Source organism: Zophobas morio, unplaced genomic scaffold (assembly GCF_036711695.1).
Source record: "Zophobas morio isolate AGI-343-1 ecotype UQ-CSIRO unplaced genomic scaffold, CSIRO_AGI_Zmor_V1 ptg000217l, whole genome shotgun sequence".
NCBI lineage: Eukaryota > Metazoa > Arthropoda > Insecta > Coleoptera > Tenebrionidae > Zophobas > Zophobas morio.
Genome location: NW_026972321.1, coordinates 1 through 60,356, shown reverse-complemented (window position 1 = coordinate 60,356; position 60,356 = coordinate 1). Strand labels below are relative to the sequence as shown.

At 32.4% G+C, this 60,356-nt stretch overlaps 5 protein-coding genes across 7 annotated transcripts; 3 read left to right on the top strand and 2 right to left on the bottom strand.

Moving 5' to 3' along the window:
• Positions 1-3,883: 3,883 nt before the first annotated feature.
• LOC135146249 (methionine-R-sulfoxide reductase B1-like) lies at positions 3,884-5,354 on the bottom strand. The gene is made up of 3 exons (XM_064078408.1): positions 4,967-5,354; positions 4,811-4,915; positions 3,884-4,764 (listed from the first exon to the last, which is right to left on the bottom strand). Exons 1-3 carry the CDS (start codon positions 5,067-5,069, stop codon positions 4,595-4,597), a joined length of 378 nt encoding a protein of 125 aa, XP_063934478.1. The 5' UTR covers positions 5,070-5,354; the 3' UTR covers positions 3,884-4,594.
• An 8,493-nt stretch (positions 5,355-13,847) lies between these two features.
• On the top strand, positions 13,848-14,702 carry LOC135146253 (uncharacterized). 2 transcript variants are annotated; one of them, XM_064078414.1, is made up of 3 exons: positions 13,853-13,941; positions 14,152-14,367; positions 14,416-14,702. In XM_064078414.1, exons 1-3 carry the CDS (start codon positions 13,929-13,931, stop codon positions 14,547-14,549), a joined length of 363 nt encoding a protein of 120 aa, XP_063934484.1. In that variant the 5' UTR covers positions 13,853-13,928; the 3' UTR covers positions 14,550-14,702. The 2 variants fall into 2 exon arrangements, with proteins under 2 accessions (XP_063934483.1, XP_063934484.1); XM_064078413.1 differs by having other exon boundaries at positions 13,848-14,367.
• Positions 14,703-14,800: 98 nt separating this feature from the next.
• Positions 14,801-42,292, top strand: LOC135146252 (heparan-sulfate 6-O-sulfotransferase 2-like). Its single transcript, XM_064078412.1, has 3 exons — positions 14,801-15,058; positions 15,112-15,286; positions 41,240-42,292. Exons 1-3 carry the CDS (start codon positions 14,873-14,875, stop codon positions 42,151-42,153), a joined length of 1,275 nt encoding a protein of 424 aa, XP_063934482.1. The 5' UTR covers positions 14,801-14,872; the 3' UTR covers positions 42,154-42,292.
• A 6,146-nt stretch (positions 42,293-48,438) lies between these two features.
• Positions 48,439-56,536, bottom strand: LOC135146251 (SPRY domain-containing protein 7-like). Its single transcript, XM_064078411.1, has 5 exons — positions 56,299-56,536; positions 56,190-56,249; positions 49,178-49,288; positions 48,892-49,128; positions 48,439-48,841 (listed from the first exon to the last, which is right to left on the bottom strand). Exons 1-5 carry the CDS (start codon positions 56,426-56,428, stop codon positions 48,744-48,746), a joined length of 636 nt encoding a protein of 211 aa, XP_063934481.1. The 5' UTR covers positions 56,429-56,536; the 3' UTR covers positions 48,439-48,743.
• Positions 56,537-56,551: 15 nt separating this feature from the next.
• LOC135146250 (beta carbonic anhydrase 1-like) lies at positions 56,552-57,813 on the top strand. Of its 2 annotated transcripts, XM_064078409.1 has the most exons (4): positions 56,552-56,835; positions 56,932-57,016; positions 57,066-57,253; positions 57,304-57,813. In XM_064078409.1, exons 1-4 carry the CDS (start codon positions 56,743-56,745, stop codon positions 57,703-57,705), a joined length of 768 nt encoding a protein of 255 aa, XP_063934479.1. In that variant the 5' UTR covers positions 56,552-56,742; the 3' UTR covers positions 57,706-57,813. The 2 variants fall into 2 exon arrangements, with proteins under 2 accessions (XP_063934479.1, XP_063934480.1); XM_064078410.1 differs by lacking the exon at positions 57,304-57,813 and having other exon boundaries at positions 56,559-56,835; positions 56,932-57,012; positions 57,066-57,246.
• The last annotated feature ends 2,543 nt before the right edge of the window (positions 57,814-60,356 follow it).

Sequence of the window (60,356 nt, the reverse complement as noted above, 5' to 3'; positions counted from 1 at the left end):
TTAAATCTAACATTGAAAAAACGAAAAAATGCAAAAATAAAGACGAAAAAAAAACGAAACAAAAAACTGCATCGCAAAACATTGAAGAAATGAAAAATCGAAAAACTGAAAAATTTAAAAATGAAAACTTGAACATTTGCACATCGTAAAATTGAAGAAACAAAAAGGAACAATTGAAAAATTGAAAATTATAATAATAAAGAGAATGAAAAACTGAAATGAAAATTTTCAAATCGCAAATTTGAAGAAATGAAAAATTACAGAATCGAAAAATTAAAAACTGAAAACTCGGGAAATTCTAAATGGAAAAACTGCAAAATCTAAAAATTGAAGAAACCAAAACTAAAAAATTGAAGAAAGGAAGATCTGAAAAAATCTAAATTGAAAAAACAAAAAATCATAAAATCGAACAAATGAAAGAATAAAAAAACCGAAACGAAAAATTGAAAATCAAAAATTTGAAGAATCGAAAAATTGAATAAATGAAAAAGTTTTAAAATCCAATAATCGAAAAATGGAAAAATTCTAGAATCGTAAAATTAACAAAGTTAGATAATTTAGAAATTTATAATTTTTATTCCATATTTAAAATGAAAAATATCAAAAATTGAAGAAACGAAAAACTGAATAATCATGAAAGTGATGATCTAAAATTGAATAAACGAAAAATTAAAAACCCAAGGGTCAGTTTATACAATGCTTTAATTGAGATTAAATTAATCAATCACGCATTTAATGAGACGTTTAGCGACCTCTGATTGGTGCAGAGTCGGTCACGTGGTACTTTCCCGCATTAAAAAATTAATTGAGTTTTTGTAAACCGGCTCTTAAAGTTGAAAAATCCAAAAATTGAAAACCGAAAAATATTTAAATCTAACATTGAAAAAACGAAAAAATGAAAAAATAAAGACGAAAAAAAAACGAAACAAAAAACTGCATCGCAAAACATTGAAGAAATGAAAAATCGAAAAACTGAAAAATTTAAAAATGAAAACTTGAACATTTGCACATCGTAAAATTGAAGAAACAAAAAGGAACAATTGAAAAATTGAAAATTATAATAATAAAGAGAATGAAAAACTGAAACGAAAATTTTCAAATCGCAAATTTGAAGAAATGAAAAATTACAGAATCGAAAAATTAAAAACTGAAAACTCGGGAAATTCTAAATGGAAAAACTGCAAAATCTAAAAATTGAAGAAACCAAAACTAAAAAATTGAAGAAAGGAAGATCTGAAAAAATCTAAATTGAAAAAACAAAAAATCATAAAATCGAACAAATGAAAGAATAAAAAAACCGAAACGAAAAATTGAAAATCAAAAATTTGAAGAATCGAAAAATTGAATAAATGAAAAAGTTTTAAAATCCAATAATCGAAAAATGGAAAAATTCTAGAATCGTAAAATTAACAAAGTTAGATAATTTAGAAATTTATAATTTTTATTCCATATTTAAAATGAAAAATATCAAAAATTGAAGAAACGAAAAACTGAATAATCATGAAAGTGATGATCTAAAATTGAATAAACGAAAAATTAAAAACCCAAGGGTCAGTTTATACAATGCTTTAATTGAGATTAAATTAATCAATCACGCATTGAATGAGACGTTTAGCGACCTCTGATTGGTGCAGAGTCGGTCACGTGGTACTTTCCCGCATTAAAAAATTAATTGAGTTTTTGTAAACCGGCTCTTAAAGTTGAAAAATCCAAAAATTGAAAACCGAAAAATATTTAAATCTAACATTGAAAAAACGAAAAAATGCAAAAATAAAGACGAAAAAAAAACGAAACAAAAAACTGCATCGCAAAACATTGAAGAAATGAAAAATCGAAAAACTGAAAAATTTAAAAATGAAAACTTGAACATTTGCACATCGTAAAATTGAAGAAACAAAAAGGAACAATTGAAAAATTGAAAATTATAATAATAAAGAGAATGAAAAACTGAAATGAAAATTTTCAAATCGCAAATTTGAAGAAATGAAAAATTACAGAATCGAAAAATTAAAAACTGAAAACTCGGGAAATTCTAAATGGAAAAACTGCAAAATCTAAAAATTGAAGAAACCAAAACTAAAAAATTGAAGAAAGGAAGATCTGAAAAAATCTAAATTGAAAAAACAAAAAATCATAAAATCGAACAAATGAAAGAATAAAAAAACCGAAACGAAAAATTGAAAATCAAAAATTTGAAGAATCGAAAAATTGAATAAATGAAAAAGTTTTAAAATCCAATAATCGAAAAATGGAAAAATTCTAGAATCGTAAAATTAACAAAGTTAGATAATTTAGAAATTTATAATTTTTATTCCATATTTAAAATGAAAAATATCAAAAATTGAAGAAACGAAAAACTGAATAATCATGAAAGTGATGATCTAAAATTGAATAAACGAAAAATTAAAAACCCAAGGGTCACTTTATACAATGCTTTAATTGAGATTAAATTAATCAATCACGCATTTAATGAGACGTTTAGCGACCTCTGATTGGTGCAGAGTCGGTCACGTGGTACTTTCCCGCATTAAAAAATTAATTGAGTTTTTGTAAACCGGCTCTTAAAGTTGAAAAATCCAAAAATTGAAAACCGAAAAATGTTTAAATCTAACATTGAAAAAACGAAAAAATGAAAAAATAAAGACGAAAAAAAAACGAAACAAAAAACTGCATCGCAAAAAATTGAAGAAATGAAAAATCGAAAAACTGAAAAATTTAAAAATGAAAACTTGAACATTTGCACATCGTAAAATTGAAGAAACAAAAAGGAACAATTGAAAAATTGAAAATTATAATAATAAAGAGAATGAAAAACTGAAACGAAAATTTGAAGAAATGAAAAATTACAGAATCGAAAAATTAAAAACTGAAAACTAGGGAAATTCTAAATTGAAGAACTGCAAAATCTAAAAATTGAAGAAACCAAAACTACAAAATTGAAGAAAGGAATATTTGAAAAAAATCTAAATTCTAAAAAAAAAAATCATAAAATCGAACAAATGAAAGAATAAAAAAAACGAAACGAAAAATTGAAATTCAAAAATTTAGAACCGAAAAATTCAATAAATGAAAAAGTTTTAAAATCCAATAATCGAAAAATGGAAAAATTCTAGAATCGTAAAATTAAAAAAGTAAAATAATTTAAAAATTATAATTTTTATTCCATATTTAAAATGAAAGCCATCAAAAATTGAAGAAACGAAAAACTGAATAATCATGAAACTGAAAGATCCAAAATTGAATAAAGGAAAAATTAAAAACCCAAGGATCAGTTTACACAATGCTTTATTGAGATTAAATTAATCACGCATTTAATGAGGCGTTTAGCGACGTCTGATTGGCGTAGAGTCGGTCACGTGGTACTTTCCCGCATTAAAAAATTAATTGAGTTTTTGTAAACCGGCTCTTAAAGTTGAAAAATCCAAAAATTGGCCAATTTCACATTGAAAAAACGAAAAATTACAAAAATGAAACCGAAAAAATAAAGATGAAAAAACCAAAACGACAACTGCATTCGAAAAATTAAAGAAATGAAAAATCGAAAAATTGAAACATCCAAAATTGATAAATCGAAAAACTGAAAAATTTAAAACTTGAAGATTTGCACGTCGTAAAATTGAAGAAACAAAAAAAGAACAATTGAAAAATCGAAAATTGTAAAAATAAAGAAAATGAAAAACCGAAACGAAAAATTTTAAATCGAAAATTTGAAGAAATGAAAAATTACAGAATCGAAAAATTAAGAACTGAAAACTCCAGAAATTCTATATCGAAAAAAAATCAAAAAATCGAAATATTGAAGAATCGAACAAATGAAAAAAATAAAAAAAAAACCGAAACGAAAAATTGCTTCAACTTGAAAGTAAAAATCATACCAACAGTCTTGTTATTACAGTTTATTACAGAAACTAATGATGAAATTACGCCAATGTGGGCTCTGATTAAAACCATCACTCTAAACTTTTACAATCAAAGTAAACGTCAACTTCCGGCTATCCAACAACAAAATAAATTGTTTACAGTACTTCTCCGCGTCTACAAAAAACAGTTTATTGTCGACATTTGTTGATATAAAACAACTCATCAGCAATCTCAACACAATTATGTGTGTTTTTTAAATTCCATGTATCAGCAATCCCACATTCCGCCTCAATCAAGCATATCAAACCAATTCCCAGCAACAATCCTCTACACGTTGGAGTGACGCAACAACGCCAATAAAAACACAATAGCCCTAATTCACGAAAACCAGTCGTGGTCAGCTTTAGAGTGCACGCGTCAAGGCGTCAATTTAACAAAATAAATGCAAGTCGCGCTTCTCACCAGCTCTAAATTTAGCTTTCAGACCGACCAACAACCGCACGCTTTCGCCGCGATGCAACTTGGAACCTCGCTCGTTTCTGTTAGGAAGTGGTGCAACAAGGAAGCGCAAACGTGATAAGACCAACTAAAACCTAGCATGGAAAACAAGCCCCGACTCCGACTCCACATCTGTCTAAACACTCCTGATAAAAATTAACGAACCCCCGGGTCACGGGTTATCGTGGTGCAGTGGAAGCCGTTGCCTTTTCCACAACAAACCGTCCACTCATTGTCAAATACCTCCGCTCGTGTCCGGCGTCAGCTTGACTTTCCCCTTGTCCAAGACGTCGTTGAAGGCCGGCCAGCCGCAGCCGCTGTCGTACTTGGTCTCCGAGCTGAACAATGCCTGTTCGCAGACGATGCACACGTAAGTACCCGGCTCGTAGAACTTGTTGTAGCACCCTGAAACGCGAGCGCTCAGAACGGCCCCACGAGGCTCCGGTCGTACCTGTGAAGGGGCGCTCGGTGCCCTTCTCCTGCGTCACGTTGTACTGGATCGGGGTGAGCCGGTTCCTCAGCTCGGCCTTGTCCACCTTGTCCGCCATCCTCGCGACTGAAAAACTGTGTCACTCGAAGCCGATTCCAATGCGAGAATGACACACACCTGGTGAATTATGGACGAGTTTCCTGCTTAAAGCGTGCGCTGAAAATCGGAACGAATTGCGTAGTGCACCTACTGTGTGTTTGATCATCACATTTGAGCACATTCGTCGACGGCCGTGCCGATATTTAGATAAAATGACCGAGTTTCCTTGGGTTACGTAAGCCAGATTGTGCGCACATAACCTCACTTTTCCGCACACCGGACACTTGACTGGATTTGCGCATTAATCACTCAATTACGGTGATTAAAGCGGGGATTGAGCTAATTGTGGCTAATTTGATGTAACTGAGAGCACAATGCACTCAATTAGCGCTTAATTGTATTATTTCGTCGGTTTTTTGCTTATACCGGTTCGAGTTTTTTTTGACATTTTTCATTTTTGACAGGTTAATTGGCACTCCGGTGGTGGCTAAAGCCAATACGACGGGTTTTTAAATTACCTGTTTCCGGTACCTTGTCCATTAATATTTTTTTTTAGTAAGGGTTAATCACAAACGCTAACCTCGATGTTGCATTATTACTTAACACTTTTATAAACAAATAAATTATGTAATATTGACTCGGTTCGTCAATGGTTTCAGTGTGATAATTGAAAGTAATCAATTTACTGTGACTCTATTATACATTTTGTTTTAAAACGGAGAACAGATTAACGAACCCAAAAATACGGAAGTCTGTTTGTAAAAAGTCATTCAAAAAAATCAATACAAATTTTTGGGCCCCTTTTAAGTCTAAAAGTCACTGAGCTGTTCCAAATAAGACATTTTTTGTTTTAATAAAATCAAGCGCTAAAAAACTGTGAAAACTGCGCTCAACATTTTATTGAAAATTATTGATCAAGCTTAATTATATCTTTTTTGACATTTCCAGCTTGTAGAATATGACCATCTGGAAATCGAGTCTTTTTCAAATGATCCAAATTTTATACACTTTTAAATGAAGTAAAATTCGGTCTTTCAGGCGCCTCTAATCACAGGACTCCGAGATTCTTTCAAACTACTTTAAAAACAAGAGACATGGAGTCCTCGAGATTCTCTCTGATTACTTAAAAAAAAACACAAAGGGTTACCGAACTTCTTTCAGTTGTTTCAAAACAAGGCAAAGGATTTCCAAAAATCATTCAAACTACTTCAAAACGAAAACAAAAAGGGTCATCGTTCTTTCAAACTAAAACTTAAAAAAAACACAGATTTTCCGAGATTCCTTCAATTACTTCAAAACCAAGATCCACAAGGAGTCCCCGAGATTCTTTAAATCTACTTCAAACACAAAGTACAAGAATTCTTTCCGATTTCTTCAATTACCTCAAAAACAGAATCTAGAATCTTTTAAAATATACCTCAGAAGCAAAACACACGTGGTCCCCGAGATTCTTTTAAACTACTTCAAAAACCAAACACAAGTTGTCCCAGAAATTCTTTCAAACTATTTCAAGAGCAAAACACAAAATGTCTTCGAGATTCTTTTAAACTACTTCAAAAACAAAATACAAGTGTTCCCGAGATTTTTTCAGACTACTTCAAAAACAAGATCCACAAAAGGTCCTCGAGATTATTTCAAAACTACTTCAAAAAGAAGACACAATTGGATTTCCGAGATTCTTCCAACCTACTTCAAAAATCAATTAATTTGTCCCCGAAATCTTCAAACTACTTCAAAAACAAAACATAAGTGGTCCCGGATATTCTTTTAATCTACTTCAAGAACACCAACCATAAATGATTTCCAAGAGTCTTTCAAGTTATCCACAAGATTATTCTTCCAACTTACAAGAAAGAACAAACCCAAGTTCTCCCCGAGATTCTTTCAAACTATTTCAAGAACAAAACACAAAATGTCTTCAAGATTCTGTCAAACTACTTCAAAAACAAGACACAAGTGTTGTTGTAGATTGTTTTAATCTACTTCAAAAATAATATCTACAAGACGGCCTCGAGATTCTTTCAAAATTATTTCAAAAAAAATACACAAAGTATTCCCGAGATTCTTTCAACCTACTTCAAAAACCGAACACAAGTTACCCCAGAGATTCTTTTAATTACTTAAAAAACAGGACCCACAGGTGGTCCCCGAAATTCTTTTATTCTACTTCAAAAAGAAGAACCATAAGTGGTCCTCGAGATTCTTTCAAACTACTTAAAAATAAGACACAAGCGGTAGCCAAGATCGTTTTAATCTACTTCAAAAACAAAACACAAGGATTCACTGAGATTCTTTTAATTCCTTCAAAAACAAAACCCACAAGAGGTCCTCAAGATTTTTTTAAACTACTTCAAAAACAAGATACAAGTTGACCATAAAATTATTCTTCCAACCTACTTGAAAGAGCAAACACAAGTTCTCCCCGAGATTCCTTCAAACTACTTCAAGAACAAAACACAAAATGTCTTCGAAATTCTTTCAAACTACTTCAAAAACAAAACACAAGTGGTCCCCAAGATTCTTTTAATCTACTTCAAAAACACCAACCATAAGTGGATTCCGAGATTCTTTCGATTACTTCAAAAACGATACCAACAAGGGTCCTAAAGATTTTTTCAAATTACTTTAAGAATAAAACACAAAACTACTTCAAAAAGAAGACACAAGGTGTTCCCGAGACTCTTTCAACCTACTTCAAAAACCAAACACAAGTTATCAAAGAGATTCTAGTAATTACTTGAAAAACATGACCCACAGGAGGTCGCCGAGATTCTTTTATTCTACTTCAAAAAGAAGAACCATAAGTGGTCCTAGAGATTCTTTCAAATTACTTTAAAGGTAAAATACAAATAGTCCCCAAAATTCTTTTAAACTAGGTACTTCAAGAACAAAACACAAAATGTTTTCCAAATTCTTTCAAACTACTTCAAAAACAAGACACAACTGGTACCCAAGATCGTTTTAATCTACTTCAAAAACAAGACCTACAGGAGGGCCTCGAGATTCTTTCAAAACTACTTCAAAAACAAAACACAAACTATCCCCGAAATTCTTTTAAACTATGTACTTCAAAAACAAAACACAAGGTGTTTCCGGGATTCTTCTCGTTACTTTAAAAACAAGACATGAAGGATCCTTCAGACTTTTTTCAATCTACTTCAAAAACCAAATACAAGTGGTCCCCGAGATTCTATTAATTACTTCAAAAACAAAACCCAAAGAAGGTCCTCAAGAGTTTTTCAAACTACTTCAAAAACAAAACACAAGGTTTTCCAGAGATTTTTTCAAACTTCTTCAAAAACAAGACCCAGAGGATTCTTTGAGATTTCTTCAATTACTTCAAAAACAATAACCATAAGTGGTCCTCGAGATTCTTTCAAACTATACCTACTTCAAAAACAAAACACAAACTATTCCCGAGATTCTTCCAATTACTGCAAAAACAAGACCCACAGGACGTCCCCGAGATCCTTTCAGTTACTTCAAAAACAAAACAAAGTGTCCTCAAGATTCTTTCAAATTACTTCAAAGGCGAAACACAAGTGGTCCTCGAGATTCTTTTAAACTACTTCAAAAACAAAACACAAAATGTCCTCGAATTTCTTTCAAACTATTTCAAAAACAAAGCACAAGTGGACTCCAAAACTGTTTTAATCTACTTCAAAAACAGAACGCAAGAATTCCCTGAGACTCCTTCAATTACTTCAAAAACAAGACACAAGTGGTCCCCGAGATTCTTTTAAATTACTTCAAGAATAAAACACAAAATGTCTTCGAAATTCTCTCAAACTACTTCAAAAACAAGACACAAGGATTCGCTGAGACTCCTTCAATTACTTCAAAAACAAGACATACAAGAGGGCCTCGAGATTCTTTCAAAACTACTTCAAAAACAACACAAGGGGTTCCCGAGATTGTTTCAACCTACTTCAAAAACCAAATACAAGCTATCCCAAACATTCTTTCAATTATTTGAAAAACAAGACTCACAGAAGGTCCGCAAGATTTTTTTAATCTACTTCAAAAAGAAGTGGTCCTCGAGATTCTTTCAATTTAAGTCGAAGACAAAACACAAGTAGTCCCCAAGATTTTTTTAAACTATATACTTCAAAAAAAAACACAAGATGTTTCCGAGATTCTTTCAATTAAAAACAAAATGCGAAGGGTCCCCGAGATTCTTTCAATCTACTTCAAAAACCAAACACAAATTATCCCCGAGATTTTTTTAATTACTTCAAAAACAAAATTCACAAGAGGTCCTCAAGATTTTTTCAAACTACTTCAAAAACAAGACACAAGTGGTTCCCGAGATTCTTTTAAACTGCTTCAAAAGCAAAACACAAGTGGTCCTCGAAACTCTTTTAAACGACTTCAAAAACAAGACACAAACTGTTCCCGAGATTCATTCAATTACTTCAAAAACAAAACCCACAGGAGGTTCCTGAAATTCTTTCAGTTACTTCAAAAACAAGACCCACAAGAGGTCCTTCAGATTTTTTCAAACTACTTCAAAAACAAGACACAAGTTGTTCCCAAGTTTCTTTCAAACTACTTCAAGAACAAAATACAAAATGTTTTCGAGATTCGTTCAAATTACTTCAAAAACCAGGCACAAATGGTCTCCGAGATTCTTTTAAACTGCTTCAAAAACAAGACCCACAGAAGGTCTCTGAGATTCTGTTACTATACTTCAAAAACAAGAACCATAAGTGGTCCTCCAGACTCTTTGAAATTACTTTTAAGGCAAAACACAAGTAATCCCCGAGATTCTTTTAAACTACATCAAGAACAAAACACAAAGTGTCTTCGAGATTCTTTCAAACTACTTCTAAAACAAGACACAAGTGGTCCCCGAGATTCTTTTAAACTATGTACTTCAAAAACAAAACACAAGTTGTTTGCGAGATCTTTCAGTTACTTTAAAAACAAGACATGAAGGGTTTCCGAGATTCTTTCAATCTACTTCAAAAACCAAACACAAGTTGTTTCTGAGATTCTTTTAATTACTTCAAAAACAAAACCCACAAGAGGTCCTCAAGATTTTTTCAAACTACTTCAAAAACAAGACACAAGAGGTCCCCGAGATTCTTTTAAACTATTTCAAACACAAAACACAAGGTGTTCCCGAGATTTTTTCAAACTTCTTCAAAAACAAGACCCAAGGATTTTGAGATTCCTTCAATTACGTCAAAAACAACAACCATAAGTGGTCCTCGAGATTCTTTGAAACTATACTTCAAAAGCAAAACACAAGTGGTCCTCGAATTTCCTTTAAACTACTTCAAAAACACCACACAAACTATTCCCGGGATTCTTTCAATTACCTCAACCCACAGGAGAATCTCGGGGACGATTCTGTCAGTTACTTCTAAAGCAAGACCCACAAGAGGTCCTTCAGATTTTTTCAAACTACTTCAAAAACAAGATACAAGTTGTTCCCAAGTTTCTTTCAAACTACTTCAAGAACAAAACACAAATTGTCTTCGAGATTCGTTCAAACTACTTCAAAAACCTAGCACAAATGGTCTCCGAAATTCTTTTAATCTACTTCAAAAACAAAATACAAGGATTCCCTGAGATTCTTTTAATTAATTCAAAAACAAGAATCTTAAGTGGTCCTCGAGATTCCTTCAAATTACTTCAAAGGCAAAACACAAGTGGTCCCCGTGATTCTTTTAAACTACTTCAAAAACAATACCCACAGGAGGTTCTCGAGATTCTTTCAGAACTACTTCAAAAACCAATCACAAGTTGTCCCCCAGATTTTTTCAAACTACTTCAAGAACAAAACACAAAATGTCTTCGAGATTCTTCCAAACTACTTCAAAAACAAGAACCATACGTGGTCCTCGAGATTCTTTCAAATTACTTCAAATGCAAAACACAAGTAGTCCCCGAAATTCTTTTCAACTACTTCAAAAACAAAACACAAGGAGTTTCCGCGATTATTTGAATTACTGCAAAAACTAAACACTATTTGTCACCGAGATTTTTTCAATTACTTCAAAAACAAGACCCACAAGAAGTCCTTAAGATTTTTTCAAACTACTCCAAAAACAAAACACAATATGTCCTCGAGATTCTTTCAAACTATTTAAAAAAAAGACACAAACGGTTCCCAAGATTGTTGTAATCTACTTCAAAAACAAAACAAAAGGAGTCCCTGAGTGCCCTTCAATTACTTCAAAAACAAGACACAAGTGGTCCCCGAGATTCTTTCAAATTACTTCAAAGGCAAAATATAAGTAGTCCCCGAAATTATTTAAACTACTCGAAAAACAAGACAAAAGTCGTCCCAGAGATTCTTTTAAACTATGTACTTCAAAAACTGAACACAAGATGTTTCCGAGATTCTTTCAATTACTTCAAAAACAACAACCATAAGTAGCCCTCGAGATTATTTCAAACTACATACTTCAAAAACAAAACTGAAATTATTCCCGAGATTCTTTCAGTTGCTTCAAAATCAAGACCCAAAATAGGTCCTTCAGGTTTTTTCAAACTATATACTTCAAAAACAAGATACAAGTTGTCCCGAAGATGATTCTTTCAACCTACTTCAAAAACCAAACACAAGTTGTTTCTAAGGTTCTTTCAAACTAGTTACTTCAAGAACAAAACACAAAATGTCTTCGAGATTCTTTCAAACTACTACAAAAACAAAACACAAGGTGTTTCCGAGATTGTTTCAATTACTTGAAAAACAAGACCCATAGGAGGTTCCCGAGCTTCATTGAATTACTTCAGAAACAAGACCCATAAGAAATCCTCAAGATTTTTCGAAAATACTTCAAAAACAAAACACAAAATGTCCTCGAGTTTCTTTCAAACCATTTCAAAAACAAGGCACAAGTGGACCCCAAGATTGTTTTAATCTACTTCAAAAACAGAACACAAGGATTCCCTGAGACTCCTTCAATTACTTCAAAAACAAGACACAGGTGTTTCCGAGATATTTTTAAACTACTTCAAAAACAAGACCCACAAGTGGGCCTCGAGATTGTTTCAAAACTACTTCAAAAACAAGACACAAGGGGTTAACGAGATTCTTTCAACCTACTTCAAAAACAAGACACAAGGGGTCCCCGAGATTCTTTTAATCTACTTCAAAAACATAACACAAGGATTCCTGGAGATTTCTTAAATTACTTCAAAAACAAAAGTGATCCTCAAGATTTTTTCAAATTACTTCAAAGGCACAACCAGTGAGATGTAATAATATATGTATAGTAGACACCTTTGGGCACAACACAAAAGGTCCTCTAGATTCTTTCAACCTACTTCAAAAACCAAAAACACAAGTTATCCTTTTCAGTTACTTGAAAAACAAGACCCACAGGAGGTCCCAAGATTCTTTCAATTACTTTAAAACCAAGACCCAATAAGGAACCCCCGAGATTTTTTCAAACTACTTCAAAAACAAGACACAAGGGATCCCCGAGATTCTTTCAACCTACTTCAAAAACCAAACACAAGTTGTCCCCGAAATTCTTTCAAACTACTTCAAGAACAAAACACAAAATGTCTTCGAAATTCTTTACTACTACTTCAAAAATAAGACAAAAGTGGTCCCCCAGATTTTTTTAATGTACTTCAAAAACAAGAACCATAAGTGGTCCTCGAGATTCTTTCAATTACTTCAAATGCAAAACACAAGGTGCTTCTGAGATTCTTTCAATTGCTGCAAAAACCAAACACAAGTTTTCACCGAGATTCTTCCGATTATTTCAAAAACAAGACCCACAAGAAGTCCTTGAGATTTTTTGAAACTACTCCAAAAACTAAACACAAAATGTCCTGGAGATTCTTTCAAACAATTTCAAAGACAAGACACAAATGTTTCCCAAGATTGTTTTAATCTAATTCAAAAACAAAACACAACGATTCCTTGAGTGTCCTTCAGTTACTCCAAAAACAACACACAAGTGGTCCCCGAGATTTTTTTAAACTACTTTAAAAATAAAACATAGGTGTTCCTGAGATTTTTTCAAACTACTTCAAAAACAAGACCCACAAGAGTGCCTCGAGATTCGTTCAAAACTACTTCAAAAATAAGATACAACGGGGTTTCCGAGATTCTTTCAACCGGCTTCAAAAACCAAACAAGTTGTCCCCGAGATTCTTCAAACTACTTCAAAAACAAAACACAAAGTGTCCTCGAGATTCTTTCAAACTACTTCAAAAACAAGACACAAGGGGTCCCCGAGATTCTTTTAATGTACTTCAAAAATAAAACGGAATGATTCCTTAAGATTTCTTCAATTACTTTAAAAAAATATCTCTTAACTGATTGATACTGGATATTTCCGAAAAGGTTTACTTAGATTCCGGAAATTCTGTAATTAGTAATACACTGTATAATCTCAACGGAGATATTGTTGACCCCAGTGGGAAAAAAGATAAACCTTAACCCCTATAGACGTAACATATAACATGTGTTTGATTTTGAAATTGTATCTATGTATATGTTTTTCCGTAAAATTTTATTATAAAGATTGGTTGTAGTTTTAAGACTAAAATATAGAGAAAGAAGTAAAAAATAAACCCGACAGAATAAACTAGACATTCATACATTTACATATAGTGTGTACATATGCAACACAAAATACACATCGTAAGTAAAATTTATTTTTTGGAAAATTACGTATGTTTTGAGCTTCAACCACCATTCACCATGATAATTACGGACTTTAGTTCCCCAGAACACTGACTCCATCTATGTGCGGCTTTACGAACTGTCCTAAACGGAAATTTTGTTTGGCTACAATTTTGAGAAACTACGGTTTTTGTAAAACTTCGTAGTGGGTTTTAAAGTTTTTAGTTTTGTATTTTGTTCATCTCAGAAAGTTTTAAACGGTTTTCTTTATCGTTTCAAGTGGCACCTGGAGTTCTAACATAATTTTGACACCTTTCTGCCATTCTCTGCTCCCTAGGAACGCCAAACAAAATCAGTCCGATCCTACCCCGTCCACTACACAATCAAAATTTCAGTGCCCCTTTTATTAAAAGTTGCCTCTTCGCTAGAACCCTCCACCTCAAAATGTCCGCGACCCGTAAGCTCTCCGAGGTCGTGTTCCTAGACACTTCCCTTGACAAGCGCCAAATGTCAACAATTTTCAAACACACAAACATCTCCCGCACGAAAATTTCGGTTCCATCCCAACTCCAACTCAAAGCAACTAAAATGAACACCGACAGCCTGCGGCCCCTCCCCGGGACCAAACCCACCCCCGTCATCAGCCTCAACCATTACATATTTTCAGGCATCCGCACCAAACCCTCCCGCGACGACATTTACAAGAAAATCCTCATCCCCAAAGACATGAACAAGTCGAGGTTCCACCAGAGGGGCTTGATTTTCGTGTGGCCCCAAAAGCGCCCCTCGTTTTTCTACAACAAGGAACTGATTTGGTTGACTTGGTTCTTGGCTCACGCGCTCTACTGGTTGCACGTCGTCGGTATTTTACCCTCGGGGGCAGGTACTGTTTTGTTGTCACCCTAAAACTGTGTTAATCGCTCCCCTTTAGCCGTACCCTTCAAGCAGCCCCCGTGGAAGTACGAGCCGCCCCTGTACCGCCCCAAGAGTCGAGATTTCATCATAGAGCCCGACTGGGAGTCGTACAATTACGGCCCCTTGGACAAAAAGTCGCTCAATTTTTGAATAGGGGGCTGCGCGGTAACGACAGGAGGTGATCGCTGACTGAATAAATTCTCCGGACGTTCGAGACTAGTTGTATTTTAGTTGGTCGTGTGTATTTTCACTGTTCGTTTCGTGTTTTCGTTGATTTTTATTTTAATAAAGTGTTTTTTTGTGCTGGGGTTTGGGGATTTGGCGATTGCGTACTGCGGTTAAAGTCGGTTAAAAGTCGCTGTTTCGCTGTCAATTCTGTCAATGTTTTGCAAATGGCCGCACTGCGTGTTGTGCTCCGCGAAATGTTAAAAATTTATAATTAATTCAAATCCTGTGTCGATATGCGATGAATAATGAAGAATTTGAAGAGCGTGTCGGTGCAAGTAATTGACAGCGACATAGCACTGCTGCTGCCGAATGGTGTGTATGAGATTAAGCAAATGGAGCCAAAATCTTCCAGGTTAAGACGGATAGGGTATTTCTGCGTGGCCCTCGCCCTGTTTGGCATCGTGGGCCTCGGCTACTTCTGTCCAGACAAAGTACGTAACGTTTTCATTCATGAGAGTGATGACCGACTGCTGAGTTCTTCCAGGTATGTGCCCTTAGCAACAAAGAAGCATCCATATCATTAGAAGATAGTATGGGGAAGCCCTTAGCTCAAGCGAATAGCAAAGTAGGTTTAAGCTACGACGATATGTTAAACGACGATTTTTCCTTTGACATGGACTCGCACGATGTCATGGTTTTCCTCCACATGCAGAAAACTGGTGAGTGAAATAAACAAAGACAACTCCAAGACGTAAACAGAATGGGGTGGTTTTATGACTGCAGACCTCTTCTCTTGTTTATGATATTTTATCGTTTATTTATGTTGGGTTCACTTTGGACTAGTTTATGACAAGCCATTGAACTCCCCCTTTTTTTTTATTGGCAGCACTGGATTAATATTAATATTTTTAAAAATCATAACGTTTGTTATTCTGCTCAGTCGTCACCGGAAATATTATTTTCACTAGCCACAACAATAATAGTATAGATAGATCTCTAACTTGTTGATATTCACAGGAAGTAGTGTCCAATCGCCTTGATAAAACTCTCACGTCAGTAAAGTGTGAGCGTTTTTTTTTTTTTAATTTTCTGCGGCTCCCACACGTTTCGTGGCTGCGGAAACAGTTAATTTATTCGCGTGTTTGACTAGTTTATCAATTGTTGAAATTGTCATTTCAGATAAAAATATTGCGACCTTGTCATTAATTGTGCAAATAAGGAACGTCCAAATAGAGATATCTTTTTACATATTTGTGATATCATTATTAAAGTGACGTGCGATTTTCGCAGAATTTTTACTGTTTGCTTTATCAGGAAAAAAAGTTAAATATTTAATGTCTGGCTTGATTTATACTTTTTGAATGAAAACCAAAAATGTTTAAACATATTTTTTTGTAGATTGTTTACACTGATATAATTTATCTTCAATTTTGGATTTTACTGATTGTGTTTACGTTTGCTCTTTTCTAGCTACTTTTAGCATTTCACAAAAAGTAATCACTGGGAATTACTCCACCTCATTTTAAAAGATTTCGTATTTATCCGGGTCGGAGAAGTTTATTTTGGGTTACATTCAAAATTTGTGCGAAGGAGATATGATTTTATTTTCATAAAATTTACTTCAAAGAAGTGTGTAAATATTTTAATCATAAATTCTGGAGCTTTTCTAACAACACCTTTGCAGTGTATTATATACAATTTAAGTTTAATTAATAAATTAAAAATCTGATGTTTGGTATTTGGCATGTTTTTACCAAAGTCGAGAGCGCTGGTTTACGGAATTTTGAACCCGAAGTCTGAATTGAAATTTTATTTATTCAAGTTAGTGATTAATAAAGGTTTTCCAGTCTGTTTAAGCTGGTTAAGCCGTTAACACGAATAAGTAGGATTCTTTGTGTTTTCCGAATCTAATTTCATATTTTCTCGTCGTTTCCTGTTTTCTAGAATGCCAAAAAGTGTGATTTTTTATCCCTGTTTTTAACCTTATGCATCCAGATTAAAAAAAAAATCAAAATTGTGCGATGAAATTTTGCAATTTAACGTGGTAATTCAGTAACCAGAATTCGTCTATTCATACCTTTTAAAAATTTCTTCCTAAAATGTTCTTGTCTAAATCTTGCTTAAAATTCATAGGATAATATGTTTCTCTGTTTATGACTGGTTTATTTGGTTCTTTGTCTATTTTTTGACGCTTTTTTTTCTCTCATTTTTAACTGATTTGTATAGTCTTTTTCATTAGTTTCAATTATTTTGTCGTTTATTATCACACTTTTTGTTGCGTTTTTATCACATTTTTAGCGTTATTTTTGTTGCATTTTCCTTCTTTTTAGTGGCAGTTTTAAATCACTTTTTTAGATGCATTTTTGTCCGCATTTTTAACACTTTTGCTACATTTTACGCTCTTTTTTTTCAATTTGCCTTTTTTTCATTTTTTGTGTGCGTTTTTCTTCCAATTTTTTTGTCGTTTTATTTTCACTTTATTTTTGTCTCCCTTTGTTTTAGTCTTTTTTCTTGCCTTTTTTTACTACCCTTTTTTTTCCCTTATTTTTGTTGCCTTTTTCCTGTACTGTTTTCTTAGTGACTATTTTAATGTATTTTTTGAAAACATTTTGTTTTTTCGCGTTTTGACTCATTTTTGTCTGCCCAATGAACGCTTTTTTGTCGTCATTTTTGTCCCTTTTTGACTCTCTTTGTGCATTTATATGGGTTTTTTGTTTTGTTTGTGTGTCATGTTTCTTCTTTTTATCGTGTTATCAAGTAGTTTATTTTCGTATTTTTTGTTGCGTTTCTATCACTTTTTTTTTCACATTTTTTTATTTTATCAATTTACTTTTTTGCGCGTTTTTTCTTTCCATTTTCATTAGCTTTTTGCTGCATTTTCCCCCTATTTTTATTGATTTTTGAATGTTTCCCTTTTTTGGCTATTTAGCACCTTTTTTTCCTCATTTTTAACGGATTTTTATCGTTTTATTTACACTTTATATCGTCTCCTTTTTTAATCTCTTTTTTCTGTCTTTTTCGTTGCGTTTTTTCTGCACTTTTGTTCCTTATTTTTGTTGCGTTTTTCTTGTATTCGTTTCTTAGTGACTATTTTGTCGTATTTTTTGAAAATATTTTTTATCTCTTTTTTGGTCACTTTTGTCACTTTTTATACGTTTTTGTCTGCCCTATGAACGCTTTTTTGTCGTTATTTTTGTTCTTTTTTGACTCTTTGTGCATTTTTTTCCGTCTTTATCGTTTTATTAAGTCGTTTATTTTCATATTTTCTGTTGTGTTTTTATCACATTTTGTTCGTCTTTTTTAGCGTTATTTTTGTTCCATTTTCCTTCCTTATAGTGGCAGTTTTTGTCGACATCATCGGCTTAAATCACTTTTTTGGGTGCATTTTTGTCCGCCTTTTCAACACTTTTTTTTGCTACATTTTACGCTTTTTTTTTCAATTTGCCTTTTTTTTATTTTTTGTGTGCGTTTTTCTTCCCATTTTCAACGACAGTTTTTTCTTCCCATTTTTTTGTCGTTTTATTTTCACTTTATTTTTGTCTCCTTTTTTTTTGGTCTCTTTTGCGTCTTTTTTCGTGAGTTTTTTTTTCTACCCTTTTTTCTCCTTATTTTTGTTGCCTTTTTCTTCTACTGTTTTCTTAGTGACTATTTTGATGTATTTTTGAAAACATTTTGTTTTTTCGCGTTTTGGCGCATTTTTGTCTGCCCTATGAACGCTTTTTTTCGTCATTTTTGCCCCTTTTTGACTCTCTTTGTGCATTTATTTCGCTTTCTTGTTTTGTTTTTGTGTCATATGTTTCTTCTTTTTATCGTGTTATCAAGTAGTTTATTTTCGTATTTTTTGTTGCGCATTTTTTTCATATTTTTTGGCGTTATTTTTGTTGCGTTTTCCTTGTTTTTAGTGACATTTTTTGTCGACTTCATCTTTTTTTTTTATTACTTTTTGTTTTTTTTTTTGGTGCATTTTCCGCCCGTTTTTATTATTTTTTGAATATTTCTCTTTTTTTGGCTCTAGCACGGTTTTTTCGCCGCATATTTGTGATTTGTGAATGCTTGAAAATACGCAGAAAATGAAAAAAAAATCAAAGAAAAATCGACCAATCAAAAACAATTAAAAAGAACAGAAAAATAAAAAACCAAAAAATCGTGGTTTTTGTTTTTAAACGGATTTTCCTCGTTTTATTTTCACTTTATTTTCGTCTGCTTTTTTTAATTTCTCTTTTTTTGCGTCTTTTTTTTCCTTATTTTTGTTACATTTTTCTTGTATTCGTTTCTTAGTGACTATTTTGTCGTATTTTTTGAAAACATTTTTTATCTTTTTTTGGTCACTTTTGTCACTTTTTATGCGTTTTTGTCCGCCCTATGAACGCCTTTTTTTGTCGTCAGTTTTGTCCTTTTTTTGACTCTTTGTGCATGTTTTGACGCTTTTTTGTTTTGTTTGTTTTTTTGGCATGTTTTCCCTCTTTTTATCGTTTTATTAAGTCGTTTATTTTCAATTTTTTTGTTGCGTTTTCATCACGTTATTTTTCCGCCTTTTTGGCGTTTTTTTGCCTTTTTCTTATTTGTTATTATTTTTTGTTCATTTTTGTCCGCCTTTTTTTGCTGAATTTTCCGCCCATTTTTTTTTATTTTTTTAATTTTCTTTTTCTGGATGTTTTTTCCACATTTTTTGTTACAATTTCAACGAACTTACGCCGCATTTTTATTGCCTTTTTGAATTTATTTCTCTTTTGGCTCTTTTTAGCGCTTTTTTTCCATTTTAAAGGGATTTTGTCGTTTTATTTTCACTTTATTTTTTCCTCCTTATTTTTGTTGTCTTTTTCTTGTACTATTTTCTTAGTGACTGTTTTGATGTATTTTTGAAAACATTTTTTTGTCACTTTTTGGCGAGTTTTTGTCCGCCCCATGAACGCTTTTTTTGTCGTCATATTTGCCCATTTTTGACTTTTTTTTGTGCACTTTTGACGCTTTTTTGTTTTGCTCTTTTTGTTATATTTTCCTTCTTTTCATCGTGTTATTAAGTCGTTTATTTTTCTATTTTTGTTGCGTTTTTAAGACAATTTTTTCGTCTTTTTTGGTGTTTTTACTGGCATTTTTTGTCGACGTTTTTTTTAAATCACTGTTTTTGTGCCCATTTTCCGCCCATTTTTTTGTTTATTTTATCAATTTGCTTTTTTGCAACTTTTTTTTGCGTGTACATATTATCTTCCCATTTTCATCGGCTTTTTGTCGCCTTTTCCCCCTATTTTTATTATTTTTTGAATTTGTTGTCTTTTTTTTGGCTCTTTAGCACCTTTTTTCTTCCCATTTTTAACGGATTTTTAACGTTTTATTTTTACTTTATTTTCGTCTCTCTTTTTTAATTTCTTTTTTTGCGTCTTTTTTGTTGAAACATTTTTTTGGTGCGTTTTTGTCCACCCTATGAACTCCTTTTTTTGTCATTTTGTCCCTTTTTGAGTCTTTTGGTGCATTTTTTACGTTTTTTTTTTTGCATATTTTGCTTCTTTTTATCGTTATTTTCATATTTTTTGTTGCGTGTTTATCACAACTTTTTCGTCTAACGTTATTTTTGTTGCGTTTTCCTTCTTTTTAGTGGTATTTTTGTCGACATCATCTTTTTTTAATCACTTTTTGTTCTTTGCTGCATTTTCCGCCCATTTTTTTTTTATCAATTTGCTTTTTTGCAACTTTCTTTGCGTGTATTTTCTTCCCATTTTCATCGGGTTTTTGTCTCCTTTCCCCCCTATTTTTATGGTTTTTTGAATTTGTTTCTTTTTTTCACTCTTTGGCACTTTTTTCTTCCCTTTTTTAACGGATATTTGTCGTTTTATTTTCACTTTCTACTTCATCTTTTTTTTTAAGTGCTTTTTGTTTTTTTTGCTGCATTTTCCGCCCATTTTTTTATTTTATCAATTTGCTTTTTTGCGCATTTTCATTGGCTTTTTGCCGCATTTTCCCCCTATTTTTATTATTTTTTGAATATAGTTGTTGTACTAAATCAAATATAAAGCTTTTAAAAACTAAATAAAAATAAATTAAAAGTTCAAGCTTAAGTCACATAATTTTTGATTTTTTTTCTTACTACTTTTAAAATTTGAATTAGTATGGGTAATCGAAAAACTAAAAAAAAAACAAAGACAGAAAAATAAAAAAAAATCGTGTTTTTTTTTAATCCGATTTTTTTCCAAACCTGTTTTTAACGGATTTTTCTCGTTTTATTTTCACTTATTTTCGCTTTGTTTTCGTCTGCTTTTTTTAATCTCTTTTTTGCGTCTTTTTCGTTGCGTTTCTTCTTCACTTTTTTTTCCTTATTTTTGTTACATTTTTCTTGTACTCGTTTCTTAGTGACTATTTTGTTGTATTTTTTGAAAACATTTTTTATCTTTTTTTTGGTCACTTTTGTCACTTTTTATGCGTTTTTGTCCGCCCAATGAAAGCCTTTTTTGTCGTCATTTTTGTCCTTTTTGACTCTTTTTGTGCATTTTTTACGCTATTTTGTTTTTTTTTTGCATATTTTATCTTTTAATTTTTCGTTTTATTAAGTCGTTTATTTTCATATTTTATGTTGCGTTTTTATCGCATTTTTTCGTCTTTTTGCCGTCATTTTTGTTACCTTTTCCTTGTTTTTGGTGGCATTTCCAATTTGCTTTTTTTTTGATAGTTTTTACGCATTTTTCGTTCCAATTTCAACGACTTTTTGAATGTATTTCTCATTTGGCTCTTTTTATGGCTTTTTTTCTTCCCATTTTAAACGGATTTTGTAGTTTTATTTTCACTTTATTTTTACCTCCCTTTTTTGTCTTTTTGCGTCCGTTTTGTGGCGTATTTTCTTCCCATTTTTACTTCCCGAGCGTAAGCAAAGGAAGTATTGTAATCGAGTCCGTCGGCCGACTCTCTACTTTTACGTTTTCTCGATCTTTCATGACCCCTAGAAGACGAAGAAATAGGTCTCCCATTTCCGTCTGTCTGTCCGTCTGTCCGTCTGCCGTCCCGGATTTTTATTAGACAGATAATCTCCGAAAGTACTCGACCGATTGTTGTGAAATTTTGTACTTATATTAAGAATATCATGTAGATGGTAAAACGCTAACGAAAATTTGTCTAATGATCCCCACCACTAATGCGATGACGTCACTTCAAAATTGTACATAGTAAATGGGTTTTCAATTGTATAAAATAACATAGTCCCACACATGTAGTTTACGACTCCGAATTCAGTTTTTACCCGAAACGTCCAGCTTTTTGGAAAAAAAATCAAAATTATAAAACAACATTTTGAAATTTAATTTTTAATCTGCTAACCAGAATGCTTTGAAATGTTGCAGATGTTTTAAGGCTATAAAGAGCATCATAAATCTTTAGTCAAAAAATATTTGCTTATCCCCTCCAAAAACTTGATGACGTCAGCTCAAAAGTTTGTGGAATAAATCATATCTAAAATGTACAAAATATGATGAGTCTGTACTTGTGATCTATCACTCCATTCATATTTTTTGGATTTGCATATACAGGGTGACTCAAAAAAATTAATGAATGCGTAAATTTACTTTATTGATTTACTCAGGAACTACAAAACCGAATTCTTTGAAATCCACTGCGAAAAAAAAACATAATAGGCATGCAGTCGTCACGTTTCCGACAGCAAGGGAAGTACTGTCTAAACTCTTTAGACCAATTTTTTTAAGTGAAAATTTTCCAATGGTCCCCCCTTCTTCACTTTTCGGCCAAATTTTGACATTTTCGAAACTTAACTAAACACATTTTCTTGTGGATTTCGAGCTCTAGAACTCATTTCCGGAATCGTTTCTTTGATAACTGCAACCGTTTTTCCGGAATCGGCCGTTGAAATATCGAGATTTTTAGAAATTTTCAAAAATTCGCATTTCCTGTCGATTCTTCCGAAAATGTTCCTCCGTGACCATCAACATGCTATATTTTTGGAATCAGCTTGTCGAGATCTACGTCCTTGAATTTTTTCGCAATTTTTAGACAACTTTTTTTTAAGTGAAAATTTTCCAATGGTCCCCCCTTCTTCACTTTTCGGCCAAATTTTGACATTTTCGAAACTTAACTAAACACATTTTCTTGTAGATTTCGAGCTCTAGAAGTCATTTCCGGAATCGTTTCTTTGATAACTGTAACCGTTTTTCCGGAATCGGCCGTTGAAATATCGAGATTTTTAGAAATTTTCAAAAATTCGCATTTCCAACCGATTCTTTCGAAAATGTTTCTCCGTGACCATCAACACGCTATATTTTTGGAATCAGCTTGTCGATATCTACGTCCCTGAATTTTTTGGCAATTTTTAGACAACTTTTTTTTAAGTGAAAATTTTCCAATGGTCCCCCCTTCTTCACTTTTCGGCCAAATTTTGACATTTTCAAAACTTAACTAAACACATTTTCTTGTAGATGTCGAGCTCTAGAACTCACTTCCGGCCTCGTTTCTTTGATAACTGCAACCGTTTTTACGGAATAGGTCGTTGAAATATCGAGATTTTTAGAAATTTTCAAAAATTCGCATTTCCTGAAAATTTTCCAATTTCCCCTTCTTCACTTTTCGGCCAAATTTTGACATATTTTCCGCAATAGTTATTAATAATAAAGTAGAAATTCGCTAAAACGCCGCACTTTTACGCCAAAACGACGCGATAATCTTGCCGCCATCCAACAGAAATTAATAGTGAACACAAAGAACCGCGACACGTGACCTTCGGACAGCTAGCTCAGGTGACAGTGACGTCATCGTACGTCACGATGAGATTGCAAGAATTATTTTTCATATTTTGGCCGGGAAAATGCACATTTTCGGGGATAATTTAACAATTTTTAAACAAATTGATTCGTTTTTAATAATTTCGGACTTGTAGGACAACGAGTTTCGATTTAATTATCATATTTATTTATGCTTATCATATTTAAACATTATAAGTGATATTAATTATGTTTAAAATTTATAAATTAATATCGTGCAAATGTATAGCTTTGATCAACCAACTTCAATCGTTTCGAAAATTTTCCCGAAATTTAAACATTGTCGAGTGAACGAATCACGGAATCCGATAAATTAAAACTGAGGTCGTACTTACCCTGTTTTCGGTCCTTTTCGGAAAAATATCCATTTCGTTCGTGTTTACAGTACTAATACAACACATTTTCACTAATATTTATTAATAATAAATTAGAAATTCGTGAAAAGAGCCCTACTTTTAAGCCAAAACGGAGCTCCAGTGTTGTTGCTACCAGACCGGAATCAAAACTAAACTCAGAGGACCGAAAAATGTGACCTTTTATCAGGTAGGTCACGTGACAGTGACGTCATCCTACATCACGATGAGATTGCAAAAATTATTTTTCATATTTTCGCTCAGAAATTGTACATTTTCGGGGTTAATTTAACAACGTTTAAACAAACTAATTTGTTTTTGCTAACCTCGTATTCTTAGGAAAATGGTTTTCAGTTTAATTATCACATATTAATAGTTATCATATTTAAACATTATGTTTAAATTTTATTTAATTATATCCCGAAAATGTATAGCTTTGGCCCACCAACTTCACCGATACATCGCAGCATAGATCTTTTATCAATAGTGCCAACGCAATGTTACAAAACACTAACATTGCTGATTTAGTGATGACGCTTATCAAAGAAACGACTCCTATTAAAGGTAGAAGTTGCCGAGGAAAAAAAGGAAAATGAAGGAAAAATTTGTTAACAACTTGTCTTCACATTTGTCCTTATAAATAATAAATTAAATGTAATACATTTTTGTTTCCTTAAGAATACAAAGTTAACAAAGTTAGTTGAGTTACAAAAGTCTCTTTTGCTCCACGTTGGCCACCAACAAGCGATTTTCAAGATTTTTGTGAAACTTTGCTGGTTTTGAATTTCAATTTTCTGTCCGCGATAGTTGATGCTCAGCAAGAACCACGGGAAGGTCTGGAGCAGGTCTCGCTAGGAAAGGAGAGGGCTAGGAATTGTTAATGAGGGATAGAACGTTATACAGTACAACACAACGGAAATACAATACAGGTACCTACAATCTAGCTACAATACAGAATACACTACAGATACAGATACAATTTAGATACAAAACAAATGCAAAGTTAGTACCCAATTCATCACCGGAAGAAATTGCACCAAAAATTGAGAATGTTGCAAAATGAAAACCCAAGCAAGCACACCGATGGAACTCGGGACGAAATCTATTGGTCGCAGTGCTCACACGCCCAAGGGAGCACGCAGCCGCATAAATCCAAGGCCGACTGACCTCATCCTTATCGGATGATGCGACCCAGCGTCTAAGGGCCAACATAACCCCCCAGACCAAAGCGTCTGACGACATGGAGAATTCAGACTCGGAACCAAAGAATGCACTGTTGCAAAAAGAATACCCAAGCAAGCACACCGATGGAACTCGAAACGAAATCTATAGGTCGCAGCGCTCACACGCCCAAGGGAGAACGCAGCCGCATAGATACAGGGCCGACTGACCTCATCCCTTTGGGATGATGAACCTCATCCTTTTAGGATGATGACCCAGCGTCTAAGGGCCCAGAGAACCCCCCCAGGCCAAAGCGTCTGACGACATGGAGAATTCAGTCTCGGAACCAAAGAATGCACTGTTGCAAAATTAAAACCCAAGCAAATGCACCGTGAAAACAAAGCATTTGCACCACTGGAGCTAAATTGGCAAGACCCAAGTTAAGTTAGTAACACATGCAATATACAGTACAAAATGGTTCAATTACAAAAGTTACAATATACAAATTTCTCCACGTTTGCCACCAAAGAGCGATGACTGTGCTCGCTCGTTGTTGTTGCCCAGCAAGAACCAAACAATACGAGGAGGTCTGGAGTGCGTCTTGCCATGAGAAAAACAATAAATTAGAAATTCGCGAACACGGGCTACTTTTAAGCGAAAACGGAGCTCCGAATGCTCAGATGTTGCTGCCACCAGACCGAAATCAAAACTAACCGAAAACCGCAATATTTGTTCAGGTGGCTCTCGTGACAGTGATGTCATCAAACATCACGATGAGATTGCAAACATTATTTTTCATGTTTTGACCGGAACATTGCACGTTTTTAATATGTTCACGTTTGTAGGAAAACGGCTTTAATTATATTAATTAATACTTATCATATTTAAACAGTATATATAAATTAAAACTACAACCGTATTTACTCCGTTTTTGGGAATTTTTGGAAAAATGCACACTTTGTGTCGTGTTCACAGAGCTAATGCAGAACATTTTCATTAATATTTATTATCAATCAATTAGAAATTCGCGAAAACGTGGTAGTTTTACGCCAGAACGGGGCTCCGAATGCTCCGACGTTGCTGCCACCAGATCGAAATCAAAACTGAACACAACGGACCGAAGTCCGTGCCTTTGCTCAAGTGGTCACGTGACAGTGACGTCATGGTGTGTCACCATGAGATTACTAAAATTATTTTTCATACTTTGCCCGGAAAATTGCAATTCAACAATGTTTAAACAAATTGAATTGTTTAAATATTATTTAATTGTGTCATGATAGTTTCTTAGCAGCGTTTGCACGAGTTGATTTCATTAATAATTGTAAATCTGTCATTTATCACCATGTGTTATTATACACAACGAATAATTTTAAAAATAAATAAATAAATAAATTCGCCACTTAGTTGCGAAATTGTTTCCTTACTTTCCTTATTCGGAACAGACGTCTTCACGTGGTGAACGTTCAACTCAGACTGCCCAAAAGTGGCCGCCGACCTGTATATATACCGGTTGGCTGACGCAACAAGACGTTCGCGAATGTTCGGGAAGCTATTCCTTTGTCTGAATACGTCGTGACGTCACGATTCGCGACGTCACAATATGAATCTTTAATTTATCAATGTATTATTAGCAACTGAAATGTTTATATAAATCTTTTTAAACATTGTTTGTTTATATTTGTTAATTTACAATGTACAGGCTAAAAAAATTGTTAAATACTGGTTGGCTGACGCAACAACACGTTCGGGAATGTTCGAGAAGCTATTCCTTTGTTTGAATATGTCGTGACGTCAGGATTCCCGACGTCACAATTTAAATCTTTAATTTATCAATGTATTATTGGCAACTAAAATGTTTACATAAATCTTTTTAGACATTGTTTGTTTATATTTGTTAATTTACAATGTACAGGCTAAAAAAATTGTTAAATACTGGTTGGCTGACGCAACAACACGTTCGGGAATGTTCGAGAAGCTATTCCTTTGTTTGAATATGTCGTGACGTCACGATTCGCGACGTCACAATTTAAATCTTTAATTTATCAATGTATTATTGGCAACTAAAATATTCATAGAAATCTTTTTCTAGACATTGTTTATATTTGTCAATTTACAATGTATAGGCTAAAAAATTGGTCGAAGGCTATTTCGACAGAACTTCCCTCGCTTCTGAAAAACAGCCCAACAAATACTGCTTTTCTGAAAAATTATACCCATAAAATTTGATTTTAAAAAAGCCTAATTTTGACAAATTACGCTAATAAAATAGATTCTAATAAAATAGAGGGAGGGCGGGCGGGGTTACTGTCTGTAAATAAAAGATTGTAGAAAAAAGTTAAACTTAACCCCGCCCACCGTGTTTTCATTTTTACTTCCCGAGCGTAAGCAAAGGAAGTATTGTAATCGAGTCCATCGGCCGACTCTCTACTTTTACGTTTTCTCGATCTTTCATGACCCCTAGAAGACGAAGAAATAGGTCTCCCATTTCCGTCTGTCTGTCCGTCTGTCCGTCCGTCTGTCCGTCTGTTGTCCCGGATTTTTATTAGACAGATAATCTCCGAAAGTACTCGACCGATTGTTGTGAAATTTTGTACTTATATTAAGAATATCATGTAGATGGTAAAACGCTAACCAAAATTTGTCTAATGATCCCCACCACTAATGCGATGACGTCACTTCAAAATTGTACATAGTAAATGGGTTTTCAACTGTATAAAATAACATAGTCCTACACATGTAGTTTACGACTCTGAATCGACTTTTCACCCGAAACGTCCAGATTTTTGGAAAAAAAATCAAAATTATAAAACAACATTTTGAAATTTAATTTTTAATCTGCTAACCAGAATGCTTTGAAATGTTGCAGATGTTTTAAAGCTATAAAGAGCATCATAAATCTTTAGTCAAAAAATATTTGCTTATCCCCTCCAAAAACTTGATGACGCCAGCTCAAAAGTTTGTGGAATAAATCATATCTAAAATGTACAAAATATGATGAGTCTGTACTTGTGATCTATCACTCCATTCATATTTTTTGGATTTGCATATACAGGGTGACTCAAAAAAATTAATGAATGCGTAAATATATTTTATTGATTTAATCAGGAACTAAAAAACGGAATGCTCTGACATCTTGCAGATGTTTTAAGGTTATAAAGAGCATAATAAATGTTTAGTCAAAATATATTTGCTTATCCCCTCCAAAAACTTGATGACGTCAGCTCGAAAATTTGCCGAATAAATCATATCTAAAATGTACAAAATATGATCAGTCTGTACTTGTGATCTATCACTCCATTCATATTTTTTGGATTTACATATACAGGGTGATTCAAAAAAATAAATGAAAACGTAAATTTATTTTACTGATTTACTCAGGAACTACAAAACCGAATGCTTCGAAATCTTGAAGATATTTTAAAATTATCATAAGCATGGTAAATTTTTGATCAAAATGTATTTGGTCGTCGCCCCTAAAAAATTTATGACGTCACCACAAAATTTTGCTGAATAAATCCTATCTAAAATGTACAAAATATGGTGAGTCTCTTCTTGTGATTTATCATTCCATTCGAATTTTTTCGATTTGCATATACAGGGTGACTCAAAAAAATTAATGAATGCGCAAATTTATTTTATTGATTTAATCAGGAACTACAAAACCGAATGCTTTGAAATCTTGCAGATGTTTTAAGGTTATAAAGAGCATAATAAATTTTTAGTCAAAATATATTTGGTTATCTTCTACAAAAAACTGATGACGTCAGCTCAAAAGTTTGCCGAATAAATCGTATCTAAAATGTACAAAATATGATGAGTCTGTACTTGTGATTTATCATTCCATTCATATTTTTGGATTTGCATATGCAGGGTGACTCAAAAAAATTAATGAAGGCGTGAATTTATTTTATCGATTTAATCAGGAATTACAAAACCGAATGCTTTGAAATCTTGGGAATATTTTAAAGTTATTATAAGCATGGTAAACTTTTGTTCAAAATGTATTTGTTCATCCCTCCTAAAAAAATTGATGACGTCACCCTTAAATTTTGCTGAATAAATCCTATCTAAAACGCAAAAACTATGATGAGTTTGTACTTGTGATTTATCATTCCATTCATATTTTTTAGATTTTCTTAAGAGGTGGTTCAAAAAAATTAATGAAGTCAATTTATTTTACTGATTAAATTAAAGGCAACACTTATTATTAGTATTACACCCCAATCAACCCAATTTGGTAGACACAAAATGTGTTAAAGGAAAAACTCAGTTGAAACATAAGGGTAGCACGCTTATTTACATCGACTTTAACATTACAGACCTGCATTTGTTTTATGCGCTCACTTGGTTCCGCGAATGTGGAATAGACATGTTCATAATCAACCAATTGTGAATTTCACCGTCAAGAATTAAAATAAAACCCAATGTTTTATATAATAAGCGGAAGTCGAAGCAATAAAACCGATGGTCGTTTTGTTTACAGTTTCTCTGTTTGACTCTCACGTATGCTGTTACGCTTGTCATCTTAAATTAAGAATGTTTATACATAAACGATTTTTAGTTGCCCCTCATATTACTAGACAGCGGATTTCTGTCGGGCTACGTCACGATTATAGGGGGGGACGTGCTGGATCGCCGGGTGATAGATAATCACTGAATTTAATCGGTACTAATTCCATAAATATAATTAACGATTTATTAATCAAACGGCTAAGTAAATGAGAACGGGAATTAACAGCAGAGTGAATTCGCATCCCGTACGAGCCGTACCGAGTTTGGCCTTGCCTAGCCCGACAGAAATCCGCTTTCTAGATATTACACACCGGCGCCGTATACGTGAGTAAATTGTTTCGTTATTTTATTGATTATAAGAAATCAATATTCAGAACGACCCAATTCATTTTCCCGAAAATTTGGGAATACAATAATTTTATTCTTAGTATTACACTACATCTATCCCAACTGATATACGTGTCCTTGCAAAAATGTTGATGACGTCATCACAATTTTTTTTTAAATTCCCACTACAAAAATGTAATGAGAAAAAAAAACACAATAGGCATGCAGTCGTCAAGTTTCCGACAGCGAGGGAAGTACTGTCTAAACTCTTTAGACCAATTTTTCTCCTTATTTTTGTTGCTTTTTTCTTGTACTGTTTTCTCATAGTGACGTTATTTTGGTTGCGTTTTCCTTCTTTTTAGTGGCATTTTTCGTCGGCATCATCTTTTTTTTTAAATCAATTTTTGTTTTTTTTTACTGTATTTTTTTTTTATCAATTTGCTTTTTTGCAACTTTTTTTGCGTGTATTTTCTTCTCATTTTCATCGGGTTTTTGTCTCCTTTTCCCCTTGGTTTTATGGTTTTTTGAATTTGTTTCTTTTTTTCGCTCTTTGGCACTTTTTTTCATCCCATTTTTAAGGGATATTTGTCGTTTTATTTTCACTTTATTTTTGTCTCACTTTTTTGGTCTCTTTTGCGTCTTTTTTTTTTTCTCCTTACTTTTGTTGCCTTTTTCTTATACTCTTTTTTTAGTGACTACTTTGCTCCATTTTTTGAAAATATTTTTTTGGCACTTTGGCGCGTTTTTGTCCGCCCAATGCCCTTTTTTTGTCGTAATTTTCGTTCTTTTTTGACTCTATGCATTTTTTGGCGCTTTTTTTGCCTATTTTTCTTCTTTTTATCGTGCTATTAAGTCGTTTATTTTCATATCTTTTGTTGCGTTTTCCTTCTTTTTGTGGCATTTTTTGTCGACATCATCGTTTTTCTTTGAAATCACTTTTTGTTTTTTTTTTGCTACATTTTCCGCCCATATTTTTTTTCAATTTGTTTTTTTAAGATCTTTTTTTGTGCGATTTTTCTTCCCATTTTCATCGGCTTTTTGCCGCCTTCTTTCTTCCCATTTTTATTTTCGTCTCCCTTTTTTTATGTTCTTTTTTTGCGTGTTTTTTGTTGGGTTTCTTTCTTCCCTTTGTTCTTCTTATTTTTGTTGTCTTTTTCTTGTACTCGTTTGTTAGTGACTATTTTGTCGTATTTTTTGAAAACATTTTTATCTCTTTTTAGGTCACTTTTTTGGTGCGTTTTTGTCCGCCCTATGGACACTTTTTTGTCGTCATTTTTGTCCTTTCTTGACTCTTTTTGTGCATTTTTTTATACTTTTTTGTTTTTTAGGCCTATTTCCCCCTTTTTATTGTTTTATTAAGTCGTTTACTTTCATATTTTTTGTTGCGTCGTTATCACATTTTTTCGTCTTCTTTGGCGTTATTTTTGTTACCTTTTCCTTCTTTTTAGTGCCATTTTTTGTGGACATCATGGTTTTTCAATTTGCTTTTTTTGCGCATTTTTTGTTCAACAGCCTTTTGCCGCCTTTTTGAATTTACTTCTCTTTTGGTTCTTTTTTCTTCCCATTTTAGACGGATTTTTGTGGTTTTATTTTTACCTTTCTTTTTTGTGGCGTTTTTTCCCCCCTTTTTTTCTCCTTGTTTTTCTTGTCTTTTTCTTGTACTCTTTTCTTAGTGGCTTTTTTGCTGATTTTTTTGAAAACATTTTTTTTTTGTCCCTTTTTGACTCGTTTTGTGCATTTTTTTACGGTTTTTTTTTCCTCATTTTTTAACAGATTTTTGTCGTCTTTTTTTCATCTTATTTCTGTCCCCGTTTTTAATAGTTATTAAGTTTATTTTCACCATTTTTTTGTCGATTTTCTTCTTTTTTTGTAGCATCTTTTTTAAGCTTTTGTGGGTTTTTTCTTCCGATTTTTAACGAATTTTTGTCGTTTTATTTTCCTTATTTTTGGTGCCTTTTTCTTGTAATCTTTTTTTTTTGTCACTGTTCTTGGCGCGTTTTTGTCCGCCCTATAAACGCTTTTTTTTCTCATTTTTAACGGATTTTTGTCGTGTTTTTTCACCATATTTACTTTTTTGTGTTTTTGGCATTTTTTAAGTGGTTTATTTTTACCTTTTTTTTTGTCGGGTTTTTATCACAGTTTTGTTGCCTTTTCCTTCTTTTAATATTTTTTTGTCGACATCAACAGTTTTTTAATCACATTTTTGTGCGTTTTTGTCAGACTTTTTAACACTTTTGCTGCTTTTTCCACCCATGTTTCACTTTTTGATCCCATTTTGACGTTTTTCCCCCGTTTTTATTGTCTTTTTTTGGGTCTTTATTGCGTTGTTTCTTCCCATTTTTAGTACATTTTGTGGTCTTATTTTCATTTTATTTTTATCTTCATTTTTTTTGTCCCTTTCTCTGGCGTATTTTGTGTTTTTTTTGCATTTTTTCTTTTCTTTTGAACGGCTTTTTGTTGCTTTTTTCACCTGTTTTGTTTTTTTGTGCATTTTGGTCCTCCTCTTTTATTGCATTTTTTAAGTAGTTTTTTTTGCACTTTTTTTCTCGTTTTTCATTTCCACTTTTCTTTTTTCGCCTTATTTTTGTTGTCTTTTTCATGTCCCTCTTTTTTTAATATTGTTTTTGTTGTCTTTTGTGGAAAATTTTATTTTTTGCCTTTTTGGGCCTTTTTTTGACCCCTCTTTTCTGTTCATTTTTTAACGTATATATTTTTGTCGTGTTTTTTTATCACCCTTTTTGTCGACGTTGTTAATTTTCCTCTTGACGTTTTTTAGAATTGTGTAACCAGGATGTTTAAAAAAATTAATGAATGAAGCAATTAATTTTGCTGACTCAATTAAAAAGGTCATCTAATTTTCCTGAAATTCTGAAACACATCACTTTTTTCATTTTAATAAAATTATAGTTATAGTGTTATCTTGAAAAAAGTAAAATTCATACATATATAGAATCATCTTTTTAATTGTTTTATCTAAGAAACTGAACTTGCCTGTGTTCGTACTTCAGAGGCGAGGGAAGTTCTCTATAAATAACTTTGGACCAATTTTCATGTATGGATTTTAGCAAGTATGTGCTTGGAACTGACAGTAACTTTTTTATTTTTATCAAATAATTACCCCTATAATAATTGAAGTTTTAAACAGTTAAAATAATAACTAAACTCCACCCTTCAGCTCATGATGCATAAAACATTCGTCACAATTGAGAAGGGGTGGGTGGGCGGGGCTTATATTTGGTCCATTTTTCTTAATATGCGAAGTCTTCTTTTCCCGACAAGAAACCGACAATATAATTAACTACCCTGTTGTTGAAAGAAAATTCTATATATAAAAAAAAACAAAGATTAAGCCCCACCCACCCGCCCCGGTCTCAATTGTGATTACTTTTTCGTTTCTAAACAGAGCGAAGGGCGGAGTTTAATTGTAACAGCAATATTTCTTTAAAAAATTCTACCCCTTTAAAAACATATGTCATAGGGTAATTTTTTGTAGAAAAATGAGGATTTTGCAAAATTAAACTCCGCCCTTCAGCTCACGATGAATAAAATATTCGTCCCAATTGAGGAGGGGTGGGTGGGCGGGGCATATATTTTGTCCATTTTTACTTCCCGCGCGTAAGCAAAGGAAGTATTGTAATCGAGTCCGTCGGCCGACTCTCTACTTTTACGTTTTCTTGATCTTTCATGACCCCTAGAAGACGAAGAAATAGGTCTCCCATTTCCGTCTGTCTATCCGTCTGTCTGTCCGTCTGTCCGTCTGCCGTCCCAGATTTTTATTAGACAGATAATCTCCGAAAGTACTGGACCGATTGTTGTGAAATTTTGTACTTATATTAGGAATATCATGCAGATGGTAAAATGCTAACCAAAATTTGTCTAATCCCCACCACAAATGCGATGACGTCACTTCAAAATTGTATATAGTAAATGGGTTTTAAATTGTATAAAATTACATAGTCCTACATATGTAGTTTACGACTCCGAATTGAGTTTTTACCCGAAACGTCCAGATTTTCGGAAAAAAAAATTACAATTATAAAACAACATTTTGCAATTTAATTTTGAATTTTGTTTAATGCATTTTCCGCCCATTTTTTTTTTTTTTTTTATTTTATCAATTTGTTTTTTTGCAACTTTTTTTGCGTGTATTTTCTTCCCATTTTCATCGGCTTTTTGCCGCCTTTTCCCCCGATTTTTATTGTTTTTTTTTTTTTTAATTTCTTTCTGGCTCTTTAGCGGCTTTTTCATGTCATTTTTAACAGATTTTTGTCGTTTTATTTTCGTCTCCATTTTTTAATTCTTTTTTTTTGCGTCGTTTTGGTTGCGTTTTTCTTCCCTTTTTTTTCTTTATTTTTGTTGCCTTTTCCTTCTTTTTAGTGGCATTTTTGTCTGCTTTTTTGCTGCATTTTCCGCCCATTTTTTAATTTTTTCAATTTGCTTTTTTTTTGCACGTTTTTTGCACATTTTTTGTTCCAATTTCGACGGCCTTTTGCGACCTTTTTATTGCCTTTTTGGAATTGCCCTTTTGGCTCTTTTTTTAGCGCTTTTTTCCCATTTTAAACGGTTTTTTGGCGTTTTATTTTCACTTTATTTTTGCCTCCCTTTTTTTGTCTCTTTTTGCGTCTTTTTTTTTTGGTGCCTATTCTCTCCTTATTTTTGTTGCCCTTTTTCTTGTACTCTTTTCTTAGTGGCTTGGTTGTCTGGTTTTTTGAAAATATTTTAATCTTTTTTTGTCATTTTTTTGGCGCGTTTTTGTCCGCTCTATGAACGCTTTTTTGTCCCGTTTTGATTCGTTTTGTACATTTTTGACGCTTTTTTTTTCTGATTTTTAACGGGGTTTTGTCGTCTTTTTTCACCTTATTTTCGTCCTCGTTTTTATTTTAGATTTACTTTTTTTGTGTTTTTTGGCATTTTTAAAGCTGTTTAGTTTCAACATTTTTTTGTCGGGGTTTTATCACATTTTTGTTGAATTTTCCTTCTTTTAATGGCTTTTTGTCGACATCAACAGTTTTTTACTCACTTGTGTTTTTTTGTGCGTTTTTGTCCGACCTTTTAACACCTTTTTTTTGTTCCCATTTTTAACGGCTTTTTGACACCCTTTTCCCCCGTTTTTATTGTATTTTTTAAATTACCTTTTTTTTGGCTCATTTAGCGAATTTTTGTCTGCCCATTTTTAACACATTTTGTGGTCTTATTTTAATTTTAATTTTATCTTCATTTGTTTGTCTCTTTTTTTTGGTCGCGTTTTTTCTTCCACTTTTTCTTAACCCCTTTTCTTAGTGACTTTTTGGCGCTTTATTTGAAGACATTTTTTTCTTTTTTTTTTTTAATGTTGTCTTTTTGTCGAAATTTTTATTTTTTGACACCTGTTTTTTTACACGTTTAGTCCTTTTTTTAATAGCTTTGATTTGCCTTTTTTGGATCTTTTTTTTAATCTTTTTTTGGCCCCGCTTTTCTTCTCACTTTTTGACGTACATATTTTAGTCGTGCTTTATCACCTTTTTTGTCGACGTTTTAAATTTTCCTCTTTTGACGTGAGAATTGTGTAACAGGATGTTTAAAAAAATTAATGAATGAAGCAATTAATTTTGCTGACCAAATTAAAAAAGGTCATCTGATTATCCTGAAATTCTGGAACGAACCACTTTTTTCTCATTTTAATAAAATTATAGTTGTATTATCATGAAAAAAGTAAAATATGCAGAATCATCTTTTATAATTCATTTATGTAAGAGACTGAACTTGCCTGTGTTTGTGCTTCGGAGGCGAGGGAGGTTCTCTACAAATAACTTTAGACCAATTGTTATGTATGGATTTCAACAAGTATGTACTTCGAACTGACAGTAACTTTTTTATTTTTATCAAATAATTACCCCTATAATAATTGAAGTGTTAAACAGGTAAAATAATAACTAAACTCCGCCCTTCAGCTCACGATGAATAAAATATTCGTCACAATTGAGAAGGGGTGGGTGGGCGGGGCTTATATTTGGTCCATTTTTTTCTTAATATGCGATGTCTTCTTTTCCCAACAAGACACTGAAAACATTTTTAAGTATCCTGTTATTGAAAGAAAATTCTATATATAAAAAAAAAACAAAGATTAAGCCCCTCCCACCCGCCCCGGTCTCAATTGTGATCACTTTTTCATTTCTAAACAGAGCGAAGGGCGGAGTTTAATTGTAACATCAATATTTCTTTAAAAAATTCTACCCCTTTAAAAACATATATCATAGGGTAAATTCTGGTAGAGAAATGAGGATTTTGCAAAACTAAACTCCGCCCTTCAGCTCACGATGAATAAAATATTCATCACAATCGAGAAGGGGTGGGTGGGAGGGGCATATATTTTGTCTATTTTTTTTCTTAATATAAGAAGTCTTCTTTTCCCAACAAGAAACTGAAAACATTTTTAAGTATCCTGTTGTTGAAAGAAAATTCTATATATGTATAAAAAAACAAAAACAAAGATTAAGCCCCACCCACCCGCCCCGGTCTCAATTGTGATCACTTTTTCATTTCTAAACAGAGCGAAGGGCGGAGTTTAATTGTAACAGCAATATTTCTTTAAAAAATTCTACCCCTTTAAAAACATATGTCATATGGTAATTTCTTGTAGAGAAATGAGGATTTTGCAAAACTAAACTCCGCCCTTCAGCTCACGATGAATAAAATATTCGTCACAATCGAGAAGGGGTGGGTGGGCGGGGCTTATATTTGGTCCATTTTTTCTTAATATGCGAAGTTTTCTTTTCCCAACAAGAAACTGAAAACATTTTTAAGTATCCCGTTGTTGAAAGAAAACTTTATATTAAAAAATAAACAAAGATTAAGCCCCACCCACCCGCCCCGGTCTCAATTGTGATCACTCTTTCATTTCTAAACAGAGCGAAGGGCGGAGTTTAATTGTAACAGCAATATTTCTTAAAAAAATTCTACCCCTTTAAAAACATATGTCATATGGTAATTTCTTGTAGAGAAATGAGGATTTTGCAAAACTAAACTCCGCCCTTCAGCTCACGATGAATAAAATATTCGTCACAATCGAGAAGGGGTGGGTGGGCGGGGCATATATTTTGTCCATTTTTTTTTTTTCTTAATATGAGAAGTCTTCTTTTCCCAACAAGAAACTGAAAACATTTTTAAGTATCCTGTTGTTGAAAGAAAATTCTATATATGTATAAAAAAAAACAAAGATTAAGCCCCACCCACCCGCCCCGGTCTCAATTGTGATCACTTTTTCATTTCTAAACAGAGCGAAGGGCGGAGTTTAGTTGTAACAGCAATATTTCTTAAAAAAATTCTACCCCTCTAAAAACATGTGTCATATGGTAATTTCTTGTAGAGAAATGAGGATTTTGAAAAAATAAACTCCGCCCTTCGGCTCACGATGAATAAAATATTCGTCACAATCGAGAAGGGGTGGGTGGGCGGGGCATATATTTTGTCCATTTTTTTTTTTTCTTAATATGAGAAGTCTTCTTTTCCCAACAAGAAACTGACAATATATTTAACTATCCTGTTATTGAAAGAAAATTCTATATATTAAAAAAAAAAACAAAGATTAAGCCTCACCCACCCGCCCCGGTCTCAATTGTGATCACTTTTTCATTTCTAAACAGAGCGAAGGGCGGAGTTGAGTTGTAACAGCAATATTTCTTTAAAAAATTCTACCCCTTTAAAAACATGTGTCATATGGTAATTTCTTGTAGAGAAATGAGGATTTTGCAAAACTAAGCTCCGCCCTTCAGCTCACGATGAATAAAATATTCGTCACAATCGAGAAGGGGTGGGTGGGCGGGGCATATATTTTGTCCATTTTTTTTTTTTCTTAATATGAGAAGTCTTCTTTTCCCAACAAGAAACTGACAATATATTTAACTATCCTGTTATTGAAAGAAAATTCTATATATTAAAAAAAAAAACAAAGATTAAGCCTCACCCACCCGCCCCGGTCTCAATTGTGATCACTTTTTCATTTCTAAACAGAGCGAAGGGCGGAGTTGAGTTGTAACAGCAATATTTCTTTAAAAAATTCTACCCCTTTAAAAACATGTGTCATATGGTAATTTCTTGTAGAGAAATGAGGATTTTGCAAAACTAAGCTCCGCCCTTCAGCTCACGATGAATAAAATATTCGTCACAATCGAGAAGGGGTGGGTGGGCGGGGCATATATTTTGTCCATTTTTTTTTTTCTTAATATGAGAAGTCTTCTTTTCCCAACAAGAAACTGACAATATATTTAACTATCCTGTTATTGAAAGAAAATTCTATATATTAAAAAAAAAAACAAAGATTAAGCCTCACCCACCCGCCCCGGTCTCAATTGTGATCACTTTTTCATTTCTAAACAGAGCGAAGGGCGGAGTTGAGTTGTAACAGCAATATTTCTTTAAAAAATTCTACCCCTTTAAAAACATGTGTCATATGGTAATTTCTTGTAGAGAAATGAGGATTTTGCAAAACTAAGCTCCGCCCTTCAGCTCACGATGAATAAAATATTCGTCACAATCGAGAAGGGGTGGGTGGGCGGGGCTTATATTTGGTCCATTTTTTCTTAATATGCGAAGTTTTCTTTTCCCAACAAGAAACTGAAAACATTTTTAAGTATCCTGTTGTTGAAAGAAAATTCTATATATGTATAAAAAAACAAAAACAAAGATTAAGCCCCACCCACCCGCCCCGGTCTCAATTGTGATCACTCTTTCATTTCTAAACAGAGCGAAGGGCGGAGTTTAATTGTAACAGCAATATTTCTTAAAAAAATTCTACCCCTTTAAAAACATATGTCATAGGGTAAATTCTTGTAGAGAAATGAGGATTTTGCAAAACTAAACTCCGCCCTTCAGCTCACGATGAATAAAATATTCATCACAATCGAGAAGGGGTGGGTGGGAGGGGCATATATTTTGTCCATTTTTTTTCTTAATATAAGAAGTCTTCTTTTCCCAACAAGAAACTGAAAACATTTTTAAGTATCCTGTTGTTGAAAGAAAATTCTATATATGTATAAAAAAAACAAAGATTAAGCCCCACCCACCCGCCCCGGTCTCAATTGTGATCACTTTTTCATTTCTAAACAGAGCGAAGGGCGGAGTTTAGTTGTAACAGCAATATTTCTTTAAAAAATTCTACCCCTTTAAAAACATATGTCATATGGTAATTTCTTGTAGAGAAATGAGGATTTTGCAAACTAAACTCCGCCCTTCAGCTCACGATGAATAAAATATTCGTCACAATCGAGAAGGGGTGGGTGGGCGGGGCATATATTTTGTCCATTTTTTTTTTTTCTTAATATGAGAAGTCTTCTTTTCCCAACAAGAAACTGACAATATATTTAACTATCCTGTTATTGAAAGAAAATTCTATATATTAAAAAAAAAAACAAAGATTAAGCCCCACCCACCTGCCCCTGTCTCAATTGTGATCACTTTCATTTCTAAACAGAGCGAAGGGCGGAGTTGAGTTGTAACAGCAATATTTCTTTAAAAAATTCTACCCCTTTAAAAACATGTCATATGGTAATTTCTTGTAGAGAAATGAGGATTTTGAAAAAATAAACTCCGCCCTTCGGCTCACGATGAATAAAATATTCGTCACAATTGAAAAGGGGTGGGTGGGCGGGGCTTATATTTGGTCCATTTTTTCTTAATATGCGAAGTTTTCTTTTCCCAACAAGAAACTGAAAACATTTTTAAGTATCCTGTTGTTGAAAGAAAATTCTATATATGTATAAAAAAACAAAAACAAAGATTAAGCCCCACCCACCCGCCCCGGTCTCAATTGTGATCACTCTTTCATTTCTAAACAGAGCGAAGGGCGGAGTTTAATTGTAACAGCAATATTTCTTAAAAAAATTCTACCCCTTTAAAAACATATGTCATATGGTAATTTCTTGTAGAGAAATGAGGATTTTGCAAAACTAAACTCCGCCCTTCAGCTCACGATGAATAAAATATTCGTCACAATCGAGAAGGGGTGGGTGGGCGGGGCATATATTTTGTCTTTTTTTTTTTTCTTAATATGAGAAGTCTTCTTTTCCCAACAAGAAACTGACAATATATTTAACTATCCTGTTATTGAAAGAAAATTCTATATATTAAAAAAAAAAAACAAAGATTAAGCCCCACCCACCCGCCCCGGTCTCAATTGTGATCACTTTTTCATTTCTAAACAGAGCGAAGGGCGGAGTTGAGTTGTAACAGCAATATTTCTTTAAAAAATTCTACCCCTTTAAAAACATGTGTCATATGGTAATTTCTTGTAGAGAAATGAGGATTTTGCAAAACTAAACTCCGCCCTTCAGCTCACGATGAATAAAATATTCGTCACAATCGAGAAGGGGTGGGTGGGCGGGGCTTATATTTGGTCCATTTTTTCTTAATATGCGAAGTTTTCTTTTCCCAACAAGAAACTGAAAACATTTTTAAGTATCCTGTTGTTGAAAGAAAATTCTATATATGTATAAAAAAACAAAAACAAAGATTAAGCCCCACCCACCCGCCCCGGTCTCAATTGTGATCACTTTTTCATTTCTAAACAGAGCGAAGGGCGGAGTTTAATTGTAACAGCAATATTTCTTAAAAAAATTCTACCCCTTTAAAAACATATGTCATAGGGTAAATTCTTGTAGAGAAATGAGGATTTTGCAAAACTAAACTCCGCCCTTCAGCTCACGATGAATAAAATATTCATCACAATCGAGAAGGGGTGGGTGGGAGGGGCATATATTTTGTCCATTTTTTTTCTTAATATAAGAAGTCTTCTTTTCCCAACAAGAAACTGAAAACATTTTTAAGTATCCTGTTGTTGAAAGAAAATTCTATATATGTATAAAAAAAACAAAGATTAAGCCCCACCCACCCGCCCCGGTCTCAATTGTGATCACTTTTTCATTTCTAAACAGAGCGAAGGGCGGAGTTTAGTTGTAACAGCAATATTTCTTTAAAAAATTCTACCCCTTTAAAAACATATGTCATATGGTAATTTCTTGTAGAGAAATGAGGATTTTGCAAACTAAACTCCGCCCTTCAGCTCACGATGAATAAAATATTCGTCACAATCGAGAAGGGGTGGGTGGGCGGGGCATATATTTTGTCCATTTTTTTTTTTTCTTAATATGAGAAGTCTTCTTTTCCCAACAAGAAACTGACAATATATTTAACTATCCTGTTATTGAAAGAAAATTCTATATATTAAAAAAAAAAACAAAGATTAAGCCCCACCCACCCGCCCCGGTCTCAATTGTGATCACTTTTTCATTTCTAAACAGAGCGAAGGGCGGAGTTGAGTTGTAACAGCAATATTTCTTTAAAAAATTCTACCCCTTTAAAAACATGTCATATGGTAATTTCTTGTAGAGAAATGAGGATTTTGCAAAACTAAACTCCGCCCTTCAGCTCACGATGAATAAAATATTCGTCACAATCGAGAAGGGGTGGGTGGGCGGGGCATATATTTTGTCCATTTTTTTTTTTTTTTCTTAATATAAGAAGTCTTCTTTTCCCAACAAGAAACCGCCAATATATTTAACTATCCTGTACAAGACTTGTGTATCCATTTCAGGTGGCACATCCTTCGGTAAGCACCTCGTCCACGACCTCGACCTGAAACGTCCGTGCACCTGTCCGCTGACGCGCAAGCGCTGCTACTGCTTCCGCCCCCACTCCAACCAGAGCTGGCTCTTCAGCCGCTACACCACCGGCTGGAAGTGCGGCCTGCACGCCGACTGGACCGAGCTCACCTCCTGCGTGGACGAGAAGCTCGACGAGCTCGAGGGCAACGTCGTCAAGCGCCGCTACTTCTACATCACCCTGCTGCGCGAGCCCGTCGCGCGCTACCTCAGCGAGTTCCGGCACGTGCAGCGCGGCGCCACGTGGAAGGGCTCGCGCCACTACTGCCGCGGCCGCGCCGCCTCCGACGCCGAGCTGCCCCCCTGCTACCGCGGCCAGGACTGGGAGGGCGTCAGCCTCGACGACTTCATCGACTGCGACAGCAACCTCGCCGTCAACCGGCAGACGCGCATGCTCGCCGACCTCGAGCTGGTGGGCTGCTACGACAAGGCCTACATGAGCAAGGCGGACCGCGAGCGCACGATGCTGATCAGCGCCAAGAAGAACCTGGAGTCGCTGGCGTTCTTCGGCCTGACGGAGCACCAGAAGATGTCGCAGTACATCTTCGAGGAGACGTTCAACCTGCGCTTCGCGGTGCCCTTCGAGCAGAACAACGCGACGGTGTCGAGCTCGACGATGCCGACGCTGACGGCGACGCAGGCGGCGAAGATCGCGGCGCTGAACAACCTGGACATCGAGCTGTACAAGTTCGCGAAGGGGTTGCTGCTGAAGCGGTTCGAGAGGCTGAGGGCGAGGGACGCGGACTTCGACAGGCGGTACAGTCACCTGGGGGAGCTGATGGGGCGCAGCGGGGTGACGGAGTTCGACTGGGATAGGCTGGTCGAGGACGTTACGGTGGCGCACTAGGTGAGGTGCGGGGAGTAGGTGTAGGTTTTTTTTGGTTGTTGTTTGTCGTTTTTTGACGGGGGGTGGCTGCGGCCGGGGCGAAAGGAGGTGGAAAGATGAACTTTTCGTGGAAATTGATGTGTCTATGAAGCCGAGAAAGCCAGAATTACTGACACCAAAAAGCAATAAATGTTGTTAATAATAATAAGTAACAATGTGATAAGAAAATTCGTCATAATTTTCTATTTGAAAAAAAAAATTGGATCACCCGATATATGTACAGTATACATACCGGGTGAGTCACTGAACGCGGCTGAAAGTTGTACAGTTCTTTAAAATTTCAAACTACGAATGTTCCATTTTTAATGAAACATCCTATACGTTTTTTTAGAATATGTATCGATATTTCAGTTTTTTCAATTGGAACACCCTGTATTTTATTATTGTATCTTACTCTGAGTAACGAAATGTAGCGTGATCTATTTGAAAAAAAAAACCACTCTGTAAAAATATATAGGGTGTTTCATTAAAAAAAACTAAGGTGTGTGTTACGCCCTAAAACAAAACGTTCTGTATAGTTGAAAATAACTTCAGAGTATAGTCCTCAAAGAACCGTACAATTTTGGTCTTTGACTTTTTTTTCTAGTTGTAATAAACAATGAGTTCAGTGACTCACCCTGTATATTTGGGGCTTTTAGCTATACCACGTCCATTTTCGAGTGGCCATATTTGAGCTTGTTCGCTAAAACTGAAAAATTCTTGGTCGCAAATTCCAACTTGGATAGTTTAATAGTGTACAGGGTGAGCCAATAAACGCGTATTCCTCAATATCTCACTGATTATAAAAGGAATAGACAAAAAAAATCAGCGATCAGAGTTTACTGTTTTTGAAGTGTATTCAACGTAAAATTTTTTTTTTTTTTTAAACACGTGGTTGGTTTTGTCAATTTTTCAAATAGGACACGCTGTATTTTATTAATTTATCTTACTGTCTTGTTTATTCTCGTTCGCGTAATCGCGTAACACAGCTTAGTTTTTTTAAATAAAACACCCTATATATTTTTACGTATTCTGATTAGCTTCTTAGTAGGCTTTGTAATCACAGTTTATTTTTGGAATTCCGATGCGACGTTGCCACGTTATTCGAATTTTCTTGAAATTTTTTGGTCATGGAAAAAATCTCAATTGGGTTATTTGTACCCTTCCGTTGCTAAATAAAAAAATTCAAGAAAATATGACGAACATGGCAACGTCGCATTATGAGTTCAAAAATAAACCACGGCCTAAGCCTAAAACCTAAAAAATAGTCAATCAAAATATGTCAAAATGTATAGAGTTTCATTAAAAAAAGTTATTTGTTACGTCTTAAAAAGAGAACACTCTGTATAGTTTAAAATAATCTTATTGTCGTGTTTATTCTCGTCCTTTTTTGTTAGGAGAATAAAAATGGTATACAATACGGAGTGTTCTATTTGAGAAATTTTGAAATTCCTATGCGACGTTGCCATGTTATTCGATTTTTCTTGAAATTTCTTGCAATGGAAGGTTTTTTTTTAATCTGTGTTACAGTATTTTGTGAGGGTTAAATAAAGGTGCGCTCTTTGTTGTGGTACCACTTAAATCAAATTTTAATGTACAGAGTGTTTATAAAAACTTTTGAACTTTACAGTTTTCAAATATCGATATTTCAGTTTTTTGGATTTTTTTTTTAATTTTATTGATATTTTCGATTTTCTTGGATAAATGGATTTCTTGCATTTCTTGGGCTTTTTGTTTCTTAGGTTTCTTAGATTTTTTTAATTCATAGATTTTTTTGATTTTTTAGAAAATTGCATTTCTTGGATTTTTCGGATTATGTTGGATTTCTTGGGGTTTTTGAATTTTCTTAAAATGTTTTGGTATTTTTGAATTTTTGGAATTATTGGATTTATTCAATTTTTTTGGGTTTCTTGGATTTGTTGGATTTTTAATTCTTTGATTTTTTCGATTCTTTTGAATATTTTAGATTTTTAATTGCATTTTTTTTTTATTTTAGATTTTTGATTTTTTTTTTTTATTTTTAGAATCTCTCGTACAATATTTTGTGAGGCTTAAATAAAAGCACGCGCCTTGTTATGGTACCAATTAATTCAAATTTTAATCTACAGAGTGTTTGTAAAAATTTTCAAAGTTTACAATTTTCAAATATCTGAGATTTCAGTATTTTCTAGTAGAAAAAGATTAAATTCTGAAATTTTTTGGATAGGTTTCTTGGATTTTTTTTGAATATTTTAGATATTTTAATCTACAGGGTGTTTGTAAAAATTTTCAGATATCGAGATTTCAGTATTTTCTAGCAAAAAAAGATTAAATTGTTAAATTTTTTGGATTTTTTTTTTATGGATATTTTCGATTTTCTTGAATTTCTTGGGCTTTTTGTTTCTTAAGTTTATTGGATTTTTTAATTCTTGGATTTTTTTTGAAGATTTTAGATATTTTCGATTTTCTGAAAATTGCATTTCTTGGATTTTTCGGATTTTTTTGGATTTCTTGGGGTTTTTGAATTTTCTTGGAATATTTTGATTTTTTCGAATTTTTGAATTTCTTGAGTTTTTTAAATTCCTTGAGTTTTTTGGATTTGTAAGATTTTTGAAATTATTGGATTTCTTCAATTTTTTGGAAATCTTGGATTTGTTAGATTTTTTAAATTCTTTCATTTTTGGATTTTTTTAATATTGTGGATATTATCGATTTTCTCGATAATTGAAATGATTGGATTTCTTGAGTTTCTTGGATTTTTTTAAATCTTTGATTTTTTTTTAAGATTTTAAATATTTTCGATTTTTTAGAAAATTGCATTTCCTGGATTTTTTTGATTATTTTGGATTTCTTGGGGTTTTTGAATTTCCTTGAAATGTTTTGATTTTTTTGAATTTTTGGATTTCTTGAGTTTTTTTAATTCCTTGACGTTTTTGGATTTTTAAAATTTTTGAAATTTTTGGATTTCTTGAATTTGTTAGATTTTTTAAATTCTTTCATTTTTGAACTTTTTTAATATTGTGGATGTTATCGATTTTTTCGATCATTGGAATTATTGGATTTCTTGAGTTTCTTGGATTTTTAACACTTTGATTTTTTGGATTTCTGGTGTTTTTTGATTTTTTTTTTTTAATTTTTAAAATCTGTGGTACAATATTTTGTGATGCTTAAATAAAGGCACGCGCCTTGTTGTGGTACCAAGTACATAATTCAAATTTTAATCTACAGTGTTTGTAAAAATTTTCAAAGTTTACAATTTTCAAATACCGAAATTTTGGTATTTTTTAGTAGAAAAAGATTCAATTCTTAAATTTGTTGGTTTTTTTTTTTAATTTTATGGTTATTTTCGATTTTCTTGGATTTCTTGGGCTCTTTGTTTCTTGGGTTTCTTGGATTTGTTTACTTCTTTGAATTTTTTTAAGATTTTAAATGTTTTCGATTTTTTTGAAAATTGCATTTCTTGGATTTCTTGAGGTTTTTGAATTTTCTTGGAATGTTTTGATTTTTTTGAATTTTTGGAATTATTGAATTTCTTGAGTTTTTTAATTTTTGGATTTTTAAAATTTTTGTAATTATTGGATTTCTTCAATTTTTTGGATTTCTTGGATTTGTTAGATTTTTTAAATTCTTCCATTTTTTGGATTTTTTAATATTGTGGATATTATCGATTTTTTTCGATTTTCTTGAATTTCTTGGGCTTTTTGTTTCTTAGGTTTCTTGGATTTTTTAATTCTTTGATTTTTTTGATTTTTTTTTTTGAGATTTTAGATGTTTTCGATTTTTTAGAAACTTGCATTTCTTGGATTTTTCAGATTATTTTGGATTTCTTTTTGGGGATTTTGAATTTTCTTGAAATGTTTTCATTTTTTTTAGTTTTTGGAATTATTGGATTTCTTGAGTTTCATGGATTTTTAATTCTTTGATTTTGTGGATTCTTTTGAAAATTTCAGATATTTTAGATTTTTTGATTTCTTAGGTTTTCTGATTTTTTTTTTAATTTTTAAAATCTTGTACAATATTTTGTGAGGCTTAAATAAAGACACGCGTTTTGTTATGGTACCACTTAAATCAAATTTTAATGTACAGAGTGTTTGTACAAACTTTCAGTCTTTTCTAATAGAAAAAAATTAAGTTTTTTTAATTTTTTGGAAATTTTGAAAACTGGATATTATCGATTTTTTTGGATAATTGGATTTCTTGGATTTTTTAATTCCTTGATTTTTTGGTTCCTTTTGAATATTTTAGATATTTTTTATATAATTGGATTTCTTGCATTTCTTGGGTTTTTTGAATTTTTTTAGATTTTTTTGTTATTCTTAAAATCCGTTACAATATTTTCTGGGGGTTAAATAAAGGTGCGCGCTTTGTTGTGGTACCACTTAAATCAAATTTTAATGTACAGAGTGTTTGTAAAAACCTTCAAACTTTACAATTTTCAAATATCGATACGTCAGTTTTTCTAGTAGAAAATATGTACTCAACAGTTGAAAAAACTGAAAATCGATATTTAAAAATTGTAATAATTAAACATTGTTTTAAAAACGCTCTGTATATGAAGATTCAATTTTGTCGAGAGTTCAAAAATAACCCTACTGCGATTTTTTGTGAATCCTTCCATTGCTAAAAACCTTCAAAAATACAGAGTGGTTGTAAAGCGTAGGAACAAGCCAATCGAAATATGTCAAAATTTCCAATTAATAAGATATCGAGAACTCACCTGTATAGAGCTTTCATATATCGTTTTTACATCCAGTGACCTGTGAATGCGTCAATTGTCAGAATAATTATGACATTTGAACGTTCGTTGCCATGGAGATGGTTAGTTACACCTCAAAATCAGGACACTCTGTACAACTGAAAATAATTGTAGATTTGCAGCTGCAATGATCTGAATCTCGTTTATATTTAAAATTACAAACTTTAGTCGTAAATGATTTCAAAACCAGTGGCGTAGAAATGTACACATCTTAACAAATATCAGCAAAACTACGTACACTAAGCGGTTAATATTTAACTTGGTTTCTGGCTTGAAGTATTCGTAGCCATATTCGTATTATCCCCTTTTCCACCTCGTCTTCGCCAAACAACGTTCCGTTTCCACGCAGCCATTCCGTTACCAATAACTGAACCATCGACGTGACAATAAGATGGAAAACGTAAGAAAGACGTAAGTTACTTTATTAAATTTAGCCAAAATGTCTGCCATATAGAACACTGTACACTCAGCACACACCACACACCTGTTTTCATTTGTCACTAGTCACCGCTCAGATAGAAGACAGTGGAAATCACCAATCAAATCAGAGATTCATTTTTGTTCGTTTGCGATGTTGATTCCGACACTAACACTGCCTTTTAGGTTTTAACGAACGCGTATACCAAAGATATGTATTAGTGCAGCTAATTTATTTTCTAAGTTGGTTTAAGTGAGTGCAATCGTTTAAGGTCCTAGGTTATTTGTCTTGTATTGATATTAAATAATTAACAGGGTTATCGAACTGGTAGTTATTTTTTTAAAAAAAGAGGATACTTGTTAAGACAATCTGGTGCCCTACTATGTGATTAACGTTATACTTTGCAATTCGGTGTTTATTGCAGTTTGTTTCAATACTGTGTATTGCATTTATTTTTCTAAGTGATTACTTTAATGTATTAAATAACGAACATATCGTCTATCCGGATACGTTAGCCTCATAATTTGACTGATTATTTAGACTATTTTTAGATATATTTGTAGTACTTAGTTGTTTTTAGTTTGTTATCTCCTGTAATATATTTAGGTGCATGTATCATACATACGAAAATATATATACTTTTTACATGAGGATTTATCTATAAATGAACCCCTCGCCGTTTAGTGGTGGAATCTTTATTGGATGATATGTTAAAAGTGTTTAAATTATTGTATAGTTATTTGTACGAACAAAGAAAAAGCGCATAAGCGTTCAAAAATAACCCTACTGCGATTTTTTGTGAATCCTTCCATTGCTAAAAACCTTCAAAAATACAGAGTGGTTGTACAGCGTAAGACCAAGTCAATCGAAATATGTCAAAATTTCCAATTAATAAGATATCGAGAACTCGAGTTTTCAGATCGCTTTTACATCCAGTAACTTGTGAATGCGTCAGTTGTCAGAATAATTATGACATTTGAACGTTCGTTGCCATGGAGATGGTTAGTTACACCTCAAAATCAGGACACTCTGTACAACTGAAAATAATTGTAGATTTGCAGTTGCAATGATCTGAATCTCACTTACATTTAAAATTACAAACTGAACCCCTCGCTGCTTAGTGGTGGAATCTTTATTGAATCATACATGATATGTTAAAAGTGTTTAAATTATTGTATAGTTATTTGTACGAACAAAGAGAAAGCGCATGAGCCGTTTTTACAACCTAATTACGATAAATTCCAAGTACTATAACTGCTGGATGGAGATTTCTCTGGAATAGTATATACATCCAATCTTAGTTTATACATTTATACACACTTAAATTACTGTTTGTTCATATACCTCTTAACGTTAAAATAAATAATTAAAAAAATATAAATAGTATAAAAAATACTGTGATGTGATTGAGACCACGATTTAAAGCAGCGACTGCTCCAGCATGATTTTCTCGAAACCCGACGGCGGGGAATAGTTAAAATTGTCTAGGATTATATCTAAGATGGCACCATCGTCGACTGCAACAAACCAATCAAAAGTAAGCTCAGTCCACCACGAACCTACTTACCGTAGAGCGCCGGATACACAGTCCCCTTGACGTTGGTCACTCCGTAATCAATCTCGGTTCCGTTTACGTAAAATTTGAGCTGGATGTGGTCGAACGACACACCTATCACATCGCCCTCTTGGATACCCGCGATCTCCCCAGAAGACCCGTTCGAGATGTTTATTTTGTAAAGTTCTTGCTTGTTGTGGCGGATGATGTGGTCGCTGCAGAGACACCACGAGAACTCATCCATACCTCCTGGAAACGCAGTATTAAGTTTAGGGGTGGATTAAGGGAGAGGTCGTACCTTTGGTTAAACTTAAGTCAGTCTGTCGCGTCGACAAGCCTATCGACCAGGAGCCCCCTTGCTGCACTTTCACTTCGAAGTAGGACTTGGATTGGACGAGGGGGGCGTTACCTGCAGGTAATTACAACAACATTAATTACACAAAGAGAACAATTTAATTTTAATATTTATCTAGTATTTAAATTGTTCCATATTCAGTTTTGTTATAACAGTACAACAATAAAGAGTGTTTCCAATTTTTTTTTTTTTTTGGAGTATAAGAAGTAAAAGTAAAATCCAAAAGATCAACAGGTTATGGACCCAGAGTAGTAAGTACTTTGGCAGGAGAATATGCAAAAACATTGGGTCACTTACACAAACATCACTCTTGAAATAGAAAATTGGTCCAAGATTTTTTCATTTTTTTTTTTTTGATTAGGTAATTACGGTTTTTTTGGAATTATTGGATTTCTTGAGTTTTTTAAGTTTCTTGGATTTTATTGAATTTCACAGATTTTTTGGTTTTTCGTTTTTTAAAATTGTCAGAATTGATTTGATTTTTTGTATTTTTTTAAATTTTTTGGATATTTTCGATTTTTTGGTTACTTGGATTTCTTGAGTTTTTTTTAATTTCTTGGGGTTTTTGGAGTGTTCATTTTTTTTTACTGATTTTTTTGGATTCTTGGAATGATTGGATTTCTTAAGTTTTTGGGTTTCGATTTAGAGGAAATTGGGTTTCTTGGATTTTTGGATTTTTTGGATTTTTGTTAATTTTATGGATATTTTAAATTTTTTTAATAATTGGATTTCTTGAATTTCTTGAGCTTTTTAAGTTTCTTAGATTTTTTGGATTTTATAGATTTTTCGGATTTTATTGAATTTTTTCGTTTTTTTAAATTGTTAAAATTGACTTGATTTTTTGTATTTTTTTTTAATTTTTGGATATTTTCGATTTTTTGGTCACTTGGATTTCTTGAGTTTTTTTAATTTCTTGGGTTTTTTGGAGTGTTCGTTTTTTTTTGATATTTTTTTGTTTTTTTACTGATTTGTTTGGATTCTTGGAATGACTGGATTTCTTGAGTTTTTAAGTTTCTTGTATTTTTTAGATTTTTTTCATGTTTAGGATATTTTCGATTTTTAGGAAATTGAATATACTGCATTTCTTGGATTTTAAAAATTCCTTGGATTGTTTTTTAATTTTTTGAATTTTTGGAGTTCTTGATTTTTTTAAATTCTTTGATTTTTTGGATGTTTGTTAATGTTATGGATATCTTCAATTTTTTTAATAATTGGATTTCTTGAATTTCTTGAGTTTTTTAAATTTCTTAGATTTTTTTGGATTTTATAGATTTTTCGGAATTTATTGTTTTTTTTTTGTTTTTTTAATTTTTGGAGTTGATTTTTTTTTTTTTTTAATTATGGATATTGTCGATTTTTTGGTTAATTGGATTTCTTGAGTTTTTTGAATTTCTGGTGTTTCTCGCATTTTTTCGGTTTTTGTTTTCTTTTTTTAGATTGTACGGATTTTTTAGTTTTTGTCTTTATTTTGGGTTAATTCAATTTTTTTCGATTTTTTGGACAATTTTTAATTTTTGGTTTCTTGAGATTTTTGAGTTTCTTGGATTTCTTGAATATTTTGAAAATTTTCGATTTTTGGAATAATTTGATTTTATAGATTTTTTGGCTTTTATAGGATTTTTTGTATTTATATGTTTTTGAACATTTTCGATTTTTTGGTTAATCGGATTTGTTGAGTTTTTTTAATTTCTTGGAGTGTTCGTTTTTTTTTTGATAATTTTTATTTCATTGTTTTACCGATTTTTTTAGATTTTTGGAATTAATGGATTTCTTGAGTTTTTGAGTTTCTTGGGTTTCTTGGATTTTTTAGATTTTTGGAATTATTGGATTACTTGGATTTTCAAATTCTTTGATTTTTGTTTTTTTTTCAAATTTATGGATATTGTCGATTTTTTGGTTAATTGGATTTCTTGAGCTTTTTGGATTTTTTGATTTTAATTATTAGATTTCTTGGATTTCTTAGATTTTTTAGATTGTACGGATTTTATCGAATTATTGTTTTTATTTTGGATTAATTCAGTTTTTTCGATTTTTTCCACAATTTTTTTTTTGTTTTTTTATTTTCCGATTGTTTTGGATTTTTGGAATGATTGGATTTCATGAGATTTTTGAGTTTCTTGGATTTTTTGAAGATTTTGAAAATTTTCGATTTTTGCAATAATTTGATTTTATATAAATTTTTTTGGTTTTTAATTGATTTTTTGTTATTGATTTTTATTTTTTGGATATTTTCGATTTTTTGGTTAATCGGATTTCTTGAGTTTTTTTAATTTCTTGGAGTGTTTGTTTTTTTTTTGATAATTTTTATTTCATTTTTTACAGATTTTTTTAAATTTTTGGAATTATTGGATTTCTTGAGTTTTTAAATTCTTTGATTTTTTGTTTTTTTTTTTCAAATTTATGGATCTTGTCGATTTTTTGGTTAATTGGATTTCTTGAACTTTTTGGATCTTTTGATTTTAATTATTAGATTTCTTAGATTTCTTAGATTTTTGTTTTTTTTTTTAGATTGTACGGATTTTTTCGAATTTTTGTTTTTATTTTGGATTAATTCAGTTTTTTCGATTTTTTGCACAATTTTTATTTTTTGGTTTTTTATTTTCCGATTTTTTTGGATTTTTGGAATGATTGGATTTCATGAGATTTTTGAGTTTCTTGGATTTTTTGAAGATTTTGAAAATTTTCGATTTTTGCAATAATTTGATTTTATAGATTTTTTGGTTTTTATTGGATTTTTTGTATTTATTTTTATTTTTTGGATATTTTCGATTTTTTGGTTAATCAGATTTCTTGAGTCTTTTTAATTTCTTGGAGTGTTCGTTTTTTTTTGATAATTTTTATTTCATTTTTTTAATGATTTTTTTTAGATTTTTGGAGTTATTGGATTTCTTGAATTTTTGAGTTTCTTGGGTTTCTTGGATTTTTTAGATTTTTGGAATTATTGGATTTCTTGAGTTTTTTGGATTTTCTGATTTTTGGGATTATTAGATTTCTTGGATTTCTTCGGTTTTTGTTTTTTTTTTAGATTGTACGGATTTTTTCGAATTTTTGTTTTTATTTTGGATGAATTCAGTTTTTTCGATTTTTTGGACAATTTTTATTTTTTGGTTTTTTATTTTCCGATTTTTTTGGATTTTGAAATTATTGGATTTCTTGAATTTTTTGAGTTTCCTGGGTTTCTTGGATTTTTATATTTTTTTAATATTCTGGATATTTCCGATTTTTGGGACAATTGGGTACATGTATTGTATTTCTTAGATTTTTTAATTTTCCGGATTTTATTAAATTTTTTTCATATCTTGTTTTTTTTTATTTTTTGAAGTTTTAGAATTATTGGATTTCTTGAGTTTTTTTTTTGTTTTTTGGATTTCTTGGCTTTTTTAAATTCATTGATTTTTTCAATTTTCTTCCAATTTTCGATTTTTTTGGATAAATGGATTTCTTGAACTTTTTGGATTTTTTAGATTTTTGGGTTTCTTGAGTATTTTGAGTTTCTTGAATTTCTTGGATTTTTTAATATTTTTGATTTTTTGGATAATTGAATTTCTTGTATTTTCGGGATTTTTTTCGGATTCTTTTGGATTTGGATCTTGGGTTTTTGAATTTGTTCTATGTTTTGAATTATCGAATTTCTCGAGTTTTTTTTTGTTTCTTGGATTTTTTTAAATTCTTTGATGTTTTTGGATTTTTTTTAATATTTTGTATTTTCCATTTTTCGATACATAATTGAATTTCTTGCATTTTGATTTGGTTTTTTTTTGGATTTTTTTGTTGGGTTTCTTAAATTTTTAAATTCATTTATTTTGAATTTTTTCGAATTTTATACATATTTTCGATTTTTTTTTATTTGAATTGTAATTCTTGAATTTCTTGAACTTTTTGGATTTTTAAGTTTTTTGGATTTCTGGAGTATTTTGAGCTTCTTGGATTTCTTGGATTTTTTAAATTCTTTGATTTTTTTTTGGATTTTTTAAAAATATTTTGTATTTTCCATTTCTCGAAAATTGAATTTTTTGCATTTTGATTTGTTTTTTTTCGGATTTTTTTTTTATTTTTTGAATTCTTTATAGTTTTGGAATGATTGGATTTCTTGAATTTTTAAATTCACTGATTTTTAATTTTTTCGTTTTTTTTTTGGATAAATGGATTTCTTGAACTTTTTGGATTTCTTGATTTCTTGAGTATTTTGAGTTTCTTGAATTTCTTGAATTTTTTAAATTCTTTGAATCTTTGAATTCTTTTTAATATTTTCGATTTTTTGGATTTTTTTCATATCTTGTTTTTTTTTTTATTTTTTGAATTTTTAGAATTATTGGATTTCTTGAGTTTATTTTGTTTCTTGGATTTTTTAAATCCATTGGTTTTTTTACTTTTCGAATTTTGTGGATATTTTAGATTTTTTGGATAATTGGATTTCCTGCATTTCTTGGATTTTTTTGGATTTTCCGGATTTTTTTTTGATTTTTTGATTTCTTGGGCTTTTGAATTTGTTCTATGTTTTGAATTATCGAATTTCTCGAGATTTTTTTGTTTCTTGGATTTTTTAAATTCTTTGATTTTTTTGGATTTCTTTTTAATGTCATGTTTTTTCCATTTTTCGATACATAATCGAATTTCTTGCATTTTGATTTGGTTTTTCTTCGAATTTTTTTGTTGGATTTTTTTAATTCTTTATAGTTTTGCAATTATTGGGTTTCTTGGAATTTCTTGTATTTTTCGGTTTTTTTGCGCATTCTTTTGGATTTTTTGTTTCCTGGGTTTTTTGAACTTTTTGATTTTTCATTTTTTGAATATTTTATTTGTTGGAATTACTGGATTTCTTGAGTTTTTTTGGGTTCTTGGGTTTCTTGAATTTTTTAAATTCATTTGGCTTCTTAGGTTTTATGGAATTTAAAAAATTCATTAATTTTTTGGATTTTTGCGAATTTTACGGATAATTTCGATTTTTGGATAATTGGATTTCTTGAGTTTCTTGAATTTCTTGGACTTTGTGAATATTTTAGATTTTTGAAATTATGTACATACTAGGTTTCTTGAGTTTTTTAAGTTTCTTAGATTTCTTGGATTTTTTAGATTCTTTGATTTTTTGGATTTTTTTTAAACATGTATTTTGAAAATTTTCGATTTTTTGAATTTCATGAATATTTTTCTTTTCGATTTTTTCGATAAGTGGATTTCTTGTATTTTTTATTTTTTGGGCGTTTTCGGTTTCTTTTGGAATTTTTATTTCTTGGGTTTTTTGAATTATTTAATTTTAAATTTTTTGAATATTTTATTTTTTGGAATTACTGGATTTCCCGAGTTTTTAGGTTCTTGGGTTTTTTAGATTTTTTAAATACGTTGATTTTTTGGATTTTTTTAATTGTATGGATATTTTCAATTTTTTTAGATAAATGGATTTCTTGCATATCTTGTATGTTTTTAATTTTCCGGATTTTTTGTATTTTTTGGTTTCTTGGGTTTTGCATTTTTTTTTATTTATAGGATTTCTTGAGGTTTTTTTTTTATTTCTTACATTTCTTGGATTTTGTGAATTATCCAGATTTTTTTTGATTTTTTGATTTCTTGAATTTTTGGATTTTTTAATTTCTTTGAATTTTTAGATTACTTTTTTTTATATTTTGATTTGAATATTTTAGATTTTTTGGATAATTTGAATTTCTTGCATTTCTTGTATTTTTTGATTTCTTGGTTTTTGTGATTTTTTGGACCGTAGAAGCCTCCGAAATTATTTTTTATATTTTTGGAATTATTGAATTTTTTAGCTTCCTGGGTTTCTTGGATTTTTTAAATCCTTTGATTTTTTGGATTTTTTTTAATTACATATATGGATATTCTTAATTTTTTTGGATAATTGAATTTCTTGAGTTTCTTGAATTTCTTGAGGACTTTTTGGATTTTTAAGATTTTTTGAATTATTGGATTTCTTTAATTTTTGGATTTTTCCGAATTTTATGGATATTTTCGATTTTTTTGACAACTGGATTTTTTTGAATTATCCATTTTTTTTTATTGTTTGATTTCTTGGGTTTTTAAAATTTTTACAATTTTTTGTTTGTTTTTATTTTTGGAATTATTGGGTTTTCTTGAGTTTTTTTTGTTTCTTGGGTTTCTTGGAATTTTTAAATTCATTATTTTTTGGATTCGTTCAAATTTTATGGACATTTTCGATTTTTTGGATAATTGAATTTCTTGTATCTTTCTAATTTCTTAGTTTTTTTGATTTTTGAATTTTTTAGTTTTTTGGGAATTATTGGATTTGTTGAATTTTTTTAATTTCTTGGGTTTCTTGTATTTTTTAATTCTTTGATATTTTGTTGTTTTTTTTAGATAATTGGATTTATTGAGTTTGTTGAATTTCTTAATTTTTGAAATTATTTTTAGTTTCTTGGTGTTTAAATTCTTGAAGTTTTTAAATTTTTTGGATATTTTCACTAGCTAACTGAATTTCTCAAATTCTTTGGATTTTTTATATTTTGAGAAATCGTGGTTTCTTTCAATAATAACTATAAATTAACGTTGTCCCCTTATCTACGCAACCAGCAATACACTAAGTAATGTTTCCAGCCGACTGCGTTTTCTGTTGACTTTACAATGGCAACTATTCCTAATACCCTCGGGTATTATTTAGTCAATAACGCACCTCAAATCAGTCAAATCCAAGCCATTACAAACCAATAATAAAACGGTAATACAAAATTCAAAGGCTCTAGTGAATATTATTTCAAAAAACATCTGATTGTATTGAGATTTACTAATAAATCTTTGGTGAATTTTCCGATATATTTACCAAACCTCTTATCGTTAAATTTGACCGAAAAATTTATGACAAGTAATAAAACAAGCAAAAAGTAAAATCCCAAGTTGCGTTTCTGACAATTCAGTCCTTCGAACCGATCTTAACCGACTTTCTTACTAAAGGCTATCAATGTTAAAAAATAAAAGTGAACGTTACCGAGGGCTGCTCCTGCTCCGCACACCCGCTGGCCCCCTTTCACTATGACCACCTCGTAGCCTGTAAACATAGGGTTGAAAATCGGGGGTGGCCGAATGGGGGTACTTACCCATAAACGCGGTGTCCAGCTGAATGGGGTTCTCCCTAGGGAGATGCGGCACGCTCGGGTTGAACTTAAAACCATCTAAACAGCCCCGCAAACAACAAAACACGGAAACGGTTGACATAGTTATTTGCATAACCTCAAACTTTGACGTTTGCGGCGTCTGACAGATGCCGGAATGACAGCTAATTAAATCAAATAATAAAAATATAAATTAGCAACAAAAACGAAGAATCGTTATCTTTGAGTTTGATTACTGCACTTTTGAGATGATCGCTGCGATTAGGCGTTTTTTAAGGATAGGTTGCTAATCTTGGTGATAACATGGGGGCGCAGATGGTGTTCACGTGTTTCCTAGTTAACAAACAAAATCGTCCTTATCGGGCCAGTTAACATGGACTTTGAGCCCGGTGGAAGGAGTGATTGTGTTGTTTCCTGGATAGAGAAGCCATGGATCGGATTTTGCGTGGTATTATGAAGTATAGGTGTTGTAAGAAGGAGCAAATGGTGAAACAGTTTGTGAAAGTCAGAGACAACCCCACGGTAAGCGATTTTGTAAACTGCGCCATTTCGTTAGGTCTGCGCAAGCGTGGTGCAAGGGTTGGAAATTCAAAAGTTTGATTTTCAATTTAATTTCAGCCGAAAGCTGTGTTTTTCACGTGTATTGACAGCAGGATGATCCCCACGAGATTCACCCAAACCAACGTGGGGGACATGTTTGTAGGTGAAGTGACCAAACTTGTGCAAAGTCGAGATAATTTTGTAATTTGTAGTTCGTAACGCGGGAAATGTTATCCCTCACTCTCAGCACTTCTTGGACGAGCTCACCACCAACGAACCCGCAGCTATGGAACTAGGGTGTGTGGTCAACGACATCCGGCACATCGTAGTGTGCGGCCACAGCGACTGCAAAGCCATCAATCTCCTATACCAACTCCAAGACAGCGAATTTGCCTCTCAAGTAACACAAACCCATATTTATTTCAGCTACTTTCAACGAAAATTTTCTAGGATAACCGGCGGATTTCGCCGCTTCGCGCCTGGCTGTGCACCCACGCCCTGAACAGTCTGGAGAAGTTCCAGCAGCTGGCAGCCACCGACTACTCCAAGCCTTTGATTTTTCAGGCTGAGACGCCCATGAGGAAGTTCGTGGCGTACATTGATCCGGAGAATAAATTCACGCTGGAGGACAAGTTGTCGCAGATTAATACGTTGCAGCAGTTGCAGAATATAGCGAGTTACGGGTTTTTGAAGAAGAGGCTGGAGACGCACCAGCTGCACATACACGCGTTGTGGTTTGATATTTATACGGGGGAGATTTATTATTTTAGTCGCGGGGCGAAGAGGTTTGTGGTTATTGATGAGGATAATTTTGATAAGTTGTTGGATGAGGTGGAGAAATATTATTCGTGATGGGGTGGGTTAGGGTTTAATGGTGATTTTTTATGTATTTTCTATGTATTTTCTATTTTTATATTATATATGAGTATTATTTATTGTTAATAAAGTGTCTTGATTGTTGTTGGTCCGTTTTTTATCCTCTCTTTTGTGGTGTTTTTTGTCTACTTCTTTTTGCCCTTATTGTTTGTTTTCCGCCCTTTGCTATCGCGGTTCTTTTATCGCTTTTTGGCACATTTTCGATTTTTTGTTTACGTTTTTTTTTTCTATTTTTTGTTGCTTTTAGTTGACGTTTTGTTTATCGCCCATTTTTTTCGTTTTTTTGTCACATGTTTTGTCCTCTTTTTTTGTTGCCCTTTTTTTCTGCCTTTTTTTGTAGTTCCTTTGAGTTCTTTACGTCGGTTTTTTTTGCCAATTTTTTGTTGATTTTGTTCAGTTTTGTTGCCGGATTCTTCCATTTTTTTCATCGTCTTTTTTACTATCTTTTTCCTGGCTTTTAGTGCCATTTTCTAGGGCACTTTTTTGGTAATTTTTTTGTAGTCCTTTTTCGCCTTTTTTGACATTTTTTGCCGAATTTTTTGTCATTCTTGTCGCTTTTGGTCACTTTTCGCCCTCTTCTTTATCCTCTCTTTTGTCTATTTTTTGTCGTTACTTTATTATTGCTTTTAACTATTGTTTTTTAACGTCACTTTTGTGTCACTATTGTTGAAGCATTTTTTTGTCGTTTTTTTGAAGTCCCCTTTTTTATTTTGATTTTTGTGTCGCTTTTCAATTTTTTTTCGCGACTTTTTTTGTCACTTTGGTCATCCTTTTTTTTTTGCTTTCTATTTTGAATTTTTTAGATCTTGTAATTATTGGATTTCTTGAGATACTTGGATTTCTTGGATTTTTTAAATTCTTTGATTTTTTTGGACTTTTTGAATATTTTTGATTTTTTGGATTTTTTTAGTATTTTTAATATTTTCGATTTTTGGATAATTGAATATCTTGAATTTTTTTGATGACTTGGATTTTATTTGTAGGATTTTTGGAATTTTTTGGATTATTCATTTTTTGGAATTACTGGATTTTATGGATATTTTCGATTTTTTTGGATTACTGAATTTTTTGAATCATTGGATTTTTTTAAACTTTTTTGATTTGTTTGATTTTTTGAATTTTTAGATTTTTGGAATTACATATTGTATTTCTTGAGTTTCTCGAATTTATTGGGCTTTTGGGCTTTTTTAATTTTTGGAATTACTGGATTTCTTTATTTTTTCAATTTCTTGTATTTTTACTTCTCGAGCGTAAGCGAAGGAAGTATTGTAATCGAGTCCATCGGACGAATGGGCACTTTTTTAAAATTCTTTGACTTTATGGATTTTTTTAAATATTTTGGACATTTCGATTTTTTGGATACTCGCATTACTTGGATTTTTTTAATTTTCCAGATTTTATATTTTTCTAGGAAAATCTGGATTTTGCTATTCCGCTCCGCCCTTTGGTCTGACAACGAATGAAAAATTCATCACAATTGAGACCGGGCGGGTGGGCGGGGCTTATATTCTGCTCTCTTTTTTTCTTAATACGTGTAGTCTTCTTTTCACAACAAGAAACTCAAAACGTGTTCGAAATGGTAAATTTGTATAGAAAGATCTGGATTTTGCAATTACGCTCCGCCCATTGGTCTAACAACGAATGAAAAATTCGTCACAATTGAGATCGGGCGGGTGGGTGGGGCTTATTTTTTTTTCTTAACATGAACAGGCTTCTTTTCACAACAAGAAACTTAAAACATGTTCAAAATGTTAAGTTTTTATAGGAAAATCTGGTTTTTGCAATTACGCTCCACCCCTTGGTGTGACAATGAATGAAAAATTCGTCACAATTGACATCGGGCGGGTGGGCAGGGCCTATATTTTCCTTGCTTTCTTTTCTTAATATGCGTCGTCTTCTTTTAAATTTAAACTTACCACTTTGAATATTTTTTAAGTTTCTTGTTATGAAAAGAAGACTACGCATATTAAAAAAAAAAAAAAAATGGAAAATATAACCCCCGCCCACCCGCCCGATCTCAATTGTAATGATTTTTTTATTCGTCGTGAGTCAAGAGGGCGGAGCTTAATTGCAAAATCTTTATTTCTCTACAAAAAATTACCATGTGAAACATGTTTTGTTGTTGACATAGTAGGAAAAGGATGATATACAGTCTCCTTTTTCTCAAAATGGTCGCACATTAACAAAAAAGGGGGCAGGAAAGAAGCCCCGCCCACCCGTCCGATCTCAATTGTGACGAATTTTTCATTCGTTGTCAGACCAAGGGGCGGAGCGTAATAGCGAAATCCCGATTTTCCTATAAAAACGTACCATTCCGAACATGTTTTATGTTTTTTGTTGCGAAAAGAACGCTACGCATGTTAAGAAAAAAAGGGGGGCAAAATATAAGCCCGCCCACCCACCCGGTCTCAATTGTGACGAATTTTTCACTTGTTGTCAGACCAAGGGGCGGAGCGTAATTACAAAATCCAGATTTCCCATAAAAATTTGTAGGAAAATGAGGATTTTGCAATTAAGCTCCGCCCCCCCGGCTCACGACGAATAAAAAATCATTTTTTGGGGTGTAGTTTTTTTTGTTATTTTGAATTTTTTAGATTGTTGGAATAATTGGATTTCTTGAATTTTTT

Bases quoted from the DNA above. Each gene is read 5' to 3' on its own strand.
- LOC135146249 (XM_064078408.1), bottom strand. From the start codon at position 5,069: ATGTGCTCAAATGTGATGATCAAACACACAGTAGGTGCACTACGCAAT. The intron at 4,916-4,966 runs GTGTGTGTCATT...ACAGTTTTTCAG, and splicing joins ACTCGTCCATAATTCACCAG to TCGCGAGGATGGCGGACAAG. The intron at 4,765-4,810 runs GTACGACCGGAG...CTCGCGTTTCAG, and splicing joins CACCGAGCGCCCCTTCACAG to GGTGCTACAACAAGTTCTAC.
- LOC135146253 (XM_064078413.1), top strand. From the start codon at position 13,929: ATGTCCGCGACCCGTAAGCTCTCCGAGGTCGTGTTCCTAGACACTTCC. The intron at 14,368-14,415 runs GTACTGTTTTGT...GCTCCCCTTTAG, and splicing joins TATTTTACCCTCGGGGGCAG to CCGTACCCTTCAAGCAGCCC.
- LOC135146252 (XM_064078412.1), top strand. From the start codon at position 14,873: ATGAAGAATTTGAAGAGCGTGTCGGTGCAAGTAATTGACAGCGACATA. The intron at 15,059-15,111 runs GTACGTAACGTT...GAGTTCTTCCAG, and splicing joins GCTACTTCTGTCCAGACAAA to GTATGTGCCCTTAGCAACAA. The intron at 15,287-41,239 runs GTGAGTGAAATA...TATCCATTTCAG, and splicing joins CCTCCACATGCAGAAAACTG to GTGGCACATCCTTCGGTAAG.
- LOC135146251 (XM_064078411.1), bottom strand. From the start codon at position 56,428: ATGCAAATAACTATGTCAACCGTTTCCGTGTTTTGTTGTTTGCGGGGC. The intron at 56,250-56,298 runs GTAAGTACCCCC...CTATGTTTACAG, and splicing joins GCTGGACACCGCGTTTATGG to GCTACGAGGTGGTCATAGTG. The intron at 48,842-48,891 runs GTAAGTAGGTTC...GGTTTGTTGCAG, and splicing joins TGTGTATCCGGCGCTCTACG to TCGACGATGGTGCCATCTTA.
- LOC135146250 (XM_064078409.1), top strand. From the start codon at position 56,743: ATGGATCGGATTTTGCGTGGTATTATGAAGTATAGGTGTTGTAAGAAG. The intron at 57,017-57,065 runs GTGAAGTGACCA...TGTAATTTGTAG, and splicing joins CGTGGGGGACATGTTTGTAG to TTCGTAACGCGGGAAATGTT. The intron at 57,254-57,303 runs GTAACACAAACC...AAAATTTTCTAG, and splicing joins ACAGCGAATTTGCCTCTCAA to GATAACCGGCGGATTTCGCC.